The 70695-nt window shown below is 37.0% G+C and overlaps 8 protein-coding genes across 12 annotated transcripts in view; 3 read left to right on the top strand and 5 right to left on the bottom strand.

Annotated features, from left to right (window-relative positions):
* The window catches only part of LOC137709488 (proline dehydrogenase 2, mitochondrial-like), a 3174-nt gene extending 505 nt beyond the window's left edge, over positions 1-2669 (bottom strand). Inside the window, exons 1-4 of the mRNA XM_068448581.1 lie at positions 2019-2669; positions 536-1181; positions 146-386; positions 1-54 (exon numbers count right to left, since the gene is read on the bottom strand). The exon at positions 1-54 is cut by the window's left edge and continues 505 nt beyond it. Of these exons, the coding sequence (XP_068304682.1) occupies positions 15-54; positions 146-386; positions 536-1181; positions 2019-2570 (1479 nt within the window). The 5' untranslated portion in view covers positions 2571-2669 and the 3' untranslated portion in view covers positions 1-14. The remainder of the gene's footprint in view (positions 55-145; positions 387-535; positions 1182-2018) is intronic.
* Positions 2670-9209: 6540 nt separating this feature from the next.
* LOC137709555 (uncharacterized) lies at positions 9210-12834 on the bottom strand. Its single transcript, XM_068448637.1, has 7 exons — positions 12607-12834; positions 11776-11912; positions 11607-11674; positions 10750-10860; positions 10468-10630; positions 9496-9645; positions 9210-9405 (listed from the first exon to the last, which is right to left on the bottom strand). The coding sequence occupies exons 2-7, from the start codon at positions 11848-11850 to the stop codon at positions 9379-9381; spliced, it is 594 nt and encodes a 197-aa protein (XP_068304738.1). The 5' UTR covers positions 11851-11912; positions 12607-12834; the 3' UTR covers positions 9210-9378.
* Positions 12835-13894: 1060 nt separating this feature from the next.
* On the bottom strand, positions 13895-16869 carry LOC137708387 (pentatricopeptide repeat-containing protein At1g08070, chloroplastic-like). Of its 2 annotated transcripts, none has more exons than XM_068447445.1 (2): positions 16664-16869; positions 13895-15968 (listed from the first exon to the last, which is right to left on the bottom strand). In XM_068447445.1, the coding sequence occupies exon 2, from the start codon at positions 15848-15850 to the stop codon at positions 14063-14065; it is 1788 nt and encodes a 595-aa protein (XP_068303546.1). In that variant the 5' UTR covers positions 15851-15968; positions 16664-16869; the 3' UTR covers positions 13895-14062. The 2 variants fall into 2 exon arrangements, with proteins under 2 accessions (XP_068303546.1, XP_068303545.1); XM_068447444.1 differs by having other exon boundaries at positions 13895-15961.
* Positions 16870-22949: 6080 nt separating this feature from the next.
* Positions 22950-31646, top strand: LOC137707627 (ubiquitin carboxyl-terminal hydrolase 5). 4 transcript variants are annotated; one of them, XM_068446543.1, is made up of 14 exons: positions 22950-23204; positions 23438-23692; positions 24225-24369; positions 24490-24549; positions 24669-24764; positions 26101-26131; positions 26231-26505; positions 27127-27267; positions 27347-27517; positions 29206-29463; positions 29551-29699; positions 30133-30702; positions 30904-31177; positions 31281-31646. In XM_068446543.1, the coding sequence occupies exons 1-14, from the start codon at positions 23068-23070 to the stop codon at positions 31422-31424; spliced, it is 2706 nt and encodes a 901-aa protein (XP_068302644.1). In that variant the 5' UTR covers positions 22950-23067; the 3' UTR covers positions 31425-31646. The 4 variants fall into 4 exon arrangements, with proteins under 4 accessions (XP_068302644.1, XP_068302643.1, XP_068302642.1 ...); XM_068446542.1 differs by having other exon boundaries at positions 26098-26131; XM_068446541.1 differs by having other exon boundaries at positions 26101-26505.
* A 2003-nt stretch (positions 31647-33649) lies between these two features.
* LOC137708638 (probable polygalacturonase At1g80170) lies at positions 33650-37242 on the top strand. Its single transcript, XM_068447758.1, has 9 exons — positions 33650-34007; positions 34467-34598; positions 34769-34939; positions 35033-35053; positions 35165-35372; positions 35668-35749; positions 35831-35939; positions 36064-36180; positions 36573-37242. The coding sequence occupies exons 1-9, from the start codon at positions 33780-33782 to the stop codon at positions 36891-36893; spliced, it is 1389 nt and encodes a 462-aa protein (XP_068303859.1). The 5' UTR covers positions 33650-33779; the 3' UTR covers positions 36894-37242.
* LOC137708639 (peptide deformylase 1A, chloroplastic/mitochondrial) lies at positions 37180-39695 on the bottom strand. The gene is made up of 4 exons (XM_068447759.1): positions 39206-39695; positions 38627-38716; positions 38451-38518; positions 37180-37623 (listed from the first exon to the last, which is right to left on the bottom strand). Exons 1-4 carry the CDS (start codon positions 39605-39607, stop codon positions 37383-37385), a joined length of 801 nt encoding a protein of 266 aa, XP_068303860.1. The 5' UTR covers positions 39608-39695; the 3' UTR covers positions 37180-37382.
* Positions 39696-48979: 9284 nt separating this feature from the next.
* Positions 48980-49422, top strand: LOC137709374 (uncharacterized). The gene has a single exon (XM_068448466.1). The coding sequence runs from the start codon at positions 49029-49031 to the stop codon at positions 49314-49316; it is 288 nt and encodes a 95-aa protein (XP_068304567.1). The 5' UTR covers positions 48980-49028; the 3' UTR covers positions 49317-49422.
* Positions 49423-70563: 21141 nt separating this feature from the next.
* LOC137707921 (glyoxylase I 4-like) overlaps positions 70564-70695 on the bottom strand; it is a 1572-nt gene continuing 1440 nt past the window's right edge. The window contains exon 3 of the mRNA XM_068446864.1: positions 70564-70695. This exon is cut by the window's right edge and continues 271 nt beyond it. The gene's annotated coding sequence lies outside the window, so the exon portion shown is untranslated.

Raw genomic sequence — 70695 nt, 5'->3', positions numbered from 1 at the left:
CCGTCACTTTCGCATTAGAAGATTGCTGCTTTGAGTCTCCTCATCAGCTCCTCCCTGTACCCAAACGAAGAGTTCAAACCGCATCAGAATAAAACCGACCTTTTACGCTGCGAATTCAAAAATTTTTGTCCGAATTTAAATTTACCTTATTAGTTGTTTGTCTAGAGATGAAGCATTTAAGAGTCCCCTGTTCTCTTCAGCCCTCCTTAGAAGGTAAGGCAGAACCAACTGTATCGGTCCAAATGGCATGTACTTGCTTACTTGAAACCCTGCATTTTTTAGACCAAAGGAAAGCGATTCTGCCATTCCGTACAGTTGTGCAAATTCAAGCTTCTGGTGCACCTTCCTGACCCCAATTTCGTGTGCTTTTGCCATTGCTAGTCTCCCTAACATTCAACATTTTACGTCAGACATATTATGTGCAAAACTCAGAACAATGCGGTAGCCTTTTTCTAAAACTTTTGTGCAAAACTCATAACAATGCAGTAGCCTTTTTTCTAAAAGTTTTAACTTTTAAGTTTGTCAATTTCGTTACCTGATTCAACATTATGGGTTGCAAGAACAACGGCATCAGAGCCATTAGCAATCCTTTCAAGCATGAACGAAGCACAATCATTGTAGCACGCATGCGTGTCCTCAATGCAATCGTGAATGGGAGACTTATAGCCCAAGGAAGAAGCCAATTTTCCCTCACTCGACATATAAGCTCCCCTCACCACTTTGAACCCCATCGGAACACCCATCATATCTGCAGCCTTTGTTGCCAGCAACAATCTTTCCTTTGCATCTTTCAGGTAAGCTTGGATCGTCCCATAAACAATCGGGTTGTCATCTTTGTTATAGATGATTGCAGAGGAGTAGGTCAAGTAATCGATGGCCGGTTGAATTGATGTGTACTCTGCATCGATCGATAGAGGCACATTGGCTTCTACGCAGTTTTGGGACAATTTCATTAGTCTTTGGTGGACTAATTCAAGATCACGCTCTTCTTCAGGAGTTAAAGGCTCCGGCTTTTTAAGGGTGTGGTAAAGAGGGCTAGATTCGGAGAAAATGGGAAACGTGTCGCGCTTCCATGGGAGATTGAAATAAGGATCTTGTTGTTGCCATCTCAGCAAGTCACTCACTCGTTGAAGTAGATTCATTGGGCAAATTGCAGTGATTTTCAAAATTATAAAGCTCACCTGTTACAATCCAAAAACGTCATTTTCAGTTACCATCAAAACAAACAACTTCAGAAGGATCTCGTGAAGAAAACAAATCGCAACAAGAGTTTGCTTTGTCTGGAGGTGCTTCTGGGATAAGTCAGTGTCTGATTCAGAACTTGGCATCGACCGACGACTAACAAGCTATGTTAAATGTAGTTAAACAGCCCCAGTAGGGAGATACTAACGTTGGAGTGAGAACAATTGGGTGGTGTATCGAAAGACCCAAGTGGCAGAGAGATTTTTCAGTGTGATCGTCACAAGAGCTGGTACACAACGTATTCCTATATAAATGGTGGGTTATGTGTGTTAAAATGTTAATAACTTAAAAATTAAAATTTTTCACCACTTACATAAAAATACGTGATGTAGCATCCGTGTTCCTGTGACAACTAAAAATTTCAACGAAGTGGCATAAGTAAGCAAATAGGACCCGCAATACTAAATTTATGACATGTCGACCACATAGAGACTAGGACCCACAATCCTACATCCATGAGGCATGGCATGTTAATTGCATGGAGTCTGCTTGATCACGTGACAAGTCTTAACAATCTCACTAAAACAACAATATTTCAATATTTTAGTCTTTGTAATCGTTGATTAACATGATTATTTCTTATTCGTGACATATTATTTGATTTGAAATTTTGATCTCATTTAGTATTATCCTAATAAAATAGAGTTTTAAAAAGAAATAAACATTTTGAATTCAAAAAAATTAGAAAGGAAGCCAGAATTTGACAAGTTCAAAGAGAAAAGTCAATAAATGGAATCTTGGAATCCTGATTTGGGGTGATGAGAAAAACTAGTTACCGAAGAAGGTGGCAGGGATTTGGTGGACTCAACGGTGTCCAAGAAACCTTGCAAGTTCCTGTCGCATGCCTCGTTGTCGCCGGCATACTCGAGAGCGTAAACCAACATCCCTCTCAGCCCCGCCTCGTTAAGCTCCAGCACCGACTTTCCGGTGGCCGAGGGGTTCTCGCCAGCACAAAAATGGTCGTAAATTGTGGACCGTATGGTCCCCAGGATCGCGTCCTTGATTAAGGGAGTCTGCATGAGCCTGGACCGCATGACCCACATTCCAATGTCCACCATCGGCTCCATTCCCACCAAGTGGAGGTTCAGCGCCGTCCTCAACAGCCGTGACGTGGAGACGGACGCAAACAGCTTGTCCGCGTCATCGAAGTTGGAAAGGTTAGTGGCGGCGTTGTCCGCGGGGGTGATGGCAGTGGTGGTGGCTTGTGGTGTTTTTTCGGAAAAGCCGATTGGTGGGGATATGCCGGAGATGGTGCTAGTGGAGGCGGAGTTGAGTGGCCTGATAGTTTTCAGGAGTTTTGACGCTGCCGGGATTACTCGGTTTGCCATTCAACGGTGGGTGGTTGTCAAGTAATTCTCTGGCTCTCTGTTTCTAATTCCAATTCTCTCTAGCGCTCTCTCTCTCTTTCGCTCTCGCTCTCTCGCTCTCTCTCTAAGAAAAGTTTTTTACTATATTTGTTTGTGATGTTGCTAGAACTGTTACAGTTACTTATATAGGCAGTTTCAGAGTTTTTACCGGGCGGTGATTCGGTAAAAAACTAGCTACTTGGTAAAAGCTAAGCAGGGTTAAACTGATTAAGGTTGACTATTGACCTGGCTCAATGGATTTGATTGGTTCATTCGTGCTTATTGGCACCGCATGCTGACTCATCCGTGTTGAAGTGGATAAAGCTGTAAGTTAGAAGAACCAATAGAATCGCTAGATGCTTGAAAGGGATCTGTCTTGGCTAACGCGATTTATTATGAGTGTGCTACACGCGATGGTAACGTGCGACGTAGGAAGTGCGGTGTGTTTTTGCTTTTGTTTACGTAGCATAGTTTTTGCTTTTATTTTTTTTTTTTTTGGTGGAATATTTCTCTCATGAAAAATAGGATCCTTGTTTTTTAACGAGAAATTAGGGTTTAGAAAGATAAGTGCGACTGACCTAGTGAGTCAGAAGAAGAAGTAGGCCAAATGATCGTTTTTACAGCCGAAGTTTGAGGGTGGAAGAGGGCATACGGGACAGCTATCGTAATGATAAATGGCTCGTCTCGCCGTGAAGTCGGGGGAGGACCTCCCACCTCAAAGATAGGGCTTGAGATATGTAGATGCAGAAAACGGAGGTTGGGGGAAGTAGTAGAGAGAGTGAAGAGCTCAAAAATACCATCTCCCAGCAAGACTAATGAGTTGGGCAAGCAGTCTACAAGCGGGGAGGGAGGATACTGTGACTTCCTCTATGGCAATGCGAAGGAAGAAAAGAAGAAGGCAAGGATAGAGTATGCTAGCTAGTCTTAATTAACGCAGCCTCCACATGTGTGCTCCTACTGCAGCGAGGGGTGCTGGATAAAGCAGGGGCAGAAGGGCAGAAGGGAAAGAAAGGTGGGGGGAGGTGGAAGAGGGCTAGCTAGAGAAGAACCGTCGGATGTTGGGGTAAGTCCTCCTACATCATTGGAGGTTGAGGTGGCTAAGGTGGTAAAAGGAAGATGGCAGAGGGTGGGTTGTCTTTGATGAGAACTCAGTCATAAAGATCAAACAAGAACAGGAAGAGAAAATAAATAACAAAAATAATATTCTTACCACGTTTTGTATGAGTAATATTAGAAAGATTAAATTTGTACACAAAATTTTGTAAAACTAATTATATGAAAGTTGGTGATTGGATTAAGTGTTGATTAACATGTTTGTTCTTATCAGTAATACATTATTTGATTTGCAAATTTAGAATACAAATTTGGTCTACCTAGCATTACTCATTTTCTATACCACATTTGTATCATCTCTCTAATAGAGACGAAACACACCTGTGTTGGTGGACCATATCTCTATTAAAAAGATGATACAAATATGGCTTAAAAATGGAATAAGTGGTAGCATTCCTCAATTAATAGTGATACACACGTGCTGTGGCTGTTAAGTTGTAACGTCTAGGGTTTAGGTCCTTTGATGAGACGTTCCGTATTCATAATAATAATAATAATAATAATCATCTAAACTATATATTAATAAAATCATGATTGTCAATCAAAATCCAAGAAAATTACTATTATAGTTTTTTATACATAATTGAAACAAAATATTAGAAAAGAAAAAAAAATAAAAAAAGATGGGCATTAAACTAATTTCACACAAACAAGTTTTTGCTTTTTTTTTTTTTTTTTTTTTTTCACTAAACCTTACCGTCAATGTCACTCTATCAATACTCTAAACTCACTCTCTCTTTCTCTTTGGGCTTATTTGAAAGTGCTTAAAAAATAACTAAAACCGTTTTTAGTGAAAATGTTTTTTGCACCAATCCTTAGTTAAGATCTAAGTGGATCATGAAAAAACACTTTAAGTGCTTCTTGTAAAAAGCACATACCGGGTGCTTCTTCCAAAGAAGCACTTAAAGTGCTTTTGGAACCCAAAGTCAATTGCACCAAAAGCGCTTTCAATCATTTTAAAAGTACTTCCAAACGAGCATTTTCTCTCTCTCACAGTGATTTAGGCATTTCTTTGATTTATTTATTTAAGCAACAAAGTGACTTTAGTAGTTTGGTTTCTTGAACTTATGGAGTTTTCATTTCCTTTAGAATTTTTCAATATTGACTTTGTTAGACGTAATTATTTTGTAACGGAAACACATGGAGATTCTTTTATGTTGTTGTACGACATGGGATTGAAAACAAATCCATTTTACCCGTAAGAACCGAACGCTATCAATCGGATTCAAATGAGATGGTTCCACCAATAAAATTACATAAACCTAGACTGGGTCGAACTCATTTACAAAAACAATTAGAATCTGGATCCACAAAAAAATGAACCCAACTCGACCCGCACCCACACTACTATGTATTAACCATGAACCAAAGTTATGAAAATGTCCTTATCAAAATGAGGAGGGAGTAAAATAAAAGAAATGCTAACTACCTTCCCCGTTTACCTTTTTTCTTTGTTTCTTTTTCACTCGCATTTTGACATGTGGAATCCACTTATACATTCATTTAAAAAATTAATTAACTAAAATCACAAATTCTTCTTTTTCAGTAGTCTTATGATTTGGAGTGCTACTAGCGCAAAGATGTGGTTGTGGATGCAAATTTTCGCCGTCTTCTTTTTTGACGAAAATGCACCTGCAAAATAATAACACTTTAGATTAACGCCAAAAGCCTCACGCGCCCACGATGAATGGTGGGGACCGAGGGGCTTTAGCCGAAGAATCTCCGATGCCAAAGTTAGAATTCTGAAACGAATGTGATTAGGAGTTTCTAGGTAGCAATTGGCTTAGCTTTTTAGTGGGATAATAGGGCTATTTATAGGGGAGTGGCCGACCCTATTTGGAGAATAGTGTCCAGCCATATACGGTGTAATTGGGTGAATAATTGCAAGATACTATGTGAAATAATATCTTACAATTAATATGACAATTAATCCTAAATTAAATAGGAAATTTAGGAGTTACCTTTTGAATAATGATTTGATGAGGAGTGATGAGAGGGATTTGAATAAATATCATTTTGATCACATTTGACTCTTCATTGATTGAGTCGTTATTGTCTGGTGCATGTGCATGAGACTCCTGGTGTGTCTTGAGGGTAATTTTGTACTTTTTACCCAACAGGTGTGGGGGCATTAGTAAGAACTAACTCTAGTTATGTTAAAGAAAATAATAATAATATGTTTAGACGAATTTTTCAAAATAATACTAAAGGAAAAGAATTAATAAGAATAGAAGAAGAAGTAGATACTGAAAGAGAAGCATAAGCTTTTAGAAATAATACTCTACATTTGTTAAATCCAAAAAACCTACATAAGAACGGAGAATGGTTTAGTGAAAGTAAACTTTATAGTCACTATCAAGAACAAATTGTACGAGTAGTAAACAAACAAGACGTAAGCAGAATTAATTTAATCACAAGAGAATCTTATAATAAAATTAGATAAGAAATATAATCTAATACATTTAGGAATAATGGTGGTAGGAGTTAAGAGTTTAACCAGACCACAATTAGGTGTTAAAGTTTTAATAAGTATACTTGATACTAGACATAAAAAGTTAGACGCTGCCACAATAGGAATGATGGAAATAAGTATGTCTGAGAATGCTAGAGTAGTTTATTGCCAACCTGGCTTCATGATTCCCTTCAAAGATTTTTATAAAGATATTCAGATAACAGTAAAATCTACGAGTTATGAAATGATAGAAAATAAAGATAACTTGTTACTTTGTGTAGGATTTATTGGAAAGTTACAAGTAAATAGTAGTATTAGAACAAAATTAGATTTAAACAAGAATTTAGAAATTTTTGGAAGTAGAGGAATTTCTGTCCTAAAAGCAAAAAAGGCAGATATGTAGAGAAGAATAATATGAGGATGACCTTGAAGAGTAATACGAGGATAATATGAGGATGACCTTGAAGAATAGAAGTACTAGTTCTTTAGCTTATTTCATAAAAACTAAGGAATGGAAGTACGTCTCACCCTAGAAATAAGAAGAACAATATGAGGACGACCTTGAAGAATAGAGGTACTAATTCTTTAACTTATTCCGTAAAAACTAAAGAATGGAAGTACGTCTCACCCTATCATTTTTTATTAGATATTCTAATTCCTGAATCTGAAGTACTATATTCCTATTTTTAAGTTTTTCTTCTCTTAAATCGAGTTCTAAATGTTTCTATGATAGACTGGAAGAATGTTTTTCTTTTTCTAAAATTCTTTCTTGAGATCGTTCCTCTTCATAATCAGAACATTTTATATGTCTTATGTCAGTACACTTTAAACATTTTACTTTGTTTCTTTTATCTGGGAAATATCTACATTTACTGCACCTATCTATCATAAAGTCCGAGTATCTTGTAAATTGATGAATACAGTTGTTCATTATATAGTAAATTGGGTTATGTCATTTAGAAGATTTATAGTGTCATCTTCTGAAGAAGATTCGTCATCTGAAGAATTAAGTGAAATTTCTTGATCTTCACTTGAGTAAATACTATAAACTGACTCGACATCGGCATTATCAGAAATATCGATGAACACTTGTTCGGTATTATCAGAAATATCTATGAACACTTGTTATGCTTGGTAGAAAGGCCAAAACCGAAATCTTAGAAAATAAACTTTTTAGAACTTACAATTGTAACGTGTTTGTGAGAATGTGATTGTTATTATGTGATGATTTCAAAAAGGTCACAGTAATGTAATTGTTATTATGTGATGCTTTCAGAAAAGTCACAATAGTGTGATTATTATTATGTGAAGTTTTCAAAAAGAGCAATTATTTTACTTTTTGGTTTGTCACAGACGTGGCTCTATATAAAGAGCACTCCGTGTGTGATTACAATACACAGAAAAGAAAAGAAGTCAAAGCTCTCTTTTCCTGCAATCTTTTGTGTCATAGTTACGAAACTAAACAGTGTGATATCTTGCACCCGCTTCTCTCATGTCCCTAGTAAAGGTTATATTTCTAACTTTTCCTGTTATATTTTAACAGAAGTATGAAAAATTAGGTTTTATTTTAGTGTCTTGGAAATTACCAATGCACCCTTCCTAATCCTAGTGAAATTGGGAAAACCATATTCCATCAGGATTAACATCCCTCGTTTTTATTAAACCGACTACGGATTAGGACGCACACTGAACCTATACAAGGACGCACAGTGTTCTCTCCATCCTACCATCAAACTACTCTAAACAATGTCGAGCACTCCGGTTAGCAGAACTTGCCCTTGTTCGCCGTCTACCCACCCTGAAGCATTCCGCTGCCGGTATCACCGGAGTGCTGCAATCAAGAAAACTTCAGCAAACTCAAATAAGCTGTCCATACCATCGTCGCCATTCCAACAGAGCGGGTGGGTCAAGAGGTTCTTGGCCGCCGCTTTTCCTCGTCCTTCCACACAGGACAAAAGAAGAATCGACACCTTCCAGTCCCGGCCCAGCCCTCTGTCGGTCATGTCAATGGCCAACAACGGTTGATGGCAAGTTTCTTTCTCTTTCTTGTTCTCTTGGCTTCATGTTTGCTCGGTTTCTCTTTCTTCTTTTTCTTGGCTTCTTGTTTTTCTTAACACAGGTTTTGACCTGACTTTCTATTTTTTTTAAACATTTCGGTAAACAACAAAACTAGAAATCATAGGATATCACCACGTTTCGAAACTAGAAGGTTTTGTTGTAGGCTGGTCGTACAAACGCATGCAGTTTTCGGATTTAGTCAAGTTTACGTAAGCTCTGTTAGTTTGCTCGCTCAGTTAGCTATCTTGCATGACCCTTCAGATTTCCTATCATGTATCGCTTCACCAAGTGTATATAAGCGAGTTCTACGTCTGCCTTTTTAAAAACCCTAGTAATTAAATAAGACATAGAGATATACGAGAGGGTGAGGTGTAGAGAAGGCTACCTATCGGGGACGTGTGAAAACCGCCGTAGCTGTAAGCGTTAAGCTGCCACACTTTAAATTAAATCCCAGTTACTAGTACACAACAATCCATACCTATACCCCCCAGCTACTAGTACACATTAAGATCAAAAAAGTGTGGACACGGCCAAAAGAATAAAAAAAAAACCGCCCTGAGTTGAGTAGGCACCCAACTTCGAACGGAGAAGGCTACCGCCTTGTTAGAGTGAAAGCCACTATACCGAGCCCTCTTGTACCGAAAAAAGTTTTTAACTCAATTTCAATCTGTAGATTTGGGACTCGCTCATGCATACTTTGTTCTGTACATGATGGGGAATCACATTTAAGCATGTGCAAGCTAACTTGTTGAGTAAACTAACGAAGGATAAATTTCTCTTGACTAGGCTATGAGAATGCAGTCGTTTGATGCTCTTTTGCTCCCTTTTTTCACACTTCTTAATCTTTGATGTATCATTTACAATGATAGTAATAAATAAAGGATTTTATTCGTTTTGGTATATACACTTGTACTATTTTTATTTTGTTTTTTTTTTCATCTTTGTGCATTTAGATCTGCATAACATTCAATTTCGCGCCCAGAATCCTCGTACCGATTTTTTTAATTGAGATTGAAGTATCGATCTAGAAAATAAAATTTGAATTCGCTAACAAAGCGACATTATTAAGAAAAACTAGGAATAAAATTATCAATATAGCCACAGACCAAACGTCATACAATATATAGAGTCCGAGAAAGAATGGTTTGGCAGGTCGTGCCAGTAAAATCACCCTGTGAGCTCCTCCATCTTCCCCTGTTAGTGGAGGATACAAGTTAGAAAGCTAGCTAGAATTTACCAAACCAAATTGGATCGAGTTTCAAGCGAGCGGTTAATTAAACATACCAGTGAGATGTACTTCTCAGCATCAGTTCGTTTGAGAAAATGCATCGAGTGCTGAGCAAAATTGGCCGTGTTGAAGCTAGGTAATTGTACTTCGCCCATGTCGTCGAGGACTCTCACCTTGATGTAGGGGTCTTTCGGGGGCACCATATCCTGGCAAACACAAGAAATCAGAATGAGGATCTTTCCTCACAAGATGTAGCGAAACAAGGGCGAGGATTTTTCCTCTGTTAGCACACCCATAGGGCATCTACCCAATGTATTGCTCACCCCACACCAATACTCGATATATGAACCTTACAATTAAAAATCCACTCATATGCAACTCGGCAGCCAAGATGACAATGTCCATTGTTTCATCGTACTTTACAACAAGGGTTTTGCTTCTCCAACTGCAGATAATACTATGATTCATAACTCCAGATACTAGGACCGATTTCAAAATTTTGGCTTTCTCCTATCATGTTTGGTTACTCTCAAAAATATTCTTTACATTTTTCTCCAGGGTTTCCCATTGTGAACGGAAAAGATAAAAGAAATGTCACTGAATTTTAAAAATTCGAGAATTTGGTACGTCTAAGTTCTGCTTACGTGATCAGAAGAAAGGGTTTACCAGTGCTATTCACTGAAGCTATTAGCATTATCATCAGAATAATTCCAACGTTACAGAATGAAAGCCAAAGGTTCGAAACCTACCCATTTAAGAAGCAAGATACTTGTCTTAAGTTTATAGAGCAAAGAGCTTCTCATTAATAAGCAACAGTCAAGCAAGTTTCTCCAAAAAATTTCATTAAAAGCGACTCCAATGTGCCAGTCAATTGAAAGTATACAACTTTCTAGTCATTAACAACCAACAGTCATCTTGCTCAAGTTTCAAAATTAATTCACATGAATATTCAAGTATCAAAGAGAGACTTCCAAACTTATCAGTTTATTATACTATGAAGTATAACTGCAAGTGTAGAGAGAGATTACCATATCCAAATGGAGTTCCACTCTCGACATGTATGATCTTAAAGCCTCTGAATGTTTCTTAAAGTACTCTTTCTCTGTGTGATTAAGCTTCTCTTCAATTTCTTCTGGAATTTCATAGCCCACCTTCCATATGAGATTCCGTAACATTTCTGCTCGGCTGTGCCTGAATGGTTATGAGAATCATGTACAACAAAAGCTGATTAAAGATCATTTACATAAGGCGTACCGATTAAAAAGAAACATATAATTATATGATAGCACAACAAGGAAACAAAAAATTACATGTAAGTCATTAAGCAACGTTTATTGCGAAGTAAAGAAAGGTGGTGGATGAGGAAACCATAGTGGTCCTCATTTTGAGTTTGGAAATCTATTCCTGCTTCCTGCATTTTCCTGTTGCAACATCAGGTCATATAAGTTGACTAAGAATACAAGCAAAAAGATAAAGCAGGGTTTATGGAAGTTTAGACATAAAGCAAAACAAGATGCACGGTTTTAGACTTGGTCAATACGTGTTAGCTGGTAGTTCCCAAAATAAAAATGCCCGTCACATGATGATTATTAATCCAACACTGAATCTTGGGACTGCCTATGTCCAAGCCGAAAAGCGTAAAAGTATGGCTCGAAAGGTATATACACCAACCAAAAAACAGTGAAATGATCAAATGAATTGCAAGGAAAACCCTGGTATCATGATCTCTAATTTAAGACTTAAGGCAGTAAAACAAGCACTGAGGCACTATAAGCACAGATACATACGGTCCAGTGTATCTGCAACTCTCATGCACTTTTATTTATTTTGTAGTAGTACCTATCTTATTTTTGAAAAGTCAAAAGTTATGACGAAAAAAACATGAAGCCTGAGCAATTTATATTTCAACTCAAGAATGAGAAACTTCTTAGATCACTGAGACAGATTTCAAGCAGATTCTTGGGATTGATTTGGATCCATTCCCCTAATTTCATAATAGCACATCAATTTTATTTTACATTAGAAGAATTTCAGCAGTTAAGTTGTACAGCTTCATCATCCAAGGTGAGATGAAGCATGTAATTTGCTGCTATGGAATAGAAACAACAAATCTGAATGTGAAAAAAGAAAAGAAAACACACAATCAATAACTGCAATATCACGTTACCTTAACGACTTTTGAAGATCTTCATAATGTTGACTACATTCTGCAATTACATCCTTGAACAGATTACTCTACAAGATGATAGTAACATATATCAAATAAGAGAATACATAGAAAAAAACAGACAGATTTATGGCAGGTCAAAATGAGAAACAAGATGGTTCTCTCTTACACTGAAAGCCGTGAGCTGCCCCTTCTCGCCATTTGCAATTTCTTTGACCAGTTGGATGGCATTTGTCCCATACATCTTCGAAAATCCAAAAAAGGCCAACCCTACCCCAGGATCCAAAATAAATGTTCCTTATAAACCTACATTCAACAAAACATTAGATCAAACAGCTTACGCACAGAAAATTGAGACCCTAAAGTACCCAATATTAACCCCGGCCAAAAACCCTCAAAAGGCGGAGATTCATACAAGTCTATAGAAACTTTGAATGATTCTTCCTTTTTTTTTCTTTCAGAATTTCCCAAATTATAAAAGATAGATACAATCGAACTAAATAACACAAATCTAAACAAGATCTGACGGTGCAAATGCATTTTCATTAATATGCAACATCAAAAATTAAAAATTAATTATCAGTAACTATGCCAAATTGGTGTTAATGGAGTTAATAATCTGGTAAGCAACCACACCTATTAAACTCCATTTATCAATTGAATTATAAAAATAAATAAAATTGAGAAGCCTTCATCATGTTCCCAGTTCAACACTGGGTAACAAAAAGAATGAAAATTGAATCCGCCAAATTACCAATAAAACATAATTGCAACAATCGCAACCCGTACCAACGAAACCTTCACATATGACAGCCCTTACTTTAAAAAAAAAATAAAAAATTCTCAAATCACAGCCCTAATTTCAACAAAAAAAAATCCGAAATCACGGCCCTAATTTCATCAAAATCCCCAAATCACAACCAACCCTAACTTATGAGTTGAATAAAGAATAATAATAAAAAAAGTGCCCGCTACCAAGAGCAAGAGAGAAGAAGAGTACCTGGTGGAATGGCTATCCCAACAATGGACAATCAAGATTTACAGTTTTGCACCTAGATAGGAAGCAATAGGAGAGACGAGAGCGCGAGTCTGGGAGAAGGTATCTCTGAATTCGGAAGATGCCGACTGAGGGAGGCTGAGGAAGACGACGGGACGGCGACTCTGTTTCTGGAAATGAGTTTCCGAAAACAATGTTTTTTGAAATCTTTATCTGTTTTGGGTTGCTGGAGTTTTCGCGGGATTTTGCTTTGAAAATTTTCAGTTACCGCTAAAAAGCTGCACTACTTGATTGTTGTCCTTACACCATATCGAACTCGATCAACTCTCTAATTTAATATTTAATTTAATAAATCTATCGTTTAACAAGAATAAAAATAAAAAACTGCAGTTAAGAGTCGACAGCGAACAATGTTAAGGGGCGGTATGGCGTTGTGGTGCTTATTAAAAAAGCAATTTTTTTTTTTTAATTTTGGAAATTTCAAGTGTTTGGTAACTGAAGTTCATCACATTATTAGTCATACTTCAATCACATAAAGTCCATGGTGGGGTGTCACATGAGGGTGTAAATGAGCCGAGTTGAACTGAATATCAAGATGCTCAAAGTCGGCTCAGATAATATTACGTGTGCTCAAACTCGAAAACAAATCGTAACCCCGAGCTTATGCTTGACTTGAATAATTTAATCGAGCTCAAGCTTGTTTGTAAACTAAACATGAGCTTTTCATTAGCTTGCCCAATTTGTTCTTTAAACAAACTCGATGTTATGTTTTGTCGACTTCATTTTCAAATGAATCTCATAAAATGAAAATAATACACCGCTAATATAATATAACAAGAGCTCAAAACGTTTTACTTAGAAAATTCGAGCTTGAATGAGCCAAAAACGAGTCGAGCTTGAGCCATTTGAGCCGATTTACAGCCCTACTGTCACACTCATTAAAGAACTCACATGATAATTTAGTTTTAACCTTCACCTAAAAATTGCATGGCGATTTGATCTTGGTGATCTTAAATTATTATATTTACACACGCATGATGTGTGTGGTCCATCGAAATATTCAAGTTGATTAATATAGTTTATAAACTTCGTTTCAAGTATGTTATTTATGTTTAAGGTTACCCCCACGAGCTTTAAATAGTTTTAGAGTGCACTGACCTCGAATCGGTTCTAAAGCGATCACTTAAATTATAGCAAGCCAGATGCAAAATCATCTGGATTGGACCTACACATACATCTGAACTAAATCACACAATGAATCAAACATACATCTGAACCAAGTCACACAATGAATCAATCATAACCAGGTGACGATTGGCAGCGCTTGGTGTAGTGCCGCTAGCTTACGTCACTGCTGGGTAACGAGTAACTTTTACATTGTATGTTTAACCCAACTAAACAATCAAGAAGCATAATTTCAGTGCTAGAAGGGTATCATTTAGGGACAAAAACCATCTACTTAATTCAGACAAGAGGCTCGGGATCTTGAACCTGATAGAAATGTACAAAATCGTTGATTCACCTCAACAGAACTTTGCCCAGGTAACTTCATCAACTCCTTTTCCCGCATCAAGTTTCTCAACCTAGCTTCATCTTCCCACCTACAGGCTTCGGCGTATATGTTTGACATAAGAACGTAGGATGTAACTGTTTGAGTATCTAAATGGGACAGATGTGCTGTCACAAGCTCGGCGAGCTCAACATTGCCATGTATCCTGCAAGCACTAAGTAAAGCTCCCCAAACACCCACATCTGGATCAACCGGCATCCTCTCAATAAACTTATAAGCCTCTAGCAAACAGCCGGCTCGACCCAGAAGATCAACCATACAAGCATAGTGCTCTAAACCAGGGCAAATTGAGTAGTCTTTGATCATGCTCTCAAAGTGCTTTCTCCCTTCTTCTACCAGACCCACATGCCTACAAGCAGTCAAAACAGCAGTGAAAGTGAAGCTATTTGGTTTGATACACTGTTCTTTCATCATAGAGAAAAGCCTGAGAGCATCATCAACGTGACCATGAGAAGCACAAGCCCCTATTATAGATGTCCAGGACACAACGCTTTTATGAGGCAACCCCTGAAATACATCCTTGGCCAGGTTTATGTTGCCACACTTTGCATACATGTCAATGAGTGCATTTGTGATTGAAGCATTGGTTCCGAAGCCTTTCATTCGAATGAGCTCATGCAACCATCTCCCAGTGTTAAGTGCACCCAAGCTAGTGCAGGCGGAAATAACACTGACTAGTGTGATATAGTCATACTCGACATTTTCAGTTTGCATCCTGCGAAAGAGCTCTATTGCCTCTGTCCCTGAATTATTCTGTTCATAGGCGGCGATCATTGCATTCCATGAGACCAAGTTTCTTACCGCCATCCCATCGAATAAATATCTTGCAGTGTCAAGATTCCCACACTTGCCATAACATGCAATCAAAGCATTCATGAGTGCTACATCTTTGTCAACACCAACTTTAATTCCAAAACCATGAATCAATTTTCCTAAATCCAAAAATTCCAAACTAGCACAAGCAGGGAGGACGCTGACCAGCGTTACAACATTTGGTTGGGTATCTGAAGCCACCATGTCTCGCAAAACACTCAACCCTTCTTTATAAAACCCATTTTGCACATACCCTGCTATCATCGCAGTCCAAGAAACTATGTTCTTCACAACCATTTCGCTGAAAAGAATCTCGGAGTCCAAAGTTTCTCCACTCTGTGCATACATACTGACCAAAGCGCTCTGAACAAACACATCCGAATGAAACCCATATTTAATTACATTACAATGCACTTCTTTCCCTTCCCTCAAAGCCAACTGCACCGCACAGGACCGAACCACAAAAGGGAAAGTGTAGTTATCAGGTGACAACCCACTGCGATGCATGTTTCTGTACAACACTATGGCTTCATGGCAAGGACCCTGATCAGCATAACCCCTAATCAAGGTGTTCCAAAGAAATACATCCCTTTCAGGTGTGGCATCAAAGAGTTTTTGTGCATAGTCCATAGTAGGGGCCAATGAAGATGCCAAAGTAACCAGCTTTGTTGAGAGGAGGAGGCTTTGGTTGGATCCATGTTGGAAGATTAGAGCGTGGATACATTTGAGGTTTGAAAGAGAAGAGCAGGAGTTTAAAAAGTAGTTAAAGGAGAGGTAATGATAATTCTTGGGACAGAAGTGAAATGGGGCAGAGGTAACAAGCTCAAGTTTTCTGAGGAGTGGTCGGACAAAATGAGCACACATGAAATTCCGGCATTGGTTTTAAGTTTTGGAGTAGCTATGGGTATGCAGCTTTCTTAGTCCAAGGTACATATCTCTATGTTGTAGTCCAAGGCACATTCCTTCCTGAGCAGCCTGAAAACTTGAGACGGACAAGAATTAGAATACATTTCTTCTCATTTGAACATAAATAAATAAAAAAGAAACGTTTGCTAATGGTCAGCAACGGAAAAGGCCAAAAGAGGAAGATGAAAAAAGAATGTAGTATGTAATAAAACTGTAATCCTAAGAAGCCTTGAAAATCATTCTAAGCATTCTGAACAACGTTCATGGGGCGCACTAGCGATGAAACACAATTCATCTTCCCCATAAACACTTACACTACTCAAAACCAAAAGCAAACAAATCTGTTTCAAGATGCTAACCTGAAAAAATTGATCATATTTATCGTATGCAATGTGAAAAAGAAATAACAACATTTAGCAAAAGAGCGACTAGTAGAATAGTTGTAGCAAGCTCTAATAACAAAACTACATATGTATTACATATCCAATGACTTCCAACTTCAAACCAAAACAATCTAGTATGGTGATAATTGGATGTTTCGAGTTTGTCAACATGTTAACATATGTATGCATTTCAATATTGCAACGATTCAACCCTAATTAAGTTATAATAGCAAACATGTAACAGCAATTGATAAATACACCCTTATAATCTGTACAGCACACCCAAATTCCCAGAAACCCTAGAATGACAATACAATTAAAAACGGGAACAGAAAATTAGGGAAATAAATTCGAAAAGTCGATTGAGGGTTTGCAAAGCGAAGCATACCTGATTCCTGAAGGTAACGAAAGACTAGGAAATTCAACTCAACGGAGGTGATGCAGGTCATCGTCGCAGAAATCACCGGCTTCAATGGCTGTCATGAGAGGTCCGCAAATCGTGCGGCCCAGTTTCAATGAGAGAGAGAGAGAGAGAGAGATTGCAATGGCAAACGGGCAGGGATTTATCGGTTTTGCAGAGTTTAAGAGAAAAGAACAGAGACAGCAGCAAAGTAGAGAGATTTTTCAATGTGATCGATGTTTATATAGCAATTCAAATATACCCAAAAATTCATTTGAATAGATCCAACTACCCTTAAAATTAAAACTTAATTACACCTAAAATCAAAACCTAATTAAGCATCATTATGATAGATCTCGTTTCGATGTGCTTTTAAAATAACTGAAAGCGTTTTTGATGAAAATATTTCTAGAAAATCACTTAAAGTGCTTCATGAAAGAAGCACATAATTGGTGTTTCTTGCAAAAAGTACTTAAAGTGTTTTTGGAATCTAAAAACATTTTCTTTAAAAACGATTTCAATCATTTTAAAAACATATCTAAATGAACCCATTCAAAAGCAGCAACATCAATTTTCTTAAACTTAAGATTTGAATCGTCATATATATGATTCTTCTCACATAAGAAGCCAATCACTATAAAATCGATCTAAAATATCCTCATCTTCCAATGCACTTATCTGGAGTGACTTGCTACAAAGACCTTCCTCCGTCTCCCTCTTTTTCTTTTTGCCTTTTACAGATCCATACTAAAATTGATTCACCGGTAGTGCATATTATGCTCAATTTCCCTCAATTAAATGCCTAATTTGGGTAACCCTCTACTTAAGAGATAATATGCAGAATGCATAAGAACATGCAATCGCAGTTTCATAAAAAATAATTACCTGCCGAATACTATTTAAAAAAATATCCATAAGTTATAGTTCTAACAAAATTTCCGAAGAAAAATCAATTAATTATCACACAAGAATATTCAAAAATTGTAGTTATGTGAAATTTTTATCATGATCTTCGTTCTAGGCTTGTAAATTAAGAAATGAAATTTGATACTTTGATTAATTTAATTTCCATTAGAATAAATACTTCTTTATTTTCGAGAATTTATCAATAATAGTCAAAATTTAACACTCACTTTCATAAATGTCACTTTTTATAAAAATCTTTCAAATATAATAGAAAATTCACATGAATAGACCTAAATACCCTCAAAATCCAAAACCCATTTACACATTAAAAAGCAAAACAATTGAATAGATCTCATCTATGTCTTTGTTTGAGAAACTCTATGATGCCCGAATACTTTACTTTGGTTGCGTATCCCGTATCCAATACTTTTTCGGAAATGATACTTGCTGGATACTCTTAGATACTTGTTGGATACATATCATGGTTAATGGATACATTTTGACTGGACGGATACATGTATCCCACATTTGGGATACAAGTATCATGCTTTTAGAATACTTTTACACTTTCAAATAAAAAATTAGAAAGAAAAAATTAATAAGAGACAAAGCTTTATTTGAAATCAGTGAATATGAATTACGAAGAGCAACCTCTGATTGAAACTATGAATACAATTGTCATCCTTCTTTTATATATACTGGGGGAATTAGATTTCCAACTTTTCTTCTCCAATAAATGACACACCCCGACCAAAATCAAGGCGTGCTAACTTCCTAAAAACAAAACCGTGAGGGCGTGGTCAGGGCCCAAAGCGGACAATATCATGCTACGGTGGAGTCGAGCCTGGGATGTGGTGGGGGCCCAGACGGGGATGTGACAATAAATCAAATGAACTTGAATTTGAATGATCTTGTGTTATCAAAATATGTTCTAAATTATATTTTTATCTTTGTTTATTATTATATAAATTTAATTGCCGTATCTATCACGTATCGTATCCTACTTTTTAGAGATTTTTCGTATCACCGTGTCGTGTCGTATCGTATTGCCGTATTTGTGTTCGTGTTTTACAGATCATCCTGGAATTTTGACCTCTTTTTGATGTTGAGTTGGGCAATAATTTGGGGTGCTAGGAACTCAATGTTTTGAAATGGAAAGATGGAAGCCCCGAACATCCTTGTATCATGTACCACCACCTTATGGTTTGGTTTTGTCCCCAACAACTCAAACTCCTCCAAGCCTAAACCCTCTACTCTTCTGTTCCATCTCAGCTTTGAACTCTGAATTTTCATTGGCATCATAATTTTTTGTTGGTTATACTACTACGAGTCCTGACATTTTTCCTCGCGTTGTTTCTTATACTCCTCTTTTAAGTCTTTCTTTTCTTCTCTTCTTGGTGACATGGAGTTTCTCAATTTCATCTATGGACTTCTTTTTGTTTCCAATTTATAGTTGGTTTGACTTCACGAAATGTGCCTCTCATTTTTCCTTAATTATGATATAATAGAGTGTTGTCTCTTATGTTTATTTGGTTTTAATTATAAGGGTATTTAGGTCTATTTAAGTGGTTTTTCTGCTATATTTGAAAGAATTTATAAAAAATGACATTTATGAAATTGAGTGTTAAATTTTGACTATTAATGATAAATTCTCTTAAATGTTTAATTTCATCAAGCTCCTCTTTCTATCTTTTCGGATTCAAATTGAGATATGAAAATAATTAAACCCTAAAATGAAAAAAACACAAAAAGAATCTCTTTGGAGTTTGTTTTCTATTTTGAGGGTAATTTGGTATATTGATGTGAGGTTTTGGCTATAAATGATAGTTTTTATAAAAACTGACAATTTTGAATTTAAAACATAAATTTTGGTTATAAACGATAATTTTTCCAGCACATGAGTTGGTATATCATGTCACTGTACAAATGGTACGATATGTGTGTTAAAAAGTTAATAACTTAAAAAATAAAATTTTCCACCACTTATGTAAAAATACGTGGTGTACCACCCGTATTCCCGTCACAATGAAAAATTTATCAGCAAAGTGGGGTGGGGAATCGAGAAAAAGGTAGATGTGTTAGGAACTTAAGGTTAATTGGGGGACGAGTTATTATTATTATTTTTTAATGCCCAAAACCTAGGCCATTTCATCTATTGTCAAACTTGGGCTCTTGCCCTCCAGCCTCTATTTTGGGTTATGGACAAATTTTTATTTTTTTTTATACCTAATTATTTGAAATTTTTTTTTCGGGTGCTTTTTTCAATTTTGGGCTCTGGACAATCGCCCTGGTAGCACTGGACCTGAGTGGGGCCTAGGTGGGGGAGTAGTTTCTTGCTTAATTTTTTATTTTTGGGGTTATTAAATACAGGGCCGGTCCTAAGGGTAGCCCAAGTAGGTGCCCGCCTAGGGCTCCCAATTTTTTTATATCCTGCAATTAACATATAAATACAGAAAAAGTAAAAAAATATCATGATTTATTTGTTGGTGTAGTGAAATGTTCATCTCTTTTTTTTTTATTGGGGCCTTGAGTTCGAAACATGGAACTACCATTTTATTCACTAGTTTTTTCTTGTTTTCAAATTTACTCTCAATCCGTATGTCCAACTCCCAATTTACTCAAGTCCCCTTGCAATTTTTTTTCCTTTCAACTTTCCATTTCTATTGAATGTTTAAATCAACCATCACATGGTCTTGAAGATTGTACTTTAAGGTAATCAAAACTATGAATTTATTTGTTGCTTTTCAATAATTTTTTTTTATTCAATGCATTATTTTAATATTCGATTCGTTAGTGTAATGTTGATTTTAGAAAAAAAAACAAAGAGAAACAATTGGCATTGTTGAAGTTATTATACTTATCAATCAAATTTTATTGTTTTTCACTCTCAATCTTAGACTCTTGGCTGCAAACATTTAGTACATTTGTGTCTAAAAACATGAGACATTTAATATTTGTATATTTATCTTCTTTTGAGTTTTGATATTAATTTTAATGATATTTGACATGAAAATAGAAATTTTTATGTATTTAGTGAATTCCTTTTATACATATCAATGTATAAAGAACCAGAGATCATAAAATATTAGGCCCCAATTCGAAGGTTCGCCTAGGGCCCTCAAATTCTTAGGGCCGACCCTAATTAAACACCGAGTCACAAAATCTTTCACAAAACAACCAATTTGAAAGAACACTCTTCAATAAAAAATAAAAATAAAAATAAAGTAAACTGCCAATTTACCCCTTGAACTATCACTTAACTTTCGATTTCTCCCCTGAACTTTTTAATTGGAAAACTAAGGACTTAAACTATTTTTTTTTGTCCGATTTGCCCCCTGATGTTAATTTTTCATTCATTCCATCCAAATTTTTGTTAAATGGAAGCATGTGCACAACATGTGAAGATAATTTGGTCGCTTCATTCTTTGAAATAATTTAAAACCCTAGATTTCTAAACTATAAACTCATGTAAATATGTGTGATTCTATAGCTTTTGTGTCTGAAGCTCTAGCGAAGTGACACTTTTGTCGACAAAGGAGAGTCACGTGGTGTGCACGTGATAAGAGTTAACGTTAATTTGGATGAAATCTATGAAAAACTAACAGTAGGGGGAAATCGGCCAAAAAAATTAGTTTAAGTCCTTAATTGTTCAATTAAAATGTTTATAGGGGAAACCAAAAGTTAAATGATAGTTCAAGGGGCAAATTAGTAGTTTAGCATTAAAAAATATATGGTAGGCTCTGGTTCGAATGATTTGAGCTGGTGAGTATGTTTGATTGTGACCACGAGTAAGGTAAAAATTTCATATAACCTTTCTGGGGCTGAAAGACATAGATAATCGTATTTTACCACCAATTGTCCCATTTTTATAAAAAAGAAAAAAAAAAGAAGAAATAACACCCTTAAATTTCTAGGCGAATTGATCCTTGTGTAAAAAAGAAAATCAAATAAAATCATTACATTAAAAATTAAACTGAAGGCCAAATTGTAGGAAATTCAAATTCATCTGTTTGTATACAAGTAATTTTAGAGTTGAAAGTTTTGGAGAAGACGTGTGTCATTTAATTGTGAGGTGAGTTGGGCTAAAATGCCTTTAGCCTTTTTGGGCTCCAGTGGAGATTAATTATACCCTTATGAGTGTATGATACCTTCGACTTTGAAAGAAAAAAAATGTTCTTTTTGTGGGATGAATCGACATGTGTCTATTGTACTTGTTTATTCTATGGGAGCTTGATGAAGAACACTAGTATTTGAGTGTTTGAACGTTTGAGAGATTTTTGGATGCCCGAAGGCCCTTCGACTTGCTTCCTTTTCCCTTGGTTTATGAATGAGCGCCTACTATTTATAGGTAAAGAATTGAGCTTAGTTTGGAAGGCCCAATCTCAATCCCGTAATTGATTGAATAGATTTTTGATATAGACTAGTTGATTTAATTTAGGAAGTTTTAACGAAAAGCTCTCGGTACTGTTTACTTTAATGAAAAACCACATGTTTACACTAAAAAGTCAATTTTGGTACTATTCACTTTACCCTTTATTTTGTTCATATCGTTAAAACTCAAAATTTTCAAGTCATTTTCATTAGTTTTCCTTTTAATTTAGTCATTAATTGAACAAAAAACTTTGGTTTAGGAAATTGAACCAAATTGAAGCAAATTGGTATAATTTGATCAAATTAGAGTTATTTTGTCGCTTTTTGTACTTGATTTGATTTGTTTGACGGATGTCTCAGGTGTCGACATGTGTCACTTTAGATAATTTATCTGACTTTGTTGACTCACATGCTATGTGTGTAATTTGGCGGGACCTATGGTGTGCGCCATGTAAATCCTTGTGAGTCAAAATTTAATTTGTTGGCCAAAAATGCCTAATTTTTAATTCTATTAGAACTAGTTGTGACCGTCATCATTCTTTGATGTTTTTCTTTTGTTCATTAAAAAAAAAGTTTGGTGGGATTTAATTGATTTTTAGAAATATAAATGTCAAATTTTGAGTAAATCTCTCCAAATCTCAGGCGAGATGCGAGATTTGATTTTTATTTATTCTTAAAATTAAAATACACAAACAAATCTATCTAATTGCTTTGAAATCAACCATAACAGTTGACTCAATAGTTGAGATAAATTTTATGTTTGTATTTTACATGATACGTAATAAGTTAGTAATAATGTATTTCAAATTCATTTTTGACGAATCAAATTTAAGACATGTCATTTATAAATAATTAGATACAAACTTATCCCTTTCTAAGAAAAAAAAAAAAAAAACACTTTCTTAAATTCTGAATAGTGGGTTTGAAAACCTTCCCCTCGCTACTCGCCCCTTGATTTTATTTTTACAAATTTTATTTTTTTTCACAAAAACTGTTTCTCTCAGTCTCTCTCTCACCGACTTCTTTCCCCAAAATTTCCCCACCTCCTTCTCCGTCCGTGACCTCAGGACAAGGGATTGCAATTCCGGTGGCAGCACCCTGCAAGTCGGCGAGGGATGGACGCGGTGTCGCTGTGCAGCAGCAGCAGCACAGAGCTTTCGCCGGAGGAAGAAAGGATTTTGATACGAGACATTGCTTTGGCTGCTGAAGCCAATTCCAAAGAGGGCGATGTCTTCTACTTGCTCACCCAAAGGTTGCAAATTTTTGCATTTTTTTGGGTTTATTTATTTATTTATGAAATTTGATGATTAATTTTTAAATAATTAGAAATTAGTTCTTCGCTGTGAATTGTTCATTTTTCGGTGTTTCTGTTAAAACAATGAAATCTTAATCTTTTATCAAATGGGTTGTGATTTCATATGTTGTAGTGAAAATTGGTTCTAATGTTTTGTGTTATTTTTCATTTTTGAATTTGTTCCCAATTAGATGGTGGCAACGTTGGATTGATTATGTGAACCATGACCAACCCAATAACCCGAATGATGCATCCTCGGTGTCGGAGCATTGTGATTCGCCCGGTTCCAGTGCCTTAAAGAGGCCTGCTGGTATTGATAATTCTGACTTGATATATGATGCAGCATCAGAGGACACCAATTCGGGCATTGAGATACATGATACGTTACTGGAAGGCCGCGATTATGTCTTGCTCCCGCATGAAGTTTGGAACCGATTGCATACATGGTATGGAAATGTCATGCCTTTCTTTGTTAACCCTACCACTATGGAAATCCAAATACACTCAAGTGTTTTCATATATGTACACACATATTTATTGGGTTTTTATATCGTAAAAGGAAACAGAGAATGATCTTAACACACCACCAATTTTATTGAATTAATTGTATTCTAGAGATTTGATCCAACTTAGTGGGAAAAGGCTTTGTTGTTGTTGTTGTTGTTTAGTTGTGTTCTAGAGATTTGTTACTTTCTCTTTTTTTGCAATGTTACCGATTGATTGAATAAATTTAACATTTATTTTGAGAGGACCAGCCTTCCTGAAAATTCCTTTAGATTTGCATTTCAGTGACCATACAGTATTATCTATGCATATTTTTGGGGTTGGAAGGGGTACCGAAGAGTGTATCTCTCCTTACACTTAAATGATTGCCTTTGAGCCAATATCAAGTTTCATTTCTGTGTTTTTTTGCAATTTATTGTGGTTGGAGGAGAATGTCAAGAGACTACATGTGTAATGCAGTGTTTCTGGTTGTAGGTATGGTGGTGGTCCAACATTGCCAAGGAAAGTGATTAGTTCAGGTCTTTCTCAGCCGGAGATGGCAGTAGAAGTGTACCCTCTGCGGCTTCAATTACTTGTGATGCCAAAAGGTGACCGCTCTACCGTACGAATAAGCAAAAAGGTAAAATATAAGGCAGATCATGATGTACCACTTTTTTCAGTGGTAGTTGCACCACTTTAGTAAGGTCTTACAAAGTATGTGCTGATTTTTCTTACCTGAAGATTGAAATTCTTTTGGCAGGAAACCATTGCAGAGCTTCACAGAAGAGCTTGTGATATCTTTGATCTTAGCTTGGAACAAGTAAAGTTTCCTATGTCTCTGGTTCTGCATCTAGCTTCATTGTTTGATTGAAATATTTTGTTCAGCAGCTCGTTTACTCCCTATATGTTGTTGGTACTTAAGAATTTCCTCGATTGAAGGTGTGCATTTGGGATTACTATGGACGCCGGAAACATGCCCTGATGAACGACATGGATAAAACTCTTGATGATGCCAATATACAGATGGATCAGGATGTGAGTCTTCCATCACTTTATTGGAATGACATGCACAATTCTCTTTAGCATAGGACTTCATAATTTCATATGATGGTACATAGGAAATTTTATACGTTCATGTTTTGCTGAGTTAAAGCTACAGCTACATAATACATTTCCAAAAAATTGTTTCTTAATTTTGGAATCACAAACATATACTTCTTTAACATGATATCATTAGAGATTCTTGTGTTCCTTAATGTTTTTATGGGCTTTTAGGTTTGAATTGAATGTTTCCTTAAAACATCAAGTATAGATATATTGCTTTTGTGTTGCTATTCACTGGAAGTACCATTCTTGAATTATTATTCTACCACGTCAGTTTGCAAGAGCATCTGTTTTGCGTTGCACACTTCTTTCATGAGAGTTTTGCTCTGTATGTTGCTGGCCTCCTTTATATTGGTTAGTCACCTCCCACTACTTAGTTAACTTGGTTAATCAGAGTGTATTTTTGTAATTATCTACCTCCAAATGGTTCAGTTGAGCTTGTTGGCCCATTTTGACCCGCCATCTTAGTGTCTGAACATGAATTATTGGTTTGTCACATTCTCTTTGAGGAACTTTCTGAACTGCATATATATGTACAAAAGCAATTTACGTTCACTTACAGCTTTCTGTGTTTCTTTTTTTTTTTTTTTTTTTTTTATCCTTTTTTTTATTTTTTATTTTTGTTTACGCACCATATGTTTGGTTTTTAATAGTGGAGATCTGTCTATTATATACCTGTAGGTACCAATGTTTGGTTTGCAGGCATAGATGAGATGTGTCTATGAACTTGGCTTCTTATGGTTGTGGGCTGTGACTGCAATTTTATGGCCTGTCACCAGCCTAGAGATTGGTTTCTAGTTGAGACAGGTCTTATGTAGTATATGGAATAATATGTTATGCTGTAGCCGTATCTATGCACAAGGGTGCTTATTCTCTGTTGAAAATTATGGTGGCATGATAATTACTGGAAAATCTAAGTTTAGTTAATCAGTATTGAGTAGTATGCAGTGCTATGCACACATTTTATCTTTCTCTGTTAAAAACTTTTGTTAAAGTGGCAAAGTAACTAGAGAAAATTGTGATGGATTTTGTGTGGTAACTGGTGAGGGAAGGAAATGACCGTCAATTGTGATGGGACGTAGATCTACAGTCAAGGAAGAGTGACCTTTATTAGTTGGGTTTTATAATTTAGTCGAAAAGGAGCACGGTTTTACTGGTTTAATGGTTGTGGAGATTTCCTTATTGGAGGCTTTACTTTGGCTTCATTTAATTTTAGTTTTGTTTTTCTGAGTTCAAACTTGTTTTGTTTTGTGATCAATTGAAGCAGATTCTGGTGGAGGTGCTTAACCCTGTCAATGGTAACACATCGGGTGGATCCCCGAGTTCTGTTCGCTCTTTAGAGAAGGAAGCTTCCTCTGTTCTTGTAGAGCCTTCTAAGTCAAGCTTGTCGATTGCAGGAGGTTTATCTGCAACCAGGGGTGCATCAAAGAACTACAGCTCAGAGCTCATACATAGTCAAGGCCTGATTGCAAGGGAACTGGATACTACATACCCTACGACTGGTGTTAGTACTAGGGGGTCGTCTGTTGGTTTGACTGGGTTGCAAAACCTTGGGAATACTTGTTTTATGAATAGTGCTATACAGTGCCTCGTTCATACACCGGAGTTTGCTAGATATTTTCGGGAAGATTATCATCAAGAGATAAACTGGCAAAACCCTCTGGGCATGGTTGTAAGTTTCTAACACTATCCGAGCTTAAATCAGCTCTATGTGCTTTTTGAAATCTATACTTTTATTGCTATAATAGACTGCCAAAATTTCTTATTCAGTTTTGCAGTTTTATTTTTGGGTGTGTTCAGGCTCTTGAAGACCCTGAGACCGTGAAATCTTTTGTTTTTTTTTTTTTTTTTGCAAGAGACCTCTACAAATGTTAGTACTGAGATCTTTATGACTGCTAGTACTTGGACCTCTATGAATGCCAATACCTGTTTCTCTCTATGAATGATTTGTGTTCAGTCATACATGTTTTCAAGGAGTAGCTTTAATCTTCTTGAGGGTATTGCTTGCTTTTATCCACAACTTGGCTTTTTACCTTATTCTCATTACAAAATGATGCATTTTTATGTCCATTCTTAGAATTGAAACAAACTACTATTCTCAATTCTCTAGGACATCGAGGTGATGAAAGATTTTCAGAAACAAGATATTTTGTTGAAATCGGTTTGTTGATTGAAGTCCAAGCAAGCAGTTTGAAGGATATACTGAGATAGTGTTGATTTGTCTGTGTTATTAAAATTTTGCTGCTTTTATTTTTTTGGCTGAATTTCTTTTGCTAAATTGGTCAAAATGTAGGGTGAGCTAGCTGTAGCATTTGGTGAGTTACTGCGGAAGCTATGGGCACCTGGACGAACACCAGTGTCCCCTCGACCTTTTAAATCAAAACTTGCTCGCTTTGCGCCTCAGTTTAGTGGTTATAATCAGCATGATTCTCAGGTTTGGTACTTGGCATTTAGGTTTTCACCAGTGTGTATGCATGCAATTTGCATTAACGAAAAACTAATTGTTGTTTCAGGAGCTTTTGGCATTTTTGCTAGATGGTCTTCATGAAGATCTGAATCGCGTGAAACACAAACCTTATATAAAGTCTAGAGATGCTGATGGCCGGCCTGATGAAGAAGTTGCGGATGAGTATTGGGCAAACCACACTGCTCGTAATGATTCTATAATTGTTGATGTGTGCCAAGTGAGTATGTTGTTGGAAATATTATATGTTAAAAAATTATTAGTTACTAACTTAATAATGGTCATTGTACAAGTGCTTAACTTGCATGCAGACTTGCAACGGTTACTACTATTACTACTGCTGCTGCCGCTAGTATCTGTTTGGTGTTATTTCTCATTTAAAATTTGAAGTTGATTCTGTTCATTATCTTTTCTTTCATTATGCTTTCTCAATCAAAGACCTAATAGATAAATGGTAGATAGTGTTTTCAAGACGCAGCGCTTAAAATGGTGTCAATATTACTCGTGATATATTTGTAAAATGGTGTCAATAAATGGTAGATAGTGTTTTCAAGACGCAGCGCTTAAAATGGTGTCAATATTACTCGTGATATATTTGTAAAGAAAGAGATGTCTTTACTGGTGAACTCTTCATATGGTAGATGTGGATACCTGGATTCCTGCAATATTAATCTGTTGTAACCTCAAGGGCAGTTCAAATTGTTGTTTCTTATACATGTTGGGACTTGGTGCTAGATGTCTATCCTGTTTTCTACTTGTACTTTTGCTGGCAATAGTTGTTCCTATATTGTACAGTATTCTTACTATATAAAAAAAAAACTTTTATCTTCTATACTTGTAAAACTTAAGATTAAATTGTGTGGTTTTGTTAAGTGGTTCATGCCCTTCGCACAATGTGGGTAAGTTATGCATGCCTCACTATCATTGTCAATTGAATAGTAGTGTAACTGATGTATTAAAATTATGTGCATTTTCTTAACATGTGGGTGAAAGCTTATTGGTCAACCTTGTAATTTAGTTTAAAATGTTCTTTCAAGCTGAGGAACTTACCATTTTGTTCTTCCTTCCACTCCTCATTGCCATCATTTTCGTAAGCATAGGAATGTTCTTTCAAGCTGAGGAATGTACCCTTAATTGTAACTTTTCTCCTACATAGTGAAATACACACTACAAAGTATAGTGGATGTAGCCCAATTATGGGTGAACTACTCAACTGCCATCTTATTTGTGTGTTCTGATTTTACCACTCCGGTGGTGAACCAAAATTCCCTGTCAATAAGTTTTTCATTGTCTGCTGACGTAACAATTTTATTCGATTTTGCTCCCAAGCAGTGACATGTATCACTAAGTTTGCACTTCCACTAATGATGTACAATCCTATGCTTTCTGCTCGCAATCTTCTGAGACTCGTCAGTTTTTTGCCTTCAGTTTTTTTACCTTTGAAAAAAACTTCTGAGACTCGTCAGTCTTTTCATTTTTAAACCTTAAGTCTAAGACAAATTTCCATTCATTTGACTTGATAGTACCTGAGTTTAAATACGCTGGTTGTATGTATAGGTCTTATTCCTTGTTGATTTCTTCTCCTAGTGCGCTAATTCTATGGGTGCTTTTTCTGACAAGTTTCTACAATTTGTCCATGGATTATACAAATAATGGTTTGTGACTTGTCTTCGTATTATTCTTTTGATTACCTTATATACTTATCAAATATAAGCTTCCTGGTGTTGTATCTCATGTATCAAATAATTTCGTATTTTATGCTCGATGCTATGAAGGCCGGTGAATCATGGTTTGGTGTTAATGCAAAAGATATTTTCACTAAATCTTGATACTGATCGAAATTTTTTTCCTGGTAGTTTGTAATAACCAATAGTTTTTTCTCATGGTTTTAATTTTTCCTATTAACAGGGCCAATATAAGTCAACTTTGGTTTGTCCCGTTTGCAATAAAGTCTCTGTTACGTTCGATCCCTTTATGTACCTTTCGTTGCCACTCCAGTCCACCACCACTAGAACAATGACGGTGACAGTTTTTTCTTGCGATGGAAGTGCATTGCCGTCTACTTGCACTGTCACAGTCCCAAAACAGGGACGTTGCAGGGACTTGATCCAGGTGCTTAGCAATGCTAGTTCTGTGAAGCACGGTGAAAAGCTTTTGCTTGTGGAGGTTAGCAGCATTTTACATTTGGAACTGATGCTTCTGTGCTTTATGAATCTGCATGGTTGGTTAACTTTTTCAATTTGTGGTTCACAGATACGAAATCATATGATTCAGAGATTTTTAGAAGACCCATTAATATCATTGTCTACCATCAAAGATGATGACCATCTTGCTGCTTATAAGGTTCCAAAATTGCCAAACAAAACAAAGTATCTTCAGTTGATACATCGCCGTCGAGAACAGTACGTATACTTTGACCTTCACCTTATATTCTGCACAGTGTTTAGAATCATGTAGAAAGCTCACTCTCCCCCACTAACCCTAACTTTGATTCCTGTACCCACGTTCACAAAAAGTTATTTTCCTTGCTTGACTAGTCCCGGCCAATTTAACCACTTTTATAAGCATTTTGAAAAGAAGCTGGTTGTTGAGTTAAGACTGCAAAAATATAATTTGTCCAGAATTAATTTCACATTTTCCTAATCAGAACAATTTGAAAAAGAAAAAAAATGTGGTGTTGATTTTACGTCTCATTTCAAACCATAAAAAACAAAATCTATGTGGTGTTGATCTGTATTTCTCTTGAACTTTAAACAACTGGACTTCTTGTTCTGGAGTTATCTGGTATGTAGATCATTTTCTGGCTTCTCCTACTAACTTTTAATTGTCTCGTAGAGGAATTAGTGATTCCCAGGTTGCATCAGGATGGAAACCCTATGGAATACCTCTTGTCTCGCCAATCTCTTGTGTTGATGAAATTAAAGGAGGCAATATACAGACGATTGTTCATAAAATGCTTTCTCCAATGCTTAAAGCTAAAAGTATGGATATATCCGGTGTAAGCTCAACAACAGCTGGATCAGACGCCTCTCTTGATTTGGGTTCACGCGAAGCATGTACTGATTCCACTGTATCAAATTCAGCTAGCAAGGATATCACTAGTTCTGAAGCGGTGAAAGCCCAAGAATTGCCTCTAAAGTTGGTGGCTGAAAATAATTCATGCATTGATCTATCAGCGAGGAAAGATAAAGCCATCAAATTGGCCTCATCTTCAACATCAATACTAATATATGTTGATTGGTCACAGAAGCTTTCGGAAAAGTATGATACTCATTATCTAGAAACCTTGCCAGAAGTTTATAAATATGGACCTGTAACAAAGAAAGCCCGAACTGAACCTCTCTCCTTATACACCTGCCTTGAAGCTTTTCTACGTGAAGAACCACTGGTGCCTGAAGATATGTGGTTAGTCTCTCTCCCTCTCGACTAAGCCCTAAATGGATGTATTTTAACCATATGTAGTTTGCCTTTTGAATATCAAGAGGTTCTGTAGGAGCTGTATCCTGCTTAATAAGCGGAATTTTGGATAACTTTGTATTCTGTTGAACGAAGCTGTATTCAAACAAGCGTGTCTTAAATTAATAGAATAATTATGGTATGGTGTAGGTACTGCCCGAAGTGCAAGGAGCGAAGGCAAGCAAGTAAGAAGCTTGATCTATGGAGGCTTCCAGAAGTGTTAGTCATCCATCTAAAGAGGTTCTCATACAGCAGGTCGATGAAGCATAAACTGGAAACCTTTGTGGATTTCCCAATCCATGGTTTTGATCTAACACGTTACGTTGCTAACAAAAACAACTCGCGACGTCAACTTTATGAGCTCTATGCCTTGACCAATCACATTGGCGGAATGGGTAGCGGCCACTACACTGCACATATCAAGGTATCTGGGACGATTGAATTGTATTTGGTCGAAACATTAATCAGCTGCATATCTCACTGGTAATCAGAAACAGATTTTATTGACTGGTGTTTGTTTTACGCAGCTTCTAGACGAGAATAGGTGGTACAGTTTTGATGACAGTTGCGTATCACCGATAAATGAAGACGAAGTGAAGTCAGGCGCCGCATATGTACTCTTTTATCGGCGTGTGCCAACTGAAGATGCAGCTATTAGCGATGTGGCCTAATCCTTTGCAGCGACGTCTAGTGTTTACTCACAAAAAATAGTAAGACTAACTCTCAAGGGCTTTGTTTATTTCGCGGACTAAATTACAGATGGAAAAACTAGTGAAATGTGTTTGGTAGGTTATTTAAAAACATCAAATGGATGCTTGTGTGTTTTTCTTTCAAAATGACAAAATCATGTAAGGCACCACTATCATTTGTGTTCATCACAATTTGCTCCCTAATCGCCGTTGCCTTACCACTACCTGCGCCATCACGTCCACGGTCCAGCCACCATCGCTGTCACTGCCACCAATGCCAACGTCACTGCTACCATCACCCTTGCCACTGTGGCCACCTCCACGGTCACTTTCTACGCCAACATCACCCCTACCACCTAGCAATCACACCCTCTGGCGGCACCACTCCTTGCTACCATCCATCACTACCTTCATCATCTCTACCTCCTATTGCCACCATTCATACCCCACCACCATCGCCACCGCACGCAACCACTGTTGCTACCAGCACCACCTCATCACAATCGCCATCCCCACCACCACCAGCACATCTTAAAACCTATGTTTTTTTGGGGCTAACAACATTGCACTCTCATTTCTCTCCCCTGTGAGAGCTTTTCTCTCCTCTCTGAGAGGCTTTCTCAATGCTCTTTCTCTCCGTTTTGTTTCGGCGCCGGCCCTAGCTTTGGCTAGGGGACCCCGCGTATTTCCTTTGTGGTTTGTGCTCTGATTTTTTCAGTTTTTTTCCTCTTCCTGGAGCCTGCACATTTTCCTTCCCCAAACATGCTGGGTCCTATTCCCGAATCTCCCATTTCCTCCAATCCTCTTTGACCCTTTCCCCTCCATTATCTTCCTCAGTTGGCTCCATCATCTCTCCTCATGTCCGATCAGGTACCGTCTCTACTTACCGCGTTTTGTTACAGATCTTTGGGAGGGTGTGTAGAGCTTTAGCTCGGGTGTCCACACCACCACCCTAGTTGGCCCTTGTTCGTCACTCTCGTTGCTTGCCCTTGTCAGCGATGTTGTTCGTGGGTTATTTCTACCTGCGTGCTTCATTGTTCTCATGGCGACTATTCTGGTGCTGGTCTATGGATGATGATGTGACCTCTGTCCTCACCAATTCTGGGTTTCTTGTTGGTCTGATCTCAGGTGATTGTTGAGGGTGGTCGATCGTGACGTGGTTCTCTGGCGGCGGCGTCGTCGTTTGCAGCTTCAGAAAGCCTAGTTGTCTAAGGTTTTTTGTGTGGTTTGGTTGTTTGTGCTGGGCTCCAAGGTTGGTCGTCTTCTGTGTGTTGTGGCCCTTTCTCTTTCGCTGTGTTTATTTAGTTTTGAGCTTTCGTTGCACTTCTCTTGTTGTTAATGAATTTTATCCTTTGACCCAAAAAAAAAATAAAATAAACATCGTACTCTTTAGGTTTGAGGCGGTTTTCAAAATGGGTCATGATGTTCTAATTTTCTCACTTTGGACACTAGTACATTCTTCTATTTGGATGTCTAATCCTCCACTAAAATCATGAAGTTTTTTCCTCTTTATTTATTTATTTTTTGCTAATGCGATGCAAATGTAATCAACCCATATATGGGTCTCATGTTTATGGGGTAATAAATTTAACAAATGATCAAATAGTCAATCAGGTCAAAGGTATATATTGATAACATTTCAATACTCTTATAATGAAAAATGAGAAAATTACAAATTTTTTACGTAATTTTGAAAATCACCTCAAATCTAAAATGTGTAAAATATAGTTTACCATTTTTACTACAGATGGTCCCTCTATGCATTCAAAAGTCACTACAGATGGTCCTCAACGCATTCAAAAGTCATCGTTTTGGTCCTGATTTTTCAGAGTAACTTTTTTGTGAAAAAAATGTGTAAAATGTAGCATTAATCTACATTTCTAGTACTTCAAACCAAAAATATTACAAAAATAAAACACATAACTCCATCCATAACTTATTTGGACAATCACGTTTTGAAAAATGATAGGAGAACCATCTTTTTAGACTATATTTTATAAATTATATGATGCGACAGTTGATGGTTAGATTCTGTTTTTAATAATTTAAGAAGTGACTTCAATCAACAAACATTATGCGGTTTATAAAATATGACCTAAAAACATGTTCCTTCTAGCGTCACCCGTTTTGTTTTTGTTAGCCGGGTTAACTACAATTTATAAAAAGAAACCAAGTTTAGAAACCTGCGACTCGTATAATCCAATAAACCTACCGACGTTTTCAGTTTTGGTAAATAAAAAACGGACAGTTCTGACTTAGATTTTCCAGAGATCACTGTCGTTAGGCACCTCGTCTCGAAGCTGAACTCTTGAGATCTGTCTGACATGATCTGACACAATGAGAAGCCTTCGATCTTCCCCAATTGCTTCCAAACCCATAATTTATGGTGTTATTCATATGTTTTTTCTGTTAGCCAGCTCAAATACGGCGCATGGAGAAACCTTCGACTCTGTCTTGCAGCTCCTCCGACGACCCGGGTGGACAAGAATCCGACCCGGATCCAAGAGGGTCCTCTCTGTTGGTGAGTTTGGTGCGAAAGGAGATGGCGTCACTGATGACTCTCAGGTAACATAATTCCCACAATCTGTAATATTTCTGCTGAGTTATTTTTGTTTTCTTTTTTGGGGTTTTAAAACAAAAATTTGCAAATGATGACATTGTTCAATGGCTGCTATCGTGAATAGGGTTTTACTCTTAATCACACTGCGTTTCGAGTTCAAACCCTTTTCCCTCTCGTAGTCTAGCTTAGAATAGTGATATCGCTTGAAATGAAACGATGACATTGTTGCTTTTATTGGTTTAACAATATATGAAATAACGTTTATCAATGAGAGTTGTTTTTCCTTGTAAATATAATTTAAGTGGGAGAGATGGACTGAGATGTATGGTTGATGAGATAGCTATGGAGATGCATTCTTTGGGAATTAGGCGATAACGAGGCACTTTCTTATGCATTATTATTTTCCACAAAACCGTTAATGAAGCCTGTGTCGACGAGTGATATGGTATTTTTCATCTCTTCAGGCTTTTAAAAATGCTTGGGAGATAGCTTGTTCTATCCCTGTGCGGACAAGAATCTTAATTCCTGCTGGAAGCACTTACCTATTCCATCCTGTTCATATCGCTGGGCCTTGTCGATCAAAGGTGACTCTAATGGTATGAATCAATTCTATTGCTTGCTGTAATTCTTTCTTTCTAACTAGCAGTATTTCGATGAGAATGCATCTATGGTTCAGTATTTTTTTGGTCCAAGATCTATGGTTCATTTGACATTTGTTATTCAGAATTTACTTGCATTCCCTTTAACAAATCGCATGCCTTAATAGATCTCTGGTACCGTCATTGCTCCTGAAGATCCTGATACTTGGATTGGTTTGAATCGACGTAAGTGGCTCTATTTCCATGGGGTGAACCACCTTACCGTAGAAGGGGGAGGGACAATCAATGGAATGGGGCAGGAATGGTGGGCTCGGTCTTGCAAGACCAACTCATCAAATGTATAGCCCTCTTGAACCTGTAAGCTTTATGTTTCATGTAAAGATTATTCTACCTACATCTGTCTAAAAGTGGCTTTAATTTGTTTATGGCAGCCATGTCGACATGCTCCAACGGTTAGTGCTTTTTTAGTTAACGGGGAATGCAGTTGGTTTTTTCCTTTTACTATTTCAGGCCTCCGATGGTTTCAATCATAACCTTAATATGGGATATTCAATACATTCCAGGCAGTTACGTTTCATAAGTGCAAGAATTTGAAGGTAAAGAATCTTTTGATTGTCAATAGTCAACAAATGCACATGGCATTCACAAACTGCATGCGGGTAGTGGCATCTAATCTCAGAGTCATAGCGCCTGCTGTTAGTCCTAATACTGATGGCATCCACATTAGTGCGTCGAAGGGTGTTGAGGTCAAGGATACCATAATAAGAACAGGTCAGTTATCCAAGAGAACTGTTGCCAATTTTAAACTTATTCAGTGTTTGTGATCCCGGAAATATAATCTCTTTTTCACGGTTGAGTTGTTACAGAAAAGTTTGTGGTTGTTACCTCGAGCGATTAGATAGCAAAATTACGTGCCAATTGGAAGTTTGTATTCAACATAGTATTAGATCTAATGTTTAGTTTCCGATTTAAGCAATCAAGGTTTCTTATAATCATTGTCCAATCCAAAGTGTGGTGAAAAAACTCGGTCTCTTTCTGATATCGGATTCTTATACACTCAATCCAGGAGACGACTGTATTTCTATAGTCAGCAATTCTTCACGAATCCGGATCATAAATATTGCTTGTGGCCCCGGTCATGGCATAAGGTAAAACTGGACTATACTTCCATTTCTGGTAAACCTCGGAATCATCTGGACATGTTACTAATTTTGAAATACTTCATCAAGCATTGGAAGCTTGGGAAAATCAAACTCTTGGTCCCAAGTGCATGATGTAGTGGTTGATACAGCATTCTTGTCCAACACAGATAATGGGGTGAGAATCAAAACATGGCAGGTAACCTTCTCTGAACTCTGTTCACAGGCACACACCAAGGAGTTCTTTTTATTCTTCATCTTGTACTTTTGTTCTGAACCATTATGCATTTAATTGAAATTGGTTTTTCGTGCATCTTCATCAGGGCGGTAGTGGTTTTGCCTCCAACATTGCATTCCGGAATGTGTTGATGGAAAATGTATCAAATCCGATAATAATCGATCAGTATTATTGTGACTCCTGGCTGCCATGTCTAAATCAGGTATAGAGTTCTTACCAAAATTATAGCGCTACTCCCATTAATTCCAAGTCCTTCATAGGTATAAGCCGAGCTATTGTAGGTAACCGGTTCAAGAATACTTCCTCTTTCTCTGTGGTCATGAGTTACTGAGACTACTAAAAACACTTCATTCTTGCAAATAGATTATCTCATTCATCCCACGTATCGGTAGCCTCATAAAGTTTAGTTCATAACTCTGTTAATAAGTGCAAGGCACAATTTATTTGACATCTCGACGAGTACTTGTTAGCACGGAGAGACTTATTAGTTCTCCTGCAAAACGAAGTTCCTTAGAATTACTGACATTGTAATCTTTAGTTTTTAGAGCTGCTTAAACTAAAAGATATTTACATCAATGTCGTATGAGAATGCAGACTTCGGCGGTAAAAGTGGAGAACATATCCTTCGTGCACATTAAAGGGACTTCTGCTACGGAGGAAGCAATAAAATTTGTTTGCAGTGACTATGCACCATGTGAAGGGTTATACATGGAAGATATTCAGCTTCTACCATCCGTTGGGGAGATCACCACCTCTCTTTGTTGGCAAGCTCAAGGTTCAAGTTTCGGTTTGGTAGACCCGCCCGCTTGCTTCTCGTGTAGCGAAAGCTTCATTACGCAAAAAGTCCCGTCATACTCTACCATTCATTCACAGAGGTTGGGCAGTTTGGAATATGGACGAACAGCAACCCGGTAGATCGTGGTATAGATCTAGCTACAGCGTATAGAGTCGACATTTTTGGATTCCATATTGTTCTTGGAGCATGGAACCCTGAAGCATTTTCCCTTTGTATATAGTCCACTGTAAAACTTGGGTTTGCACAGAAGAGATAATGGCAGTGATGACTTCGATTCGTTGGAATATTTGTACATAATGTATACACAGTATAGTTTTGGCATCGATTCGATGAAACTTTACTTATGGAATGTATTTATGCATATTGTCAAAAAAAAAAAAAAAAAAAAAACTTTTACAGGGAGACTTCGTTACAACATAAGCCAAAATTTCAAACGAATAAGCCTTTTCGAATACATTCTAAGATAACCGAACACATCGGTAGAAATAATGAACCGTCTGTCGCACCAGGAATACCAGAATCTAGTGCATAAAATCTCACAGCATCAAATATTATGTGTCTCTTTATCTTCTGCATTTTTAAACTGACTGCATTTTCATAGCCACAAGCTAGCGATTTCCAAGCTTGGGGCATCCCTCAGCAAGAGGCAAGTCCAAGTTTTCAACGGTTCTAAATGTTCTTGGGACCATCCTATCAACATAAAGAGTTCCCTCCAAATGATCACACTCATGCTGCAAAATACGAGCCTGCCAACCTGAAGCATTTACCTTGATGGGCTGGCCATTTCGATCAAAACCTGAAACCTCAACATCAAGGTTTCGCTCCACCACTGCTCTGAATCCATCGACACTGCAAAATATCACAGTAAAATTACAAATTATCGACAGCAGGCGATTCTAGTTTCCATGGACATAGTAACTTGAGTGAAAAAAACTTCTAAAACACAATATTAGAACGGTGTGAACTCGAGTAAGTTGAGCACCCAACACAAGCAAAATAAACAAGGGTCCATGATGAAATCCTATGTTCGCTTTCACACTGTCTTGATTGAGATTGATTATAAAAATTTCAACCTTAGAGATGAAAACTATTTACAAATGAGGAACACTTATAATGCAGTAGCATCATGTTTCCTATCAATTTGTTAACTGAGATGGAATTCTTTAATTAAGGGACTCGAATACTAGAAACACCCGAGGTTGTCAGCTATAGTTTCACATGCCCTATGACTAAGTCCCGGTTTAGCTTTGAGACAGGTTCAAAATTCACCGTGTGGTAGTTCAGTGGCATCCAAGGAGATGGTATAGAACATAAACTTTATTCATATCATATGATCATATCTCGCAAAACAAAGGAGCATTCAGTAACCATATGGAACCAATTCTGTATAGTTTTGCAGAGAAGACGGGTTGAAAATTCCTGACAAGAACATTGTAGATACAAATGTTGAGAATGACAAAGAAACTTAAATGTAACTTGAATCACCGCCATGCCTCTGTAACATCAAAACCCCCAACACAGCTATTGTTCTCAACTATCCATTTACGAGAAGAACAGGGCATTAAGGAAAATTCTGTGTCGTCCCTGATGGGGATGGTTCATTTACTATTTCTTCCAACCTCAACCATAGATTTCTCTCATTTCTAGCTAAAATAGAAAAACATTGTATCCGTTACCTTAAGCACCCTTCAAAGAATACTGCAGTCTTGTTGCTCTTCTTTTTAAGCTTCGGATTAAGAATCACCTGCCTCAAAAATAACAAATAAATTGCAATAGTCAAGTGCAACATTTTCAATCTTAAGATTCAATACATCACTTGGATGTTCACCTCTCTCACAGATACTTAACATACCAAAAGATCAAAAGGCCGTCGATCTTGAGCTGCAGTCGCTTCCTTAGGTGCATAACTGATATATTCCTTTGTATCTTCCAAAACTATTATCTGCACAGATGACAATGACAGAGTTGTTACCTTCGTTTTACGGAAACGGAAGTTTAAATCTTCAACGAGAATTTAAGGCTGGTGAGTTGAGCTATACGTTCCACCAAAATAAAAAGAAAGTATCAATTTTTGTAACCGTAATAAAAAAACGAACGTCACTAAAACAGCAATGTAGCTTAAATTGAACTAAGCTTTGATTGTTTACAATTTAAAGGTCTATCTATCTGCAGACATGGGCTTAGCCAAGTTCGAATCCCCCTCCTTGTACTCAAGTTCGAATCCCCCTCCCCGTAGTTTAGAACGAATTTACTGCAGACTATCGCTTGTCTAAAATTTTACTCCCAAGAACCAACGCAGGGTGAAAAAAAAAAAGCTACATTTTACATTTCTTTCCACATTTTCTCAGCAGCCAAACAGAAACTAATGAAACAGAAGAAGAAAAAAAAAAAAATCAAAATTGAGCCTTTAAGATAAAACACCAAAACTGACCCTCAAGGGAATTCCAATCTGAGGAGCAGCAAGACCGACCCCAGGAGCCTTCCGCATCACCCTCAACATATCATCAATTATCTTCTGGATCCTCTCCGACCCAATATCCCCGGGCTCAACATCTCGGGCCGGTTCGTGCAAAACCGGGTCACCCGCTTTCACTATATCGGGCATGCTGATGCTTTTCTTCTTCTCTCCTCCGAGACCCAGAAGCCAACCCGCTTTGGCGACGGGAGAAGAGGTTGAGCTGAAATTTTTCCCGATCGTGAAGTGCGAGTTGAAGACTGGATTCGGGTATGGAAGTCCGGGATCCAAAGAGATGATTCGGGATTTAAGAAATATCGGGGCGGTAGCTAGACAAATCGGGCCGAGACGGAGCGAGAATCGGTGGATGGTTTCCATAGCCGTGGTTTGGATTTTCAAGTAGAGGGTTTAAAGGATGCTTTGAAGGTGATGATGTCGTCCACTGCTTCAATCAAACGACAGCAACAATAATGTCGTCGTTCAGGCACTTTAACGACAACGTCAACCCAAGCTTTCTTTTACAGTACACTATGGTTGCAATTGCACAAGGGAAACAAACTTATAATTCGGACAAAAGACATAATTTATAAATTGACATGTATCAATTTTTTTGTTTGGTTTTATAAACAAAAAATTTAGAATTTTCGCAAGAGAAAAAAAAAACTATAAAATTTGGGATCTCCTATTCTCATGTTTAAAATCTATGTAAATAGGTGTTATTTCTAAATTTCTATGAATAATAATTTAAAATTAAAAAATACAGAAAATCTTAACCATGACTGGCCACCACTATTACACGTCACCACCACCCACACCATCACGACTACTGTGGCCACCACATACTGTTATGGTCCCCGCCACTGCCGCAGCCACTACCTATTACCATCACTATTGCCGCCACCACCAATCATCATCACTGTTGCCGCCACCACCACGTGCTAGCACATTTTCTAACTACTATCTCATTTATATATTAAGGACTCTATACACACATTAAATTCCGTATTCGACCATTGTTTTCGTAGGTTAATCAAATAAGAAAATTCACAAATTCTAGAAAAAAAATTCCGTCATTTCTATTTATGTCATTTTGGAATTCCATATTAATCTTACATTTCCTCATCCAAATAGAGTAATAAATGCAAATTTTTAGCCTCACACATTTCATGTTTAATGTTGTATGTTTTTTTGGTTTAATTATTTATTTTGACGATTAGAAATAAAGGATAAGTGTGCATGAAGCTATTGGTGTGTGAAAATTACATCTCTCATTTTATACAATTGTTGATCCTAAAAATTACAAATCCTACATGGCTCACAGGTCGAGTAACTATGAGTTAACTACGTCATTCTTATGAATGTGAGCATGCCCGCAAGCGAGCTTGGTCAGGTGAGTAGAATAGATGTGGTGGTGGTGGTGTTGAATGTGCTGTTGACTTCTGCACTTGAGCAACTATGGCCAAGGAAGGAACACCTCTTTGACTGGGGTTCTAAAACCTGAAAGCAAGGTTGCCTAATTCATTGCAAAGTTCAGGATTTCCTACACCAGGGTTGGTTGCATCAACTATATTTGTGAGAATATAGGCGTGCTGAATCTGTATTCTGTAGGGACACAAGTACTCAAGGAAGATGAGTGCTCTTATAGTGAATGTGGTTTGGTTGTTTAAATGTCAAACTGTAAAATGCACCTGAGAGTAACCAATCATAGAACATTTCACTTTGCTAGGAAGCTAACGAAGTGACCTCTTCGGGTGAAAGAATTAATAATTCTTTGTTGGCTGAGACTTGGATAGATATCCAACCAACCAGAAGCAATGTTGTTAATCCAAATTGAAGATGCTCCTAAATTGCTTGATTATCCAATGTTGTTAATCCAAACTGAAGATGTTGCCAGTTGCCAATGAAGTGCTGCTAATCCAAATGAAAGATTTGTTGACCAGAGGTTTAGGATGGATAGTATTTTTCTTAGAGCGTTTGAGTTATTTGTTAAGTTAAAAAGGGTTTTCACATCGCAGAACATTTCCTATTTATAGGGATAACCTTCATGATAAACAAGTCTGCCACAGTAAAGTCTTGATAAGACTGTGTTTTCTCGGCATTTACTTGGATATTCCCTTATCTCTTTAATTTCCCTCTTAGCCAAGACTTCATCTTCATCTAGTCTCGGCTTTTTTTATTCCAAATATTATTATCTTGACCCCATTATGTGATTGATTCATTCTTATTTGATCAAGAATGGATTCTAATCCTTGGGATAATTCGTGTCACATCTCGGCCCGGGGCGGATCACTTCCCGGGCCCGCTCCACCACCGTAGCACGATATTGTCCGCTTTGGGCTTACCATTCCCTCACGGTTTTGTTTTTGGGAACTCACGAGCAACTTCCCAGTGGGTCACCCATCATGGGATTGCTCTAGCCCCCTTCTCGCTTAACTTCGGAGTTCCTACGGAACCCGAAGCCAGTGAGCTCCCAAAAGGCCTCGTGCTAGGTAAGGATGAGAATATACATTTAAGGATCACTCCCCTGGGCGATGTGGGATGTCACAATCCACCCCCCTTAGGGGCCCGACGTCCTCGTCGGCACACTTCCGGCCAGGGATAGGCTCTGATACCAATTTATCACATCCCGGCCCAGGGCGGATCACTTCCCGGGCTCGCTCCACCACCGTAGCACGATATTGTCCGCTTTGGGCTTACCATTCCCTCACGGTTTTGTTTTTGGGAACTCACGAGCAACTTCCCAGTGGGTCACCCATCATGGGATTGCTCTAGCCCTCTTCTCGCTTAACTTCGGAGTTCCTACGAAACCCGAAGCCAGTGAGCTCCTAAAATGCCTCGTGCTAAGTAGAGATGGGAATATACATTTAAGGATCACTCTCCTAGGCGATGTGGAATGTCACAATCCACCCCCCTTAGGGGCCCGACGTCCTCGTCGGCACATCATGGCCAGGGTTAGGCTCTGATACCAAATTGTCACATCCCGGTCCGGGACGGATCACTTCCCGAGCCCCCTTCTCGTTTAACTTCGGAGTTCCTACGGAACCCGAAGCCAGTGAGCTCCCAAAAGGCCTCGTGCTAGGTAGGGATGAGAATATACATTTAAGGATCACTCCCTTGTGCGATGTGGGATGTCACAATTCGCATCTAATCAGGGCTTTATTATGATCCTTGGCAATTTCAATTTGCCTAAAACTCGATTGAACCACATATGATCTTAATCCTCATACAAGACTCGGTCGAATCAATCCTTTCTTGGGCTAAAAGCCCACTGGTCTGAGGATTGTGGCTTTTTAGTTCGGGTTAACCCATTCCCATCCCAAGCTACTGTTCATACCCAGACAACAACATATTAGGAAAAAGTGACTCAACCTCGTATGTGTTGTGAGTTATATATTAGTTAAAATGTAAATAGTAGTTTGTTGTCTCACATTGATGAAGTGCATATGTAATACCAATTGTAACTCCTATATATACTCCACTTTGGAGATTAATGTATATATATAAGAAATTCCCAAATATTGTCATATATATTTTTGGTATTTACCATGTTTAGTTTAATATGGCATCAGAGCAGTTCGCTCTTGGGGACTTGTGTGCTTTAATTTTGTGCCCACCTTTGTCGTGATTTCCTTCGTTGAAAAAAATAAGAAGAATAAGAAAGTGAATAGTACTGCGCTACAGGACATCGCCTTGCTATAATGCTGTGAACAGTAATATACTACAATGTCGTAAACAGTGATTTGCTACAATGCATGAACAGTGATCTACTACAGTGTTCTGATAAATTGTTTTCATTCTGCTGTGTATCTTTTGTGCCTTTATTGTTCGTAATTTAGTTCAATGACTCAATATAATCATAGTGTTGTTATGCATCTTGGTGGAACAAATAAATAGATAATTAATATTGGGGCCACTGATCATGTGACTAGTGATCCTAGAATGTTTGATGAGTTATGTGACTATGTTCGTGATCCGTATATTACTAGTGCAAATGGAGCACCTTCCCCTGTGAAGGGTGAAGGCACCATCTCTCCTACTCGAACCTTATCACTGGTCCATGCTTTACTTGTTCCTGATGTTAAGTGCAATTTTTGTCGGTAGGAAAACTACTTAATACCTTATATTATTTTGCTCATTTCTACCCTACGTATTGTTATTTTCAAGACATTCAAACTCAGAAAATAATTGGTCATGGTAAAAGAATAAGGGGTTTGTACATCTTGACTATGGAGGATACTTTTGTTTTTGGTTCAAATAATCATCAAGTTTTAAGTGCTAAAGTGGATAACAGACATCAAATTTGGTTGTGGCATCGACGATTGGGATATCCATCGTTCAGTTATATGAAGCATCTATTTCCTTATTTGTTTCGCACTTGTAGGGATTCAAAGTTCAAGTGTGAAACATGTGTCATGGCTCAGAGTCATCATGCTTCCTTTCCCATAAGTGATTCTAAAGCTACTTTGCCATTTGATTTAATACATTCTGATGTGTGGGGTCCGGCAAAGGTTACTTCTAATGGATTCCGTTGGTTTGTTACTTTTATTGATGATTGTACTCGATTAACTTGGGTGTTCTTGATGAAGAATAAGAGTGATGGTCCTTTGCTTCTTCAAGAATTTTGTGCAATGGTGTCTAATTAGTTTCATACCAAAGTTAAGGTCTTCAGGTCTGATAATGAAGGAGAATATGTGAATCACACTTTGGAATGTTTTTTTTTGTGATCAGGGTATTATTCACCAAACGTCTACTCCGTTTACACCTAAACAAAATGGTGTGTCCGAACGGAAGAATCGTCAAATAATGGAGGTTGCTCACTCCTTGATGTTGGATAAATGTGTTCCTGATCATTTGTGGGGTCATGCTGTTTTGGCTACTGTGTATTTGATAAATTGTGTTCCAAGTAGGGTTCTTGATTTTCAGACACTGCTTGATGTGCTACAAAAACATTTTTCTTTTGTTTCTGTATCAAAACTTCCTCCGAAGGTGTTTTGGGTGTATTGTGTATGTGCATGTCTACTCTCATCATTGGAGTAAACTTGATGCATGTTCTCTCTCATGTGTATTTATTAGGTATGCTAACAATCAAAAGGGCTATAAATGTTATCATCTTCCAACTCAGAAAACTTATATTACCATGGATGTCGTCTTCCACGAGGAAGTTTCGTATTTTGTGAAGCCCTCTTCCGACTCTCCACTTTAGGGGGAGATAGAAAGTGAAGTGCATATTCGAAGAGATGGTATGGATGATGTGTTATAGGTAGAGTTGGGGACATAACCTATTATGTTGTGTGATACTGATCAGTCGGCTATAGATAGTGATCGGTCACCTGCCATTCCTGAAACTATTTCTACTGATGAAATATTAGATGTGCCTAATGAGTTGCCTGTTAATATGTCTGACGAATTACCTTCTGATGACCGGTATAACGCTAGATTAGTTGCTAAGGGTTATACTCAAACCTATGGGGTGGACTATCCGGAGACTTTTGCTCCTATTGCCAAACTTAATATTGTGCGTGTTCTTCTGTCCTTAGCAGCAAACCAGGATTAGCCTCTGTTGCAGTTTGATGTTAAGAATGTTTTCCTTCATGGTGATCTCAAGGAAGAAAGTTTATATGGATCTCCCACCTGGTATCGGACCATCTCCTAGAAAATGTGTTGTATGCAGGTTGTGAAAGGCTTTATATGGTTTGAAACAATCTCCTAGAGTGTGGTTTGGGAGGTTTACAAGTTCAATGAAGAAGTTTGGGTATGTCCAGAGTCATTTAGATCATACTTTATTTCTAAAGCGACAAAATGGTAAGCTATCTGCATTGATTATTTATGTTGATAACATGATAGTGACCGGTGATGATCAAAAGGAGATACAACGCCTTCAAAAGTACCTAGCTACTAAATTTGAAACAAAAGAATTAGGTGAATTGAAATATTTTCTTGGAATCGAGGTTGCACGATCCAAGCATGGTATTTTTCTGTCTTAACAGAAGTGTGTTCTTGATTTGTTAGCTGAAACAAGTATGTTAGATTGCAAACCTGTTGATACTTTGATTGAGCAGAATCATCGTCTGGGCTTATTTCCGGATCAAGTTCCTACTCATAAGGAACGGTATCAGAGGATTGTGGGGAGATTAATTTATTTGTCTCAAACTCTCCCTGGCATTGCTAATGCAGTTAATGTGGTAAGTTAGTTTATGCACTCACCTAGTGAAGCTTATATGGATGCAATAATCCGTATTTTGAGGTACTTGAAGATGGCTCATGGCAGAGGCTTGGTTTTCTTCAAGAATGGTCATTTGAATGTCGAAGGGTATACAAATGTACATTGGGCATGTTCTATCACTAATTGGCGATCTACATCTGGATACTTTACGTTTGTGGGTGGTAATCTAGTTACTTGGAGAAGCAAGAAACAAAAAGTGGTGGCTAGGTCAAGTGCTGAAACTGAGTTTCGTGGTATGTCTCATGGTGTATGTGAGTTGTTGTGGTTGAAAAAATTGTTGAGAGATCTTGGATTTAAACCCAAGGGTGCTATAAAACTCCATTGTGATAACAAGGCTGCTATTGAAATTGCTCATAATCCAGTGCAACATGATCGAACAAAACATGTGGAGATTGATCGACATTTCATCAAGGAAAAATTGGATGCTGGGATTATTATGTTTCTGTTTGTGGGATCTGAAGATCAACTTGCTGATGTGCTGACTAAGGCTTTGTCTAATAGTGTGTTTTCCAACTCACATGACAAGTTAGGCATGCGTGACATCTTTGCTTTGAGGGGGAGCGTTGCGAGTTATATATTAGTTAAAGTATAAATAGTAGTCTGTTATCCCACATTGATGAAGTGCATATGTAATACCAATTGTAACTCCTATGTATACTCCACTTTGGATATTAATGTATATATAAGAAATTCCCAAATATTATCATATATATTTTTGGTATTTACCCTGTTTAGTTTAATAGTATGCATGAATAAATTGTTTTTAATCACTTAAGCTATAAATCTCATAGAATATATTTAACTCGTGAATTGTTATTTGTACTATTAATTTTCTGTTATTTCGAGCAAATGAGGTTTTTTCTTTGTGCAAGCTGTTCAAATAACGTGTACAAACAAGAAAGTAAGATAAAGTAAGATATGCTGTAAAATAGTTACATTCTCATTACAATGTACACCAAAATACAAACTATAACAATTGCTACTCTAAAATATTAAATTATGTTAATTTACGTTTTACGTGGTGGTCCTGACTTCAATAGTGAAGGCATAATCATTGTAGTACATATGTTAATTCAATTGAGTGTCTATGAACAATAAAATGAATACAAACATATATGATTTAAGCATGAAACGAGGGTTCAGATATCATTAGTTAGACTGATAAAAGGATTACAAATTAATCAAACACGCTATAATATAAACCTTGCTTGACAAGTACGAAACGACTTTCACAACAATTGTTTTCACATAAACTAGATTGTAAGGTTACAATTATGTTCTTCCTTGTCTAGTTAATAAACTTAAATCTAGAAATTTGTGTTTGACGCCTAAACATATTGAAACAACTCCACAATATTTTAATAAATATAAACATATAAATTCTTTATTTTTATTTTTATCAATGGTTTACGATAATTCAAATTGCAGACCGATTTAACATTGAGAAGAGAAGTACTATTAAACCAAAGCTAATTGGTATAAATATAAGACTCCTTAAATCTAGAAGGGTGATATCATAATCCTCAAATGTGAGCTAAGTGCAAAAAAGGTCTTAAACGATACTTCGTCTGGTATTGATAAAGTAGCACTAGGTAGTATGGAAATCTTCGCGAATAACATCGAGAAGGTGAGACTTGGTTTGTGGCGTTTGATCTACAATTAGTAGATTGGAGATTTTTGGTTGCATGTGTCTGATAAACTGAGAAAGGAGAAAGACTTTACTCATAAAAAAAATTGGGGTGGGGAGCTCATTTAAATGTGAACAGTACACGGAGCCCCTCCGTGTTATTCAACTTTTTGGCCTTTGTCACATATCGGCATTCGACAGTGCCATAAAACTATAGTCTGGAGAACCAAAACTACAAGGAAGTCTTTAAGAAATCTATCTTCCACTCCTTTTGCACCTCATTGAACTACATTTTTAGGCCTAGTATGTCATCTCGAAAACCGAAACGATGTTTTATCAACAACCGTCCTCTGCTTAATGTAGTTAACGACCAAAATTGTACTAGTAAAAATAGAATAGTTACTTTGGTATGTGTATTGGATTTGCTTATGTAGTCTAGCTTTAATGTCAACCGATTGGGGGTCCTATTGTCTCTTACCGCCCAGTTTGATATGCTTAGCATTTAGCAAGATAAAGTAAATCATTAATTTGGGATTTCACAGTTTCTAGAGCTTGTGTTCGTTTGAGTTATCGTGTTTTCTATGTTTCTTGGTAAGTTGTAGAGCATTTGGTAAGTTGTAGAGACATTTGTTAGTCACCATTGAAATATGGCCAATATTCGATGAGGACCTTATTCCCTTGCCAAACCAAATTTATTAGACAAGGGTGATTCATCTTCCCCCGCTTAAGTTTCTATCAAATCTTCCTAAAGGCACTATCCAATTGCCTTGTATATATCCAAAGTAATGGAGTAATCCATATCCCATCCACTAGCCTACTTTTTCTCTTGTTCCTTCTTTTGGGTTTGCTCTTATTCGCAACCTTTGCTAAAAACAGAAAAAAGGGGAATGGTTCAAGGGCTCTAATGCAAAATTCCTGTCACTTGTAATTGATCCCAAGGTTCGTAACCCATTCCTTTGCCATCCCTAGGGTTTAGTTAGGTCACCCATATGGATGACAACCTGCCATACCTCGTCAATTAATTGCACCGATGTGCAACGTACTTCTTAAATTTCATATTTTATTTTATCGGCATAGAACTTGTGCATGATGTTTACCCCTGTAGTTGGGCAGAATTGGGTATAGATGCAATAATGCTTTTTTTAGTTACAAGTCATGAGCCACGAAGGTTCTTCTGCTTGATCGATCCAATAATAGTAATGCAGAGAAATTAAACGTAAACAAATAATTGCATGCATTCAAAGGCATTACATATGGCGCCAGATGAGGCACCTTTCCGCCTTAACCCTTGCCGTAAGCCGCACGAATTATTTGAAAGGTCTACTCACATGCGTGTGGGTTAATAACTTTCCAAATATATAAAATATTTAAGGGGATGATTGTCAATCTGGCATCTGTATGATTAAGCCAAATCCCTTATTATATTCGTCCAAAATCATACCTGCTGAATTATACAGAAAGGAAATCATTTATCATTATTAATTAAAAGAATACCTACCAAGTTTCATAGAAAGAAAATCAACTGTTACTGTTAATCAATATAAATTAGTTGTATTTCGTTGACCAAACCCCATGTGATTATTAGTGATAAAATTTTAATCAACTGTCACTTAATTAGCCAACAGGAGTTGCTGCAGAACTCAGAATAGTTGGTTTGATAATCTTTAGATAGAAATATCTAGTTTGATAGTACTTCAATCCAAAAAAGCATATGACTTTCTAGCGCATATCCAGTCAAAACTTATCTAGCTTCTCCTAGTCGCTACCGAATATCTTTTAGGGTAACTTTGACTGAGAAGGGATTCTCTTATTAATTAGCACCTAGCTGAAAAATAGAAAAAGGAATATAATACACTATAGCACTTTCTTTTCACATATAAATATGGAAGCAATGGAGCTCAGAAAGCGCATCTTGTTGTAAAAAAATAAAATAAAGAGAAGCTACAATAATGAAGAAGAGCTCCATGCCTCCTCATCCATACCACTCTCCCCTAAATGCAGGTGATCAGAAAGAAGAAGCAAAAAGCTTTCAAGTCGATCAGAAAACCGGAGCTTCAAGGTCTCATGCTATGGCGAACAATAAAGAGGAAACAGCACCAAAGAAGCTAGAGAGGAAGTCGACTGAAGACATCAACGAAAGCGCAGAGGCATTCATCAAGAAGTTCAGGAAGCAGCTTTTGATCCAAAGGCTTGAGTCCATTGAGAATTATGAGCAAATGCTTGCAAGGGGACTCTAAGAGATGTACTCTTCCTGGATCACTTTTACTTCTTGCAATATTTGCCATAATTAAACTTGTGTAACAATTATATATTTAACGTATATGAGATTGTTTACTTAATTTATTGGTTCTTGTTTCTTGATAACCAATCGCTTGTTTTTCATCTCTACGATGAAAATGAAAGATGAGAAGGACAGCATATAAAACAATAATATCACGCCTTAGTTTTTCTTTTATTTTTATAACAAGACTATTTTAAATGAGAAGAGATCCTCTTTGGATCTCTTCCACCAATGCCACCGGATCAAGTGATTTGGGCTTTTGAAATTTCATCTAACGGCCCACATTTTTTGACCCCTTAAAAGCTATAATAATTTTTAACCGATGAATGAAATTTCAAAGGCCCGGATCATTTGATCCGGTAACCTTGGTAGAAGAAATACAGAGAGAATCTTTTCTCATTTTAAACTACTCTAAAAGAATATCCGAATTTGAGTTCGAGGGGTCGGATGGGCATACTATGGCCAATTAAACATAAAAAAAAAAAAAAATAATTAAAAAGAAAAAAGAAAAAAAAAAAGATGTTGAGTGTATGAATACTTACTCAACATGAATACTTGGAGACGAGTGGATCTTGCATGTATTTATTACTAGGAGTTGGGCAATGTTGCCAATTAGTTATATTGTAAAACCTCAATTGCACGTTAGCTCGTGTGAAGATATAAAAGTTATTTATTATTTTAAACAATGAATGTAAAGAGACACGTCTATTGGGTTTAAATGATAGAGTATGATTCTCTCCTCTCTTTTTTCTCTCTCCCCTCCTCTCCATTCCTATTTGAACGGTCACGGTTAAACCACGTCAATATTTTATATTAATTTTTTATAGAAAGAGAAAGACAAAATAGAGAATATGAAAGGAGGGGATACAAGGGGATGAAAAGAGAAGAGGAGAGAATCCTAGTCCTTAAATGATTGGTGCCTTATTGCTCACCCAATTTAATTTTGGTGTATGTTCACCATACATGTATTTATACGTCATGTGTCATTTTGTAGCAATAATAAATTTATTTTTTAAATATTCTTTTCAAATTGAAAACTATTTTGAACAAAGAAATTAAAAATTAAGACAAAACTCAAACCCAACTTCGTTTAAAGTTCCCCCACCCACTCCAACCCCAAAAATACACACCCAAGCCGTCGCGATCCCCTATGATGACGCAACACGAAGTAATAAAAGCGTTACCAACGGAATCCCTCAAAGAACAAATCTGGAATTCACTAGAAAATTAAGAGAAATCTCAAAAGGGTTGTTTGTTTAATTGATAATTGAATGATCAAATGATTACATCCAGAGGACTTAAATAAAGTTTACAAACGTTTGGAACATCTCAAGGGTCTTCTAGAAATTAAAACAACATTATCTAAACATTAATTGGAGGGAAAACCATGGGTCCGATTTTATTACAAACTTTAAGCGTAGTTTTGGAGGCTGAAACGACTCCGGATGATCAAAATTAATCATAAGTCTTGGTATATCAAAGGTTTGACTCATGGTGTTGTTTTCTTTTCGAAAAAGTATCTCGGATCCAATTTAGAGCTTGGACGCGAAATAGACAAATTCTCATTGCGTCCTTTTGTCTTCTGACGGTCCATCTCCTCCTCGGTCTATTTTGCCATTTGTTTTACATCACATGACCACCTCTCAACCCATCAATCTACTCGGATAGCGTAGGAAGCAATAAAAAGCCCTTCTTTGAGGAAGACGACGGCGATGAGTAAAAATTCGATGATGATGATGATAACTGCTCAATTCTACAACGTCGGCGAGGTGAGGCCGTGAGGATTGGTTTGGCGTTGTTGAGGCCCAAAAATGTCACATGCAAGCCCAATCAAGTCTCAAAGCCCAATTGTTATACGAGCTTCAAGCCAAGCCCAAAATACATGCAAAGGTGTGGAATCGACAAACTATATGTCGTGTTCTTTCGTGTTTGCTAATTTGGAAGAATTTTGACAAATGAGAACCCTCCACAAGAAGAAGAGAGCTTGACAACACCATACTCAGCCAGGCACAAAAGAGGATGCAATTGCAAGAAGTCAAATTGTCTCAAAAAATACTGTAATTAGTACCAGGTTTATATGAACATTTGTAGCTTTCACATCAATGTAAAGATCTCTTAGCTTCTGAAACACGGTATTTCTCCAAGTTCATTGAACAAGATTCGGAGCAGGAAGTTAGTTACTATTTAAACGCTCTTAACCTGTTATCATGCGATTTATCATTTTATTGCTCCATGTTTTTTTCTCCAAAGGCTAAAGTTGGCTGTTTGGGTGGATGTCGATGCGACGGTTGCCAAAATACGTTTGGCAGTAAGGCAGGTCAGGATTTGTTTGTTATGATGCACCTCACTTTTTTGGTTTTCAGTAATTTATTTTTGTATACTAGCGTATGACTATTGTGTTTTAGCAGCAAAGAAAATGATACCACAGGGATCTAATACGTGCTCACGCACATACGCACAGAGAAATTTCAGGTAGAGATTCCAATATTAGAGATGTGCCGCCGATAGGTGGAGCATAACATGAGACTTTTAAGTCTTAGATTATTCATGAGTCATGACGCCGGCAATTCAACGGCTAAAAATAAAACTGAAATTGCAGGTGGAGACGTTTTCTTTTTCTCATATACAAAAACCAAAAAGATCAGCCTTCCAGTACAAGACATGTACTTGATACAAAAGGGAAGGAATGAAGAAGTGTATTGACTGTTGATGATAAGTCAGATTATAAACACCAAATTAGAAAAATCTGTTCTATGATAAAGTTAAGAAGGAAGACAAGTTTGGTGGTGTTATGAAAAATCACGCTTGATACTCAAATTCAATTATGACCTTAACTATTTTACTGAGGATTGTTAGTATAAACAGTGGAGTACGAAACTTTATGCTATTCATGTTGTCGTCTCTGATGTGATACAACATTAGTCGATAGAGGTTTTCTTTCCCTAATTAGATAGAGAAGGACTTCAAGAGAAAGTATTCCGGATACAGAACCACAACAATGCAAGATATAACACTCAAAAGGAAAAAAAGCAAAGCAAAGCATCAATGAAAAGGAGAGGTAAATAAACTTACAAAATTGTAGGATAGTGACCATCTATTTGTACCATCTCTCTAATAGGGGTAGGGTTCATCAACATAAATGAGCTCTTTCTCTATTAGATATGGTACAAATAGATGGTAAGAATAGCATGTCATTTGATTTGCAAATTTTGGTTTATAAATTTGATTCCTTAGCATTATCCAAAGTAGGAAGATAGCAGAGAAAATTCAGCCAAAGTTGAGCACATTGGTCCATTCTTTAGAAAGAGAGAGCTCTTGCAGCAAAGACAGACAGATAACATCTAGAGAGAGAGAGAGGAATCTATGCTTGTGGGCAGCGGCCAGAAAATAGAGCAAAAACCCACCAGCAACACAAAAAACTGAAAAGAATGTTGCTGAAAAAGCAAGAAAGAATAATCCAAGTTGGTAAAACAAAAAATTCTTTTTTCCAATCATTAGTTAATGAATCTTTCATGATTGACGGATACCCATTAACCACAATAAAAAAATTTCTAGTGTTCCAATTTCCTTTTTTTCCGTCTACATTCTAGTGCCCAGTTTCTAAATATGATATAAACTAAAACAAGTGAAAAATCTCACCTGTGGAAAAGAACCGATAAACCGACGAACTGGGTTCCATTCAGCCTCCAGGTGACCTTTCTCACTTGTATTCCTTTTTCCTTTATAAAGCTTATTAAATTTTTTATTTGTATGTACAATGTTGATAGCAAGACATGTACGTTAATATGTTGGCATAAAATTGTATGTGTGTATATACCACACTCAGTCCTGCTCTCCTAAGGTCCTCATTTTGTGCAGGACCAAATGCACATTAACCGTAAAATTATATTAGTTTAGATCCAAAAACTTTAAAATATTTGTCAAATGTATGCATTTGGTCCTTACAAGTCTTCAAAATAAGGACTTTAGGAGAGTAGAATCCTTGATCATTCTTTATCCGCTGTGCTTGTCATACCCTCAATAGAAGTTACTTAATATTTATTTTTTATATAGTAGTCTTTTTACATTTTTCTTAGGTTTAAAAATCGATGTAATCAAACCACTCAGTACTACGGTCTCGTGGTATTTCTCTTCACTTGAAAGTGAAAGGTCTTAAGTTCGAATCTCGTGGATGACGAATTCGATATCAAATTACACTACAAAAAATGGAGCACTGCACACAATAAATTATTTGTGCCCTTTGAGGCCAAAAAGCACCAACAATTGTGCCCATAGACCAATAGCAACAATGCAACAACTATATTTCTATTTGTGCCCTCTATAGGCGTTGCATTTAATGATAGCACACATGATGTTTTGTGCTCAAGGGCTAAGCACAAATAGAGGTTCTTTTGTGTCTCAGTTCTGACAGTTCTAACAACACTGACTTTTCCAAGCCATGTTAGCACCGTTTTGTTTTTGTGCCCAATAGGTAAAATAAAAAAAAAAAACAAATTCAAATTTTACAAACAAGCTTTCACGATTTAGTTCTACAAACAATCAATTCATACAGATTCAAATATTACAAACAAGCATTTCTGAACAGTTGAATCTTTCCCAGAAAGCTTTTTACTTCATCCCATCTTCCTGTTCCACAAATAAATTAATCAGCCGGTCTATATAGAATCTGGGCCTCTTCTTGCCAAGGTTATGAATAAAAACCTCATATAAAGAAACCACCCAACTTACAAGAACAACGAAAATGAAAGGAAAATACATGAATATCAAAAGTGGATGTATTTTCTCTAAAATGATTTGAATAAGTTCACAATATCACCGGCAATTTTGAAAACTCATTCTTAACAATTGTATTCATGATATCAGTAGGTAGAATGTTAAATCTAGAGTCAAGTGATTTAAGTATAGTCGTCAGACACCAGAATAAATACACCATAAATTCAAACCACTTCCGCATTCCATCTCAAATTACACACAAACGAATACAAAAATTAAAATCAATACCTATTTGGATTCGAAACAGAAGCAGATCAGCATTAAATCTCAACCATTTGTAAGACACATATGTCAAAATGAAGCTGGGATTAAGAGGAGTTTGATTTTACCAAAATCGAGGCCAAGGGATGGCTAGAGGTGGCTGAAAATTGGCCTGAAAGCCCAGTTTAGGTCTCTACGAATCCCTGACATATTCAAGCATGTAAAGCTCGAATTTGGTCCTTGGGATTATGAGGAGTTTGTTGTGGTGTCAATCTCGTCCAAGACAACGAGATTTGGTCGGAAAATCTTGAAACCTTCAACTCGCCGGAACAGTAGAGAACGTTAGCTCTCCGTTCAATCTCGCAAACGTGGAGGAAATTTCACATGCAAGGATAGAAAACAACTTAGAACATCGAAAGGAATTAAACGGAGGTAGTTACGGACCTTACCTTGGTAGGGAAAGCGAACTCGCTGGAACTCTCTCGGATTCGAGACGGAGCTCTGCGATAGGGATTTTACCACTTGCAAAAGTAGGGATAAAAACACTTAAAAACACTTGCAAGAGTACAAGGTAGTTGTAGTATAAACGGCTCAAGTAAGGTCGTTTTCCACAGGGATTGAATGAATAATTTATGTAAATATCAAATCTTAATTAATTATTTGAAAAGAAGGTTTGGAAAATGTTGATTTTATGACCTAAAATATTAAAAACGAATTTAATTAAATAAATTGGGAAAGTAAGGAAAACAAAAGAAAATAGTTTTGAATATCAATTTGTAAAAGCCTAGGGTTCCGCCGTCCCCTTAACAATCCTACGTAGTTCTTATAATTCCTTATGAATTACACATGCATATTTTGAAGGTTAGGTTTTCCTAAAGTATGCCCTACTTGGAACCCCCAACATAGAACGTATATCTAACATGCAACCCGTCCGTAGCGTCCAGATCGAATGTGAACATGCAAGACTCATTAAGTTTTGTGAAAACCTTTTGAAAAACCATATAACTCCTAAGACGTGTCGTCCATCCTAAGTAGTTACACATGTTAACCACAAGAAGCCTTAGTCAATTTTAGGGTCAGCCCTCCGCCAAAATTGCATCCAATTACTTATTTAAACATCCTAATAGTAGCGAAGCATTAAGATATAGAGACAGTTTAAAGCACAATGATTAATAATTCAAAGTATGCATGCATAATATCATAAGCAATTAAATAAAAACTACATCTTCATGCTAAGGCTCAAGGCATCGCCGTAGCAAACGAAACTAGTTAGTAACAACCATAAAACAAAATATTATTAAGAATTATGGATAGAAAACACCTTGAAAATAAACTTGGATTGTTAAAAGCTCTCCAAAGCCAAAGTATTGTGCTTTCCCCCCCTCCCCCCACTAACCTAATGGCTAAAAAGCCTTATTTGTACTACTACAAAATAAAATCCTTCCTAGAAAAGGTCTTAGAGTAAAACTAGTAAACATAATAAAATAATAAAATAGAAAATAAAAGGTTTCCTATTTAAACTAAAATTTGGACTTCTCAGAAAATCACACTTTTGACTTACCAAATCAACTTCGATTTGGTCCCAAAAGGTTTTTTTTTTATTTTTTTTTATTTTTTTTTATTTTTATTTGAAGCTGGAGACGTCCCCTACAAATTCTCAAAATGAATCTTCCTCAAAATATGCCATCTTGACCTCCAAAATACCCAAAACGTCCAGAAACGTCAATCTGGGAAAGCTGTGCGCTGGGCCTTAATTTCATCATCACGGTCAAACAGCTTGGTAGAAAAATCTGGACTTTTGATACAATCATCTTGAAAGGCACACAAACATCCTTCAATTGGAATCACTCCAAAATTCATCTGTTTGATCACTTTTTGCTTTAGAGGAAGTTGAATGTCCTACATTGAAAATATAATCCAAATTATCAAAATTCTACCAAAATAACCTATAAATTAATACTAAGATTAGGGGAAAATATGTAGTATAACATGGATTCATCACTCTGGTTCTCCGATTTGAGGTTCGAGTCTAGGGTCTGGGACTCTGGGTTTTAGTTTTGTGTTTGGAGTGAGGTTGGGACGAGGATGGTGGTGATTTGGTGTTCGAAGTCACCGGAGAATGAGGTGGCTATGTTGCTCAGGGAAAAGTGAGCCAAGAGAGAGAAGAGAAGGATGAGGGACAAAGGGACAAATAAAGGAGAGAGAAGTGAGGGAGTTTGACAGAGAGCAGAATGAGAACGTGAGAAAAGGAACTGGGGGAGAAGGGAGAGGGGTGTGGGTCCACTAGGCACACACTCCAACTCCAAAAATTTAATGACAGATAATTTCAAAAAATGTGAAGAGAGAGTGGCTGGTTACTTTAATTTGTTAATGATCACAAGTATATATCTTGTGTTCTCTTGATCAAAAAACAAATATATATATATATATATATAAGCCATAGCAAGACTTGCTCAAAGAGCCAGTATGGCCAGACTATATACGTGGAATTCCACTTCCTCACCCTTAAGAACAACTTAAGTGTTGTAAATGCCCCCTAGGGCAACTCACTATTGAATCCACCCAGTAAACAGTAACTGCATTTTGCATCTCCACCTCTAAACTGAATAGTCATAGCAATATGTAATAAAATATTAGTATTTTTTCCTCACCCAATCCATCATACATCCCCATCACCTTTTCCCTTTTTCCCCTCATTTGACCGATTATCTCTCTCTCTCTCTCTCTCTCTCTCTCTCTTTTCCATCTCACTCTCGTGAGCTTTCTTCCTCCTTCCTCTTCTAACCTTCAACAAATCAAGCTCAAAAATAATATTTTTGGAATCCCTGTAACTCAAGGAACCTAACCATGGCCTTACATGCAGCATCGGTGCATGGTGCGAGGTCCTACCATTGAAGCTGAGAGCTTGAGCTCTCAATCTCAAACCTAGGTGATATTTCTATCACTATCTTGTATTCTTGAGCTTTAAATCCTGTTATGTTGCAATTCTTGTGGTTTAATTCAAGGGCTTAATTCCCCGCATTCATCACATTCTTTTTCCAGATTCTGACAAAGAAAAATGGACAAATTCGAGCCGGGTCACTCTGACGTTAGCCACACATAACACAGCCCTCAGGCTCTCGGGCCACCAATTCGAGCCGGGCCTCTTGCTTGAGCCCCCCCTCAGCCCATGCGCTCGCATGGGCTGGAGCATGCAGTTGGGGCTATTGGGATGGGGAAGTTGCCGGTCTATCGGGCTAATGATCCCTGTGGAGTTGCTCTAATCAAATCTCATCTAGGTCCCATTATTAACAAAACTAATAAATAAAATTTAAATGTAAAATAACATATTCTCTCTTCCTCACCTCTCCTCTGCACTTTTTTTCTTCTTGATGGACGGAGAGCCAAAAAATCAAGAATTCTTAAATTTTTTGTTGGTTTGTGGACTCTTATTCAAATAAATTTCGACTCCATAATTTTTTCAAGAACTAATCCGGTTGGATATGATTTTCGGGCTATTTTCGGCCATCTAGACCCTTCGATTGGAGATGGCCTTACTGAACAGTTGTGGAGGCTAGAGAGAGAGAGGGAAGTGCGGCATATAGTGAGAGAAGAGAGGGATGTGTAATTGTGAGGTGTGTTCTATTCCACCCCATTGTGCCTTTATTTATAGTATTAGGGAAGGTTAATTCCTTACCCTTTTAGGATTATAGTTATAATAGGATATTAACTACTAAATGGAATATTTAAAGATATCCCTAGATACAATAAGATTTACACAATCACATTCTTAATCTAATAGGATTGTAACATTCCCTATTGAGTGTGTAAATACTCAAGTGAATGGCGCATCAGGTCTTCAGCGATAAAGTAAGTATAGTTGATGAAGTCGTTGGCACAATGAGCGAATGCGAGTCTCAGATCAATTGAAGAATGCATAAAAAGGTAAAACTCACAAAATCTCGCTATGGTAAAACCCAAGGTAGGATAAAAACCCATAGACTAAAGAGAAAAGTGAGAAGTTGCATCAAGTCAAAACTATACGTCTTTTGGACGCAAGTAGAAGAGCTTACAAGGGTATGATTAGCCCAGGATAGGTGCCTCATCAAAACCTAGTTAGGTAGCAAAAATCCAATGGGAAAAATGCTCCTAATCATAGGGAAAATAGTACATTAAGATCAAGTGAGTATACTTCTGGATACTTCCTCTGAGGTTGACATAACTTCCAAATGAGAACTACAAGCATTGCATCTGAATAATTAGGCATACCAATTCCTCGGACAAACTTTTGGAAGGTTGACTTCGGCAATGACATCATGTAGAGGTCGGCAAGGTTGTTTGGGATTGGTTTGCATGACTTCAATCTCCTGATGCTTTGCTGATGTAGATGTAGACGCAATATGTCTTGGCGTTGACTTCGTTGATGTATAATGGCTTGGTCGGGTCGATACATACAACATAATCTTCATGGATCGGGAACTCAACGATGGATGAAAAACAGCAAGTACTTCGAATATGCTCAACAAGAACTCCTAACCATGTCTCACTTGTGGCGTAGTGAAGTAAGGTGAGTCTTGGAACAATTTGAAGATTTCACAACTACGGTCATATCGTGGACCTCCAAGATATTGCGATATTCCTAACCGTAAAGACATAAGCATTTGGGGATTTTGCCTTGTGCGAGTTTGATAAGTAACCAACGTTAGCATAACAACAAGGCAAGCACCATTCCAAGGATCAAGGGGTTGGATCCACTCTAGATGCATTAGGATTTGCCCAAATTAGTAGTACCTTCAGGTTACGATGTTAATACCAATTCGGTGGTTATGTGTAGGCACGGTGCTGCATCTTTACCAATAGATCAACATCGAAGGAGATGTCCTATCTAATACAACGAGCTAAGTACAACGAAGCGTAAAGTTGAACTTAGATATGGAATTTCGGACTCCATAACCTCTTCAAGGGTCTCATTTGCATATAACGTATGGACGATCACATATATACTCAAAAGTAACACCATTGGGGTATGGTTCGACTGGTAGACCAAAAGATCATCAAAACAATGCTTCAACTTCGGGTCAAGGTATAAATGAGTTTTCCCAAGATCCTTTATCTCAAATTCCATCCTCAGGTGTGAGGCAGTGTTCTTAAGTTCTTCCAGAGTTTTAGTGAGACTTGTGTTAACGACGTAAACTATAATTCTAGCAATTCGAAATTAACACGCAAGGGCATTCATTCCTATCCCTGACTTATCAAATAATCACTTAGATGGGTATACCACATCCGTCAGATTGTTTTAATCCGTAAGTGAACGCCTCAAACGAGTTGAGAAGGAACTTACATGTAAATTTTCGTATCTATATCCCCATGGATAAAACACTAACCACATTTCAAAATGCTGCTATCAATCACATGACGTTTTAAGAGAAACCTTGCGCCGTAAGGCGTGCATCATATCGCACTATTTCATTCTTTTCATTACGCTTCTTTTCCCACTTCTAACACATTAGGGTTACCTTAGGCAATGTAGGAACGATAGGTCCAAAACACACTTTGGTAAGGAATTTGACCTGAATTGTAATTTTGGTTGTCCAATCAGTTCTACATTGTCACTTAATCAACGGAACACGATTCGATATTGTCGCTTTTTATTTATGTCGATAGCTACCATATAAGTGAAAACATCATCGATGGTAACCTCATTTCAATTCCATTAACTCATCCAAACTAGCATATTGGACCAAGAACTTCAAGTCTTGGGAGTAATTCAGATTAATCTCATAAGATGGAAATGATTTAAGATAGCGATCAAGTATAGATTCATTGTTGTGTCCTGTCTTCCTCTTTTAGGGAAGTGAATCCTATGAATCGAGTGATCTGTTATGCTCTAGGCCAAGACAAATTGATTGGTTATCCGCCGATGTACCGTACCGTCCAACAAGGGCGTCCAAATTGTCCAACAGGGGTAGCACACCCTTCGAGGATATTGACTCGACGTCCGTTAAGTACGTTTATCCTTGCAGGCATGTTTGCTACTGGTATATGATTTCATCATTTTAGCTAGATCAGAGGAATGCGTATGGAGCAACATTTTGAAAGTTAGAATTCATCACACTTACTTGTCATACTTGTGTGGTATGGGGATCGAGATGATGCATAGTGGGCAACAGCCACACAAATTTGCATCGTTTTATAGGAACATTGACGTTCTTATCTCCCTCTAATGGCAGGAATACTATCTTATTAAAGTGATAACCTGCAAATGAGTGGTAAAGAGATCGCATGCAAGGGCTCTGAGAGAGCTAGTGTGAAGGAGAATCATAATCAACAAAGATTCACTTCCTTCTTTGAGGATCCATATTGGTACGTTCCGGTGACACAACTTGGCACATGGAATGCATACCTAAATAGGCAAATACAAAAAATGTCAGGTTCATACCCAGTAACCAACTGTAACGTCAAAATGGTTGGGTGGCAATGGGCCTCAAGGCGGACCAACATAATTGCGTACAAGATTGCATAGCCTTGGGTAGAAACCGAAAGCTTGGTACGTTCACCAAGGTCCGGGCGATCATTTAAATTGTGCTTTATGTTCACTAAGCGAGGGTATTTAGGGTGTACATTCACCAAGGTCCGGGCGATCATTTAAATTGCGTTTTATGATCACTAGGTGAGGGTATTTAGGGTGAACATAGGAATTTGATGTTCAATTATAAACCCAAAATACATGCAATACTTTATCAAAAACCGTCAATATAAACTCTTCGGCATTATTCAGTCTCTTAGACTTTAAGGGATAAGTATGATGGTGAACCCTTAATCGGCCAGGAGGTTTAGTAGTAATGTAACATGTGACCAGTTTGTCAATTCATCAAACAAAACCATAAGTATTTATATGGTCCGCATTTTGGTTGGATTAGTCCACATAAATTCCCTTGAATCCACTGTGAAAAAGGGTGATTTCGTATCTTTGCGAGGAATGATATGGAAAATCAATTTCCCTAATAAGCATGCTTGGCAAAGTGTGCTTGTAGGCACAAGATCCTTCCTTCGGGTAAAGAGATACGTTGTAGCATCATTGTTCGACCTAAGTGTCCCAAATGGTTGTGCGAAAGCAAGTAAATTGCTCAATCACCAGGCTCCAGGCCGGCCACATGTGGTGTGTTCCCAGTTGGGAGACAACCCATTGGCCCCAAATCAAAGCTTTAGGCTCATTTTTGGAGGTGGTGCAAATATAGTTCACTCTATTTTCTTCAGTGGTTTCATTCATGATCATTATCATCTCGAATATCCTTAAGAAAACTCAATGACGTTCTTCTGGAACGGATAGAGTATAAGGTCTCTGACATGGTAATTCAGTACCATTCATACAACGAGGAGCGTGCCAATGCTCTTAATCAAGTTGGATAGACTTGAAGTCGTTGCTAGAGATGTGATTTAGGTGTAAAGTTAGTATGCGTAGTATTGCATGCATCCAGACAACTAACTTTCCCACATTCCTACCTAATCACGTGTTTAATTGAATTTGGTCACATGTACACAAGAAACATGATTCAATTAACTCTTATTTGAGGACAATATCAATAAGATTATCCATAACGAAACCAAACACCAAACATGAATCCAAGAACATAGAAAATTGTTCATAAAGTAAATGTTTTATTGAGTGGATTCGGCCAACAAGGCCATCCATGTCAAAATTCTGCTTTTTCAACGGTGTTTGGTGAAGCAAAATCAATCTCACATACTGATTACGAGAATGGTACTCCTAAACAACATTGGTAGGGGCACGAACATGTGCATAACTAATGATCTATTCCATCGAGACAGAAATAGATTATGCAGGGTTGAGGTTCGGAAATAATATCCCTTATTCTTGAAGTTTTAGGTCATAGGTGCCAAGGATCATGTTTCGGGCATGATGGCACACATTGGCGGGCTTTGATTCTACCATATGTTGTGAAAACAAACTCGAAATTAGATTGTGAGAAAGACAGACCCATAATTGGGTTCGATAGGCTCCAGCCGAAGCTAGAGGGGTTTGTTTGGTAGGTCTTTGCCAAAGTAAAGAAGTACCGTTTGGTAGACTCCATCCAAACTGAGTCTATACCGTTCAGTACACTCCAGCAGAAACTGGGTCTAGACCTTTCTCTCACATTTGTGGTAGTAATTAGATCCAAGAATTTGGTAAACTTCCGCTTTTTACACTGCTGTTTCAGGGGCGAGTTAGAAACATGGAAGGATAAGAAAAGTATTATCTAGTCAAAATTCGATCGGATTTATAAACTTCAGAATTATACTCATTCATTGACCTAATCATGGTGTGCTTCAGGCAATGCCTTTCATGATTGGACAGTCCATAGAAATGAGCCAAAGACCCATGGAATCCTTGTTCGGGAAGTAATTCTACTTGTAATGCTTTGGGCATAAGTCTTCGAATGACGATCATGGCTGAGACTTATTTAACTCTTCCTTGCCATTGTTAGCTTCAATGGTGTCTCAACTTCCTTGATAGTTAAGTGGAGATTTACGTCTTGTACCCACATAAAGTGGTTTCTACTAAAAACATCTAAATCATGGAAAATCAAACTTGTGATGGTTCGACAATCCACTGAATTAGAGGGAACACGATTATGATTGGTGTTATGGGAATGAATCATCCATAATCACCAAAGTTAGAACATTCGAGTTCTAGGACATGGTTTTCATGAAAAACGTCGGATTTTCATAGGTGTATTTATTTTATGAAAACTTCGGGTTTCAAAGACACTGAATTTGAAACTACATGTTCAATTTAGTTTGCGTTTAGTTCATAAAAGACAGGTTCCTGCAAGAAACACAAAATGCAATATGCTAATTTAGGTGAAGTGTATTTGAGTTTCTTTAGGAACTCAAGTGTGAGAGCTTCGGGACTGTGAAAGGATGCCAATGGTTCAAAGTATACATATAAATTATTGAATCGATAATGTGCAAAAGTGATCTTCAAGTTAATAATTTTAGATTAATTATCAAATTAATGGATTGCAGGTTACTTTTAATTAATTCAATAGATCAGGACCATACATGGTCGATTGTGGAAGCAAAACTAATAAAAACATGCGGTCAAAATTATTTAAAAAGCCAAAAAATAGCATTGGATTCGAAAACCATAGCCCAAAAGGGTTTGGGCTAGGGTGCCGTAAGCAGGGCAAAGCCCTAAAGGCTTAGGTTAGTTGCAAAAGCAGCCCAAAAGTGGCAACAGGCCACGAGCCGAGACCAACGTGGGAAGCAAGCCCAGCCGAAGCTGGCTTGCGGGTCAGCTCACGGGAGGCCTAACAAAGCTAGGGTCGTGGGACAAGCCCAACCTGCAGGGTTGGCTGTGGTAGCAACAGGCCAAGGCTTTCTCAAGCCCAGCAAGCAAAAGCTTACGGGTTGTGGGCTCAGGATGGTCCAGGTGTTTGTACGACACCGTTTCCTCCACACGACTGGGCTTCAGGCCAGTATGGTGGTGCTATGGTGGTGCGGCGGTGATGCCACAAAAATCAGAATTTTCCCTTCTTTTTAAATCCATTTTTTAAAACAAATGGTATTATTTACAATATGCTGAATCTTGTTAATATTGAGAAATTAAATGAGAACAACTTCAAAATTTGGAAGCAACCGGTTGAGATGAATTTAGGACTATTGGAATTCAATATTGCTTTCAAACTTCCTCAACCATCAACACTTAACACTGTACAAGATTGGGAAAATTTTGCAAAGTGGGAAAGAGCAAATCAAATGTCTCTTCTCATTATGCATAAAGCAATGGGGTACATATTGTGCATATCCGAGGAGGCATACCTAGTTGTGGTTTGGCCAATGATTACATGACTAAGATTGAAGAAAAGTTTAAGAAGTCTAACAAGACAAAAATTAAAGCATATCTTTCGGCACTTATCAACACCAAACATTGTGGAACCAGCAGTGTTAAAGAGCATTTGCTAAAACTTGTTAACATTTCAAACAAGTTGAATGCCTTGACATGTAAACCCTAATGGACTTGAGGAATGTATTGACTGTTTTAAGGGCAAGACCACCAACTCAACTAATAAAACCAAACGCCAAAACAAGCAATGGTCTCTTAGAGATCGTTCAGAGGGATTGATGCAGGGCGCAGCGGGTAGAAACGAAATAAAATGACATATAGGATTGATAGGTAGGGTCCACTATCTCTTAGTGCGAGGAGAGGCCTGAAAACCCTATAAACTTTGGTTCTAGTACCAGCCTACAATGTAGACACTAGAAAGAACAAAGATGCAGACTCTTAAACAAGAGAAAGGCACATAAAAGCGAGCTTACAACTCAAATATCAATATGATAATTCAAACAACTTCTCCCCTTCTTCTTTACAAATACAAGTATTTATAGGCTTACAACTTAAAGTGAAAAATATGAAAAGACATTAAAAATAAAGGCTTACAATATAACTCCTAAAAAACTAAAAGATTTCATAAAATGTCATTAACCTAGGAATTCCATAAGCCACAAATTTAAAGCTAGATACATGAATTATAAGTCTAAAAATGCATGTATTATATTATAAAACTTAAATCCCAGATACCAGTAATTTTATGTAATAACACCTTTAGTCCTTGGCCTGCATCAGTGATGTATGTGGACCATTTTCAACAAGAATAATATGTGGAATTTCTTATTTTCTTCCCTTCATTGATTATTGTTCAAGGTATACTTGTTTTTTATTTTTGAAAAATCACAATTTTGAATTGTTTACTTGAAGTTCAAAAACAATGAAAAACTATTTAAATTTCCAACTCTCAATGAAAGCACTAATTGTTGAAGTCAAATTCACGCACAACCGTTGGTACACGAACAATCGTCGGAAAGCATACAAGTTAACACAAAAAGATCGTAAGAACCTAGGCACCGGTGAGTTACCGGCCAAAGACTTTCCAACGATCAAAGTCAGAACAATATTTTAAACTTCAAGTAGTAGGCTGAGCATATAGAATGTGATACCTTTACTTTGAACTATAGGGGCGTGTTGTAGTATTCGAAGAGAGTCTTTATAGGGACATAATACGTATTAAAGGGAGTATTTTTGCTCACCATCATTTAGTGTGGTGTATGCTCACCACTCTATTTATCACTGTTAAATGAGTTTGAATGTCGAGATTCGTGTAGTGGATAGGAATAAATCTCAAAATTCAAACCATCTAATGGTGATAAATAGGATGGTAAGCATACAACACACTAAATGGTGGTGAGCAAAAATGCACTTCGTATTAAAGCTAGAAGAATCTTAATAGGAAATCTGGCAAAATATGTTTTTCCTATTAAGTGTGTAATTACTTGCAAGTGACCCTTATCAGGAATTCTCAAAATTCATACACATATAAATGCATAAAAAGTACAAAAAGTCTCCGTGGAGTCAATTCCATATGGGCTATAGTGTGTAGAAGATTCTTGATGTTCAAGTAACCAAAAGCTTTATTAGTTACACTGTTCTAAAAGTCTCCGTCTAGCGCCTATGTTACAACCCCAATTAGTCTCTAGGTGTTTGAAAATTAAGAAAGTGCGCCTAAGCACCCGTCTAAACTTGCCTAGACACCCACCTAGGTCGCGACCCTCACTTAAGCAAAAAAATCGATTACTTTTATTTTGCATTTTATTTTTACAATAAAATGTACAAGACTTATTGAATACTATGATGAACACTCATTATATGTTTGTTCCTCATGTTTTCAATATGTTCTAGTACTGTATAATCTATATATAGTTTATTTTGCAATATACTATTATGAGTTTTTAAGTATAAACAGACACTTATTTACACAACATATAATAAATTTACTTAAATTTACTTAATCCGCCCAGATCCTCGTCTAGCCACCTTTGTGATGAAACAATAAAAAGATCTCAAGCACAAAACAAATTTTTCTAGCAATATGATATGCACATGAACTCACTAAAAAACGGTTTTACACCCATAAAATATTTTCTCTCTAAAGCATATGTGATTTCTCTGTGTACATCTTTCACGGCAACAAACTAAACTATACATAATATTTCATGCATAAATCCTAGCACCAAAAACTTCAAGTCCCATGAGCTTTATTTCCAAAGACTTAGGGCTGGTTTGGTATTGCTGTGCTTTAAAAAAAAGCTGCTGTGAGAATAAGCGGCTGTGCTGTGAGAATAAGCGGCTGTGAAATAAAGCAGCAAAGTGTTTGGTAAACTTTTTTGTAAAAGTGCTTTTGGAAAAAAAAAACAGTATGATAGTGTTTGGTAAACTTTTTTGTAAAACAGATGTGCCTGTGTGAAATGACCAAAAAGGGTATATTACTAGATGTCCTATTAATTTAATTTTCTTAACAAATAAAAGTGAATTACTAAATATATTTTATTTTTAGAAGAAAAATATTTATAAACTTTATCTTAAATATTAATTAGTATGACAAACTACTTTAATAGAAATATTTTAGAGTGAATAGCTAGGATTCATTAGTATAAATGGAGGGTTAGAAAAGTTTAAATTTGGATTCCGCAGCACGGATAGAAAAACCCTTGTATCATGTGCAGTGCCTTCCCATCCGGCATAGTGAGAAGTTAGCTGTGGCATTCGGTCTTCTCAATACACTGTGTAACGCCTCCATACGCGCATCTAAGTATATACGTATATGCAGCAGAGGAGCTTTCTGGTTGTTTTAATATGTAAAATTACAAGAATTCAGAAAGCCACAACAAAGAGTTTATAACTACGCAATTGTGTGATCCAAATCAAGAACCATAGATCGTTCATAACGCCAGAACCATGAACAATCCCAATGCCAATACTCGAAGAGCTAAAACTGTGTTACATTATTCATTCTCAATGGGAATCAAGGACGGAACTTAAGTAAACAACATCAAAATGGTATCAAGTGCAGAAATCGAAAAATTCAAGCGTTCCTCCCATGATTAAAATTTATACAGCCCAGCAAACAGGCATTGTCACCAACAATAAACAGGAGAGAATACAAGAAAAAAGACTTCAATTCAAATCTGGAATCCAGAGTACCTAGAAGCATATGCCAATGGATGGTTTACTCCTTTGCTTCTGAACCAATAGAGGTGACTTTTGCCTCATCCAACTTTGGTTGGTTTGTAGTAAGTCCTTCCAGCGTTTTGTAAAACTCCTCAGGAAGAGGACCAGGTCGGTGCAGAGGAACATGTTTGGGAACTGGAGCATCGTTCTCGATCACCTCACATTCGTAATCATCAGGAACACCCCATGGATCCCACTCTGCAATGCAAGTCAATACAGAACGCAAACTATTACAAACAATCCATTGTATATTGTATCTCAAAATGTCAGCTCAAAAAAGAACTTCATACAAAGGCAACAGAAAGGCATCAGTTTAATCATCATAATGATAAAACTCTGAGACGGAAGAACCAAAAAATCAGCATTAACTGAAGCATGCAAGTACACAATGGCTAGTAAAAATCATAGTTCACAGTTCACACAAACAAAGATTCCTACTTTGGACATTGAACGAGAGTTTGAAATGCTTCAAAGTGAAGAAAACAGATTTGCTTATTATATGTTCCACTTGAACTTGGATTCAATTGTGTCCATTAACCGCAACCACCACCCGCCCCCTGCCACCCTCTTTTTTCTTCTTTAACCACCTCATATGATATGCATTACCAGCATTCTGGGGCAATCATAGTTTCTTCGGAACTGATAAAATCAAGTACCCACCTTTCGTTTCATGACGTAGTAAACAAAAAACCCGACTGCTAAAAAATTTATGAACTTTGCTCACTTTTCCCCTAATTTCCACTACTAGAAATGAACAACTTATTAAGTTACCATCACAAAACAAAACTACACAGCCAATTCGATTACTTTTCAATTTCTCATCAACCAAACTAAGAAAAAATGTCGAAATCACAAACAAGCACTCAATTTCCCAAAATAAAACCACATTTCTGAGCTAAATTCTAATTTTCATGGCCAATGTCAATCCCAAAACACAAATAACCATTTTCAATTTCATTTCTTTCAAAAACGAGAAAAAACTAAATAAATCAATTACCAAAACCAGCAATAAAAATAACATATTATACTGACCGATCATCTTGCCGATGAGAGTGAGCTCGTCGCGCGCCTCCTCGATGAGCTCCTCGACCTGGCCGCAGCCGAGCTTCCTCCACAAACCCTAATTTTTTCCCCAATTAATTTTTTCCCAATTAATTTTTTTCACAAACGAGAGAGATCGCTCTGGTTCGGGTTATGTGCGAGAGCTCTGAAAGGTGAAGAGCGTGCGAGAGCTCTGAAAGGTGAGAGTGTAGGTGAAGGGAAATGAGGGCAGTTTTGGGTTATTCAATATTTCATTAAACGTACACTGTTCACCCGTGTGTTTTCAAAATAAGCTGTTTTTGGAAGCTGCTATTTGCAGCTTCTTGTCATCTTCAGGTTTTGGGCTTTTTTTCACCCCAAACTTTGAAACAAAGCTGCTTTTCAAAGTTTACCAAACACCAAAAATTCTCATAGCTTTTTTTCATAGTAGCTTTTTTTTTAATCACCTCAATCCCAAACTGCACCTTAACCAGTCACTTATTCCACTACTAAATTGCGGCTAAATCAAATCAGACCCAATTATAGATTCCATACAGCATGGGATTGAAATGACACTTCAAAACTCTGCGCAAAAGAGCTTTTTTTTTTTTTTTTTTTTTTTTGAACAATGATATTATTCACCAAAAAGGTGATAGAAGGAGGCTAAATTTTATAATAGATTACCAATAACGTGGTTTATATTCGTCTTTAACAAAAATTAAATGAAGACCTCTCAGTTAAAAATAAAGAGAAATACTACTAAACTATAATACTAAGTACCACTACAACCATCTCCAACCCTTGACCGAAAACCTAAAAGTTTTAGCCCATAAAATTTAGGTTTTAACTCAGAAACAGCTTTTCTACTCTAACCCTTCTGGCCTAAAATTTTAGCCCCAGATTATTAAAGAATGAATTTAGACTAATTTTTTTCTTAAAGTAACTTTTTTAAAATAAAAAATTATGTAGATTATTCTAATTTAATTTTATGAACATTTTAACCTAAAAATATTCAGATTCTGACAAATACTGATAAATCACTAACCGATACCGTGAAACTTGTTAAACACTATGAAAAAAATATGAAACAAACGAAAGATTTTTTAATCACTTTAGCTGTTATATTTAAATTTGGACCGCTAATTTTTTTTTTTTTTTTTTTAATTTTTTTTTACCGTTGAATTTCATCAAATTGGATCTTAACCGTTGGATTCAATGAACTTATAATATATAAAACTAAATAAAATATACACATATGGTGCGTCAGTTCCACTAAAATTTGAGTTTTAACCCAAAGTTGAAGAAGGCCTAATGGCACTGGAACCAACTAAGAATGCAGGTAGGGTCTCTTACGTCTTGCTCCAATCTTTATAAATTAAGATTGTCACTTAGCTATTGTAAAGCAACGATCATCCGCTAAGCTTAATCGATCCTAACGTCTAATAAGACTCAATTTACCTACTATTTTAAATTTTTTTACAAGTAATGCTATTCATATCATATTTTTGTATTACATTTTCATACCATTTTAGATGGTATTTGATGTGGACAACCACATCATTTGAATTAATCAGATTTTTAAATTTAGTTCATTATTTAATAAACTAATAATTAAAAAAAAAACTAATTAATTAAATGATGATTATGGTATACGAGTCTCTCCTTCATTTTCTTGAATTTTGCAAATTTTTCAAATGATGTGGTTGTCTACATCAGATGTTATTTAAAGTAGTACAAAAATATAATACAAAAACATGATATGAATAGTATTACTCATTTTTTTAACTTTTCAAGTCTTTTCTTGGAAGTTGAAAGAGAAGTTTCGATGGCAAAAATAATAAATAAATAAATTTCAATATTTCACATAAAGAAGTGAGTTTTTCTCTTTGTACTTTTACGGTCTGATCGATCGCAACAAGTGTCGCACTAGGGCCAAGTTGAGCAATAGAAAAATTGATTTAATAAATAAATATGAATGTATAGTTGATCTGATGATGCAATCACCTTAAAATAATTCAAAGTTTGCACTCAAATCAATCCATATCACCATCTGCAACTCTCAACACACAAAAAAAACGAAAAGAGCAAAGAAACAAAAGCAATGATGTATTGGTCTCACAATATGCTGGCCAGCTCAGAAGATTCCCACACTTGACACAGCTACTAAAATAACCATTTTCAATTAATTAATGTCTTGTTACAAAAACCCACATAATAGTAATACATAGAGCACAAAACAACTAGTAGTACATGGTAGTAGTAGTAGTAGATCTTGCTTCCTCTCATGAATCTTATT

This window comes from Pyrus communis, chromosome 11, assembly GCF_963583255.1.
Source record: "Pyrus communis chromosome 11, drPyrComm1.1, whole genome shotgun sequence".
NCBI lineage: Eukaryota > Viridiplantae > Streptophyta > Magnoliopsida > Rosales > Rosaceae > Pyrus > Pyrus communis.
The sequence above is the reverse complement of the archived record's forward strand: the minus strand, read 5'-3'. Positions and strand labels throughout refer to the sequence as shown.

Bases quoted from the DNA above. Each gene is read 5' to 3' on its own strand.
- LOC137709555 (XM_068448637.1), bottom strand. From the start codon at position 11,850: ATGTATGGGACAAATGCCATCCAACTGGTCAAAGAAATTGCAAATGGC. The intron at 11,675-11,775 runs GTAAGAGAGAAC...ATCATCTTGTAG, and splicing joins GGCAGCTCACGGCTTTCAGT to AGTAATCTGTTCAAGGATGT. The intron at 9,646-10,467 runs GTAATCTCTCTC...TGTGTTTGCCAG, and splicing joins TGGAACTCCATTTGGATATG to GATATGGTGCCCCCGAAAGA.
- LOC137708387 (XM_068447445.1), bottom strand. From the start codon at position 15,850: ATGTGTGCTCATTTTGTCCGACCACTCCTCAGAAAACTTGAGCTTGTT.
- LOC137707627 (XM_068446540.1), top strand. From the start codon at position 23,068: ATGGACGCGGTGTCGCTGTGCAGCAGCAGCAGCACAGAGCTTTCGCCG. The intron at 23,205-23,437 runs GTTGCAAATTTT...GTTCCCAATTAG, and splicing joins TTCTACTTGCTCACCCAAAG to ATGGTGGCAACGTTGGATTG. The intron at 24,370-24,489 runs GTAAAATATAAG...TTCTTTTGGCAG, and splicing joins CCGTACGAATAAGCAAAAAG to GAAACCATTGCAGAGCTTCA.
- LOC137708638 (XM_068447758.1), top strand. From the start codon at position 33,780: ATGAGAAGCCTTCGATCTTCCCCAATTGCTTCCAAACCCATAATTTAT. The intron at 34,008-34,466 runs GTAACATAATTC...TCATCTCTTCAG, and splicing joins GCGTCACTGATGACTCTCAG to GCTTTTAAAAATGCTTGGGA. The intron at 35,373-35,667 runs GTCAGTTATCCA...CACTCAATCCAG, and splicing joins GGATACCATAATAAGAACAG to GAGACGACTGTATTTCTATA.
- LOC137708639 (XM_068447759.1), bottom strand. From the start codon at position 39,607: ATGGAAACCATCCACCGATTCTCGCTCCGTCTCGGCCCGATTTGTCTA. The intron at 38,519-38,626 runs GTATGTTAAGTA...TTTTTGAGGCAG, and splicing joins GACGGCCTTTTGATCTTTTG to GTGATTCTTAATCCGAAGCT. The intron at 37,624-38,450 runs GTAACGGATACA...GATATTTTGCAG, and splicing joins TTCTTTGAAGGGTGCTTAAG to TGTCGATGGATTCAGAGCAG.
- LOC137709374 (XM_068448466.1), top strand. From the start codon at position 49,029: ATGAAGAAGAGCTCCATGCCTCCTCATCCATACCACTCTCCCCTAAAT.